A 71,560-nucleotide genomic window follows, 5' to 3' on the forward strand; every position below is an offset into this window, starting at 1 on the left:
CTTCCACAATAATTTAGTTAACAAATTTTTAGTAGTTCTTATATGGATCTACTACCAACATCTCTTCTTTAACGTAAGAATAACAACTTTCACAGTTGTAAAGATCTATTTAAAAAAGGAGTTGTAAAGATCTATTTAAAAAAATGAATTGACAGTCGTGAATTTTGTGTCTACAAACCAGAAATTTCATGCACCATACACAAGGAAAATAGTGTCCTTATTTGAGATATATATCTAAAAGAATCATTTTATACATCGCTTTAAAGCAAAAGTCCAAAAAGAAGTCTATAATTAACCCGGATATATTCAACAACATACAAGATTATGAAAATGAAAACAAAAACCTGTAGAGAAAATTTTCAATAAAAAACACGGAGGGGGGGCTGTATACATGGAATAGCTAACACGTAGGTTCAGTAACCTGCGGCCCTAAGTATTCAATTCCATCCATTTGCGAGTTCTCTGGCATTTCAATCTCTTCCAACCATCCATAACTGTCACTGTCCTCTGTTGTCAAAGCCGCCTCTCCATCTGGATCAGTTAAAATTGAAATGTATAAGTCAAAAAGGATTCTTCTAAATTACATTTCAATCTACTTTAGAATGAAGGACTAAGATATTTTTATTGAAAAAACATAAAAAAAGACAAAACTTCACATCAAAGTTTCATCTTTCATTTGAATGTGGGGATCAAACTTTAGTTTCAAGCTTTTAGAAGGCATCACCATTCAGCAATACCAGTTAGAGATGCACTGATGCATGGAGTGGAGGAGTTGGTTGGGATAGAGTTAATTTTACCATGTTTTGGTACAGAAGTACGTATAATTGTACATTGATATCTAGGTAAATAGGTGTATGTATGAAAAAGGATTACTCTTCTACCTCTCTCATACCCAAGGGAAAGGTTCTTAATAGGTCCCTCGAGGGACTGAATTGAAGTGTCTTTGACCAAATTTGTATTTAAACGAAATACAGTCAACAATTCAAGCAAAGCTCAGTGCCCAACTCCAAAGGGTAAACCACTTTAACATAACTACAATTATTAATGGAAATATTCATGGTAAAATACTTTTTACACAGAGCTAAGATAACATAGTCTAAGCAGTCGAAGTAAGAAGAGAGCAAGAGCTTCACTCACTTGAGGCAGTGTAGGGATGATCTTTATAGTAGGAGCAATCCCGACCATCTTCTTTGGAATAGGGAGGTCCAATCACATCAAGCACTGCACATGGTGTTATAGCAGTGAAAGCATGGATATTCCCCCCTGTTGTTGGATATAATACTGAAGTGTCACAAGGAGCCTCGAAGACTCTGTCCGCTTTCAGCTTTGCCAATCTCACTGCAATAGCTACTTGAGTCAAACACCACGACATCTCACTTCAATTCAGTGTTCATTTCAAAAGGCAAGGAGAGAGACTCACGTTGAGAGGATGGCACCGAACCATCCAAATTGGTAGGATCAACCAAATCATACGACTTGATGTGCATTGTTCCTAGTAGAAGCTTACTAAAAACAGTCATTCCTGGATGGTTGTGAAGGGGAATAACTCCAGTTGCGGGCAGAAAGAATAAGCACAACTGCACAAGTGAAACATATATATCAAAGAGACGCATCAACAAATCTGACTATACATTCAGAAGAATGAAAAGGACCTGAAGAACTCCCTTTAAATGCTTTTATTACACCAGAATTTACTAGAGAATTCCAATTTTATTAATTTTGTAGCTCAAAATTAAGCAACTTGATAATTGATTAGCCCAATTTTATTTGTGACAAAAAAAGCAACTAGTCTTACCGAAAAATTGTCACACTTGTATATGGTTGTGTATGTGACCCTTGGATTCCCTTTGACCATATTTGTAGGCTTAAAGAACTGCAATTCGCTACTTAGCCCCACATCTTCTGGCTTCATATTGTCTGTGGCATTATAAAAGACTTATTAGGAAAAGGACACTAGTGTTAAATAAGCAATTAATATAATCAGTAGGATAAGTACATAGTGCATATATATGTACATCCTAAATATATAACAACTTCCCATATGCTAGAAACATGCATGCTATTTTATCTATTGCTTAGGGCAACAAAGTTTAAACTTCAAATCCCAATACCATGTACAAAAACGTGTATTTTAAAATAGAATATCCAAAAAAATAACCGCACAATATGTTGTTTCTTGCACAAAACGTGTAATCCATGCACACTATCTCTATTATTGTTCCACTTTGTGCTCTACAAATTACAATATGGATTTTGCTAATGTGTGCCTTAAGTGCACATAATAATTTTCATTTTTGAAAAAAAATTGCTTGAGAATTGAAAAAGTTGACAGCTTTTTCAATTACCGAAAAAATATTTCCAAAAATAAATAGCTTAATGTGTGCCCTCATGCCACACATTAACCAGACCCTTATTTTTATAAATAAATAAAAAATTGTAACCGGTTGTGATCGGTAGAACATATTATGAAATATAGATGCCGGTTACTTTATTAAAAAAAAAAATAAAGGAATTCGGTAATATAGAGAGTAACAAAAGTTAGGCACAGCAGTCCATAGGTATGCTTCCAAAAGCGTTGTACGTCCCAATTTTCTCAATCAAGAAGGAACAGCTACATTGTTTAAAGTAAAACCCAGATTCTCCTAATTTATTTTATTCATCAAATCCTTAAGCTTAACTGAAATTGAAAGTGACAGGACAAATTAATCATAAATAACAGCAATCATATAGTAGCAATCGTTGCCCAAGTCTAGCCAAAATATTATTAAAAGGAATGAATATTATATATTGCTCCTTAGGTTAGGAGGTACTATTTCTAGAAAGAAAAGTACTAAAAATAAGATTTCAATCCCCGTTGTCAACATTTATACTATATACAGATTAGAAACTACGTGCCCAACATCTTATTAGGCACTGCGTTGTAGTAGGTTCTGTACACAATGCATGGTTCATTCACGAAAACTAGAATATGGGTTAATTTTTTCAACTATATATTATAATTTGCAAAAGCAGAGAAGAGAACTGAATTAAGGAGAATGTATACTAAGGATTTATATATATATATATATATATATATATAAATGGAAACAAATAACAGAATCGTTCATTAAAAAACAAAATTACATAACAGAATTAGTTATTTTAGGTTTTTAATAGGACTAGGATTTTCTAAATTTCTTAAGGTAATGTAATTCCATGGTGGAGTAGCTAAAATTTTTATTTATCAATTTTAAATAAATTAGTGGATTGGATTTTATTATATAATAATCAATAGTTTAATGAAATACCAAAATAGTGAATTTTTTAAACGTTGATGTCGTTGCTAAATTTTCATATCGACTCAATTGAAAAGAAAGATCATATTTTAGGAATGAAACCACACACCCACCTTCCCCCCATCTCCACAAGACCTTGTACTTGTGGTGTGACCGCCAAGAGCGAGCGGTGATAACTCCATGGTGGAGGGCTTTTAGGATGAGGATCCTAATAATCTTTCTTCAACTTAATATATATATATATATATATATATATATAAACGTTAAGAAGGAAAGATGTAAAGGAAAAAATCACATATCTCTCAATATTGACAATGCGATTCAATTTATTATTATTAGAAAAAGAAAAAAAGGAAAGCAGTATGAATCGTCATACATTTATAAATTAACGAAAGTAGAATCCAATAGAAAAGAAAAGGGTACCAAGAATGGTGCAAAGTTTGTGGACATCGTTGGGAGCAGGAATGGTGGCTGGGGGGCCTTTGAAAACGTCAAGGCAGGAAACAAACAGCTGCTGTAGTTGTAGTGGTATAGGCATAATAGGGACCGTCGCGGCCTGCTTAATAATTCTCCGCATCCATTTTCTCTTCTTAATAATTCCCTTCTTCACATATCCAATCTTATTGTGATGTCCAACACCAACTCTACTACTGTCTCTTCCACCAACACCACCACCCTCCATTACCCCTGCCCCTGCCTCCATTAATTAATAATTCTCACAAGTCACAATCAAACTCTTTTATCTGTCACCTCTTGAAAACCCCAACAATATTTCAGCTTCAAAAATGATCAAAAACAAGATTTAAGAGTGGGGAAATATATATATATATATATATATATGTATATCTAAATGAATTTGTTTGAAAGAAAGAAAGAAAGAAAGAAAGAAAGAAAAGATGTAGCTCAAAAGAGGCAAAGAAAGATCTGAGAAAGAGATAAGAATGGGATCGATAAGATGGTGTTACTAATATACTTATATATTATAACTAGAAGAGAAAAGAGAGAGAGAGAGAAAGCAAAACCAGGGGCCGTTTGAAAGAGATAGTAAAACTAAAAGTCAGTGCCTTTGAGTGGAAACCGTTTGGGGAAAAAAAAGCAAAAGCAGTATGTAATGTAGCAGTTGGATTAGCGCCCCCAAGATTGAGTGGAAAACTGGCGGTTAAACGGACCCTGGTTTTGTGGGTCAAGTTGGTTCTGACTCTGTCTCTGTCTCTGTCACTCCTATATTCCTAATATACTATCTCAATTCTCCATTTTGCCACCTCCCAAACTGCTTATGTGTCGATTTTTTTTTATATCTATTTTTTAAATGACGGTCTTCACTCGCTTCAAATAAAATTATCTGAATTTTTTTTTAATCAAGGACGTGATTCGCTTATTTTATTAAAATTGAAAATTACTAATAAAATAAATTGACAAACATTAAAAATAAAAATAAATAAAAAAATCCTTTCACCGCTTCCCTTTTACTTCTTTTTGGGTAGATGCCATAATGAGAATTACCCTTCAACATCAATGGCCGCATGCTTGCTTTTAGATTTTTTTTTTTTTTGTTTGTCTGAGAATAACTTTTATTCTCAACAAGCTTAAGGAGGATGCTCAGTAAGCTTGCTTTAGAATTAGATTTTCATTTTGACTTTGTCATAGATATATATATATATATATATATATATATATGAAATTCATGTTAACATCAATTTAAGCCCGCCACATAGACACACCATCACCTCTCTATCATTCACAACACGTCACGTGAGTAAGTTGTGGCATAAATTGTATCATTTTATTCGGCACAAGTATTATTCTTAATTTTAATCTCTCATGCAAAATAAATAACAAAGACAAATGTTAAATTTTGCGTGCGCGTGCCACCCGGGGGGGTGTGGGGAATTTGGACTTAATGGATTTAAGCTATGGATCAAGCATCTTTTTTTCAAAACCATTTTTGAGAATGATTTTTTTTTTTTTTGCAGGATTTTGAATTTTTTTTTTCTTTTTTAAAACAAGTTTAGAAAATATTTTTATTTATATACGGGATTTTGGACATTTTTTTTAAAGATTTCTTCGGAAATTTTTGAGAAAACAAGTTTTGATAAAATAATATTGAAAAAAGATTTTAGGAAAATAATTATTTAATTTTAAAGTCTTTTGGAAACATGTTTTGGAAAATGATTTTTATTAAAATGGGGTTGTTGAAAAGGTATTTTTAAGAAAATTCCAATGGGCCTTTAGGTAAAGCTTCTCATGAAAAAAAATACCAACGGATTTTTTTGGGAAAAGGTTTTCTAAAATAAAGGAAATTCCATGGAATTTTTTAATGAAAAAATTTTCAAGAAAAATATTTTATGAGACAAAATTTGTTGGAAAATGAGTTTTTCTTGGGAAATTTCATGAGTTTTTGAAGAAAAAAATTTGTTTATGAAAATTGTTTTCTAGGAAAAAAGATCTTAAAAATAAGTCCAATGGGTTTTGAGAAACGTATTCTAGGAAAATAATTTTAGCGAAAAATCTCACGGGTTTCTAGAAAAAGTTCCTAAGAAAAGGATTTTAAAGAAAAAAATTTCCATGAGTTTTGATAGTAATCTTTCTAGGAAACATTTTTAGGAAAAAATTGGCCTCATGGAAATTTATTGGAGGAGCCTTTCTTTGAAAACCTTTTAACAAAATTTTATTGATACTTTTGAAGACAACATAGACTTGAAAATCATTTTATTTTTTTAAAACAAATTAATTTGAGAAAGATATCTTGGGAACAAACCTTTTGATGTGAGGATAATGGAGTTTACAATTACTATTGGACTCATATGTAAACTTATTCACAAATAATTGAAAAAAACTTGTAAGGACAATGAGTTTACATACCAAGTCTAAAGCTAGACAACAAAGAGATGAAGAAAATGCATGATACATAAGTTTGAAGTTATTTTACACATAAAACAGGATGAAGAATTTGGGAGGAGGTGAGGGAGAGAGGGAAGACTCTTTGATACCACTATTTTCATCCCTAGGCCTCAAAATCTTGTAACCCCTTGATGGCTAAATGAACTTTTGTTCTAAAGTTAGGGTTTTAGAGGCAAAATATGACTAGTGTTTTTCAATTGATCAAGGGGGTTTATACAAAGTCTTGGGTGTATTTAATGATTTGTTTTTGGCAAATGATTGAGACTTTAGACCACCAAGATGTTGAATAAGGGTAATTTCTCAATTGCCCTTTGTGTGGGTATAGTCATAACTTGCTTAAAGCACAATTGGGGAAATAAATCATTGGGTGCTCTTCCCCAACTATTTCAGCTCATTGGGGAGCTATTCTTAATGGTATCCAGCAGCCGAGGTTAATCAAGGGTGTCAGTCAAGCTCTTGGGGCTAAAATGAGCTTGTTTTAGCAAATTTCAGCCACATACAACCGGAGTTGTATATTTTGTTTGGTGAAAATTTTGGCTACCAGCCCCCAGCCCACTTTGCAACACGCATGGCCTGAACTTAAAGAAAATTTGTTACAAAAATGACTTCACCTAACCGTACAACCTCATTGCGAAGCAGGTTATCCTTTATATGTTGTGATTAAGTACATTAGAGTGTACAACATAATGGTTTGATCACTCTCCTACACTTAGATAAATAGTCAACTAACTCCAAATATTTTATAAATTGTCACCATACTTAAATATTTTAATTTGTTACACCCTAATTTTCTCAACTTAATTTTTTCATACTATTACTAAAATAATATAAGGATATTTGCCCTATGCTTTGGGGAACAAATTGCCACCAACTTTGGTGTTCGCATGATGATTTTTTGCTTACTTTTCTAACCTTAAATAATGAAATGTAAGTGTTTTTTTTTTTTTAAGTGTGAAAGGGTTGGTGGTTGCAATAGAAAAAAGGAGTCACCAATTATCATAAGTTTACAAAGCTTTAGAAGGCGTGCATCACATGCTATTGTAAGAGCATTTCTTATAAGAATTTGCTACAAACAGTATTATACTTTGATAATGATACACGTTTATTAAAATAATAATAATGATACACAACTTATATATCTTGATGGGCAAGAGCGAAAGCTCTAAGTCTAACATCAATTATTATAATTTGGGGACTAGCAGAAGTACATTCACATAAATAAATAAATAAAACAACCACATGAGAAAACAATATTTAATGTGGTTCAATCAACTCCATGCCTATGTCCACGGACAACGCTAACCAAAATATCCACTATCAACGATATGGATTACAACAACATTAATCAACACTCACAAACCTCACCAACATAAAACCACAAAACCAATCACCCCAATAACTCCCTCACACCCACAAAACAAACAAACTCTCAACACACAACCATGGGTAATCTTTCAATCCCAAATAATCTACTAGCTGCACTTCAAAGAAACCCACTCATGTTTTTCTAGGAGTCTTTCTCCTCCCCACATGGGAGGAATCTTAAACTTAGGAATCGAGTGTTTTCCACAATGGAATTTGATAAGTGAGATTTCAGGCAAAAGCCACCAAACCCTCTGTAACAATGCCTATTTATAAAATTTCAAATTCTATTCATTAATAGACAGAGAATACTCATTACTTTTGCAATAAGGAATACTTTTCCTTCTATGTAAAGGAGAATCCGTGTCTTCCGTACCAAGTAAATTCATTGTCTTCTACACCATGGAAAAATCTTTCCTTCTACGTCAAGGAAACCCAAACCAAAATTGATTAGGAATTTAAGGCAATATTCAAAAAAATCTTCACCTCAAGTCAAATTCCATCAAGCAATCTTCATTCTTCATTGATGGAACTCCACCTAAATCCAAGCAAGCTTTCCTTGACCAACTTGATATGATTGATATAGAGATACTTTAAATAATAATGTTATACTCTTTATATGTTGAATTTTGTGTAAAAGTATAGTTATTGTCATTTTGCATTAGTGTTTAGCTTCTTGCTTTGAAATCTGAAATCTTATAGATGTAATCTTTTTTTTCTTTTCATAATTCAGTAGTTACAACGGGAAAAGGGGATTTGACCCCAAGATCGCTTAAAAACACCAAAAGAGTGTTAACCAATTGAGTTACAATGTTCTTAGTGTCATAAATGAAATCTTAAAATAATATTTGTCTCATCACACGCTCTTCGGATGTGCAATGAGACTTTTTATTTTAGGTTTACATGTTTATCCACTAATATTAATATCGTCAGGAGATTCATGAGCCTAGCTTAAAAAATGAACACTAAAATAGCATTTAAATCATGTCTGGATTTGCTCTTTTTTTTAAGCTAGCCTCACAAAAGTCCTAATTCTATCAATAGTTCACAAATACGTAATATTAGCAGACAAACATTTAAACCTCAAAGATAAATGAAAAATTATAATACTAAACCAAAAAATAAAGCATCATTGCACGTGCAAATCACATGCAAGTGTGATTCGAGTGTGCAGTGAGGCTAGTAAGACATCATAGTTTTAGAAATGCGTAAATTACAACACGAGGGGCTAAACATTATCTTGGGACAAACTTATGAGGGACCAAAAGGTAATTTTGCCTTAAAAAATTAATCCGTTTTTAAACTAAAACCCCTAAATAGTAACAAGAATGAACTTCCACATAACCCATCTTGCTTTGCCTCCTACCCTCAATTTGAACATAAAATTTTCATTAAAAAAAAAACACATTATTAATGAAATGGGTGGGCTGTGGGTTGTTCATGCTGGATTCTGATCTGTTCAAATGTAGTATAAGTCCAACTCAACACCCCAAGCATTAAGCCTGAAGTGGGACCCTCATTACCGCTCATCAAACTAGTAATACAGAACCTCAGGGTCCTGTCTCGTGCTCTATTTTTCCTACCAAAAAGAGATAAGAGTAAAGACTTGGTCATAATGCCTGGCCTTGCTTCATAATGAAGCCTAGCAATGTAACAAGATTCACGAAGTTTAATTTTCTCATTTGATTTATTTAATATTCCTTTTGACAACCTTTACTTCGGAAACACAACATTCTTTTCATTTCTCTCACACATTAATCTGTTGAGAGATTCAGCGAAAAGTCGCACTTCTGTTCCCAGTTGCCGGAAAAGCTTGACGTCGTCTTCCTTGAGGAAATTCTCCTGTTCCATCATCATCTCTTTGGACTCGACCTTTAATTGGGCCTTTTTTCTTACCCCCAGAATCACGCCGGCTCTTTAAACCTTTGTCACCCTCTGACCCCAACCCATCCTCTGGATCTTCTCCAAATCTGACATGTTTCCTTGCTGCTTCATAATCAAATGGCTTCAGCTGCAAGACGCAGCCAGCTTCCTGAGATTTCTCATTTTTTCTGCCATTCCCATTTTGATTAATTGACTCAAAGCATTGCTGGAAGCTTGATGACAATTCAGAGAGAGACATAGGCTCATCATCCATTTCTGAAGCAGATGCCCCAAAATCACTCTTATGCTCATCTGCGGCTTCTAAATTTCCATGTATTGGTTCCTCTACATTTAGATTATCTTCCAACATTATAATATCATCTGATCTAGAGTTGGCAGCTGGCACAGCAGCATGCCCTTGAGGTTGACAAGTTTCCACGGCTGTATCTGGCACTTCTATAACTAATTTTGACTGCTCACTTGTGCCAGAAAAAGAGTGGAAGGGAAAGTTCACTGAAGATCTGATTTGCTCCAACTTGATCTCTTCCTGGTAAAAGATTGTTAATATAGTTTAGTACAAAAAAATAAAGCCAATTAGATCATCAACTGCAACAACATATGAAATCAAATTACAGAGGTTCAAATAATTAAAAATAAAGTGCCTCAATAATAGTTACCCACACCCTCAACATGTTCAAATATCATAAAATTACCCACATCCTGCACTCACAAAACATTTGCAGGTAGGCTGTAGGCTAAGTTCCCATGACAAGCAGAAAAGAAGCATCAACAAACACGGGTTATAAAACATAGGTCCCCACCAAAATAAATAAATAAAACGCCAAACTCCATCCATTTCCTTTTTTTTAATGGAGAGAGGGAGAGAGAGAGATTAAATGTAGGATGCCAGGTTCAAGGATTAACTACACTAGAAATTGGAATCGCAGAATAACAGTTGGCAAGGAATTGCAATGTGCTTCATTATCTAAATGTGTATAAAATTCACCTTTTTGTTGGTATCAAACTTTCTCTTTGGGGCTGAATTCCCCAGGAGTGCCCCAAAAGCACGGCTAGGCTTCTTAAGCATCTGAACAGTTGCTCCAGTAACCTACAAAGGATAAGGCAATTAGTTTTAGACTAAACCACTGTCAGTAAGAATCCAAATCATCAATATAAAAAATAATCATGATTTACAACCTTCGCTGAACCCAACACCAAGGTATCATCAATTGCATCTCTGCTCTGCCCAGTAGTGAGGCTTCCTCCGACAAGCTGTGAACTATAACAATCAGAATTTATACTGATGTTCCCACTTTTATCTGAATGCTCAAAGGGGAATCCTTTTCCTTCTTTGTCAACTTCAGAGGCACTGCATCCAAGCTCTGAAGACTCATCTTTCAGCTGAGGAGAATGCAAAATTGCAGACATATTACCATTCATTGTATCACCCCCATCAATGCTTACTCTTCTAGCATTTCCAGCTTCACGTTTTATAAGAGCATCAGGTGAGAAGGCATCAGATCCATCTGTAACTTTAATTTCTTCTGATGCCTGAACAATGAAAATTTAATGCTATTTAGAATAGAATAATAAGGATCAACATTTTCCAGTGCAAGGTGAAAAATCTGTAGCACAAAAACACCATTTCGAACATAACTATAGATTAAAAATTCATATATTGGGAAAGCAATTAAACAAGTGAAACTCTATACAAATTGTACATCCTTTCAATTTGCTCCACTCAATGCAAAGCCTCATGAACTCTCTAGTTTGCCAATTAAGTGCTTGAGCAGGACAACAATATAATACTGTATGCATAAACTTTCTCAATCTAAGGTCAGACATTCAAACAATGTACACTATACCTAGCAGCATCAAAGCCACCTTCATTAGTCAACCTACATAACCAGACAGGTTTTAAAACAATTAAATTATAGTGACTATATAAATTATATAGAAGTGATAACAAGAATCATTCATAACAATAACCACTAACTTCTTCCATTACCTATTTTAACTATAACATTTGTAGAAATCATTGCCACACCCCATAAATATCAGATTCTACAAGCTCCCAACAAATTTCTATTCACCGTTATTGACTTGACTTTCTTTATTTTGGTTCATAACAGCAGGCTACATGAAGACACAATCAACTCTATCTCTGTCGTCATGCTTTAAATGTTGCAAAGCTGGTTCTAACACATCAAAATTTGTAGTCTTCACTTTTTATTGTTGAAAGCTTAACCTATCAAATTGGAGTTTCCTACTTCTAGATTATATCCATGTTCCTTAATTTTGTGGAACAATTGTTCAAAATTTATGCAGCAATTTCATTTCTCACACTATCACCAAGCTCCATCTGGGCCTTACAATTTCCATAAGTCCCACCTTCAGATGTTCAGCAATAGCTTCATATGCAGCAGCATTTTGTACAGAATGCCTAATGATGCTAAGAACAGGAGAGAGATTGTGCTCAACGTAAGGGTGCTTTGATTTCACCAATCGACGTAACTTGCTAGTAGTGTCAGGCTTCTGCTTGGCTAATACAAAAGAATAATAAAAATAGTAAGAACATATTGTACGGACACCATTTTAAAAACAAATAATCAAGCTGATAAAAATTTTCTTAGGTTTCCCTACCAATTTCAAGAAGAGTTTTGTTTGGCAATATATATCCAGTACTCTCATCCTCAGCACGAGCAACCACATCTCGCCACTCACAAAGGCCCTGGAAGCAAGCTAAGTATGAAATCTAAAATTTATATTAAAATATAAAAAATAAAAAATAAAAAGAAGCCCACATAACTAGAGATCACTAAAATAGAGAAACCAACTGCAGATTATCAGTTGACTTAAACTATCCTATTAATCATCCATTCATTTTGAAAGATGAGATGGTTTTTATTTTGTGAAATCCCTTATACTTTGATTGATACATTCCATGGCTCCTACAAGTCAAACAATTATATCAACTACAATGATAGAAAAAACTTCTTAATAAATAACCCTGAAAAATATTTATCTCAATAATAAAAGAGAAGGTACAGGAAAATGGCCAGCAACGTACTGCAACAATGGCAAGCTGCTGAGCATCGAAACTGGCAGCATGCAACCTGCATCGAGAGAGAATAAATATTGACTGAAGTTGTTAAGAGAGAAAATTTGACACAGCCAAATAAAATAGAGGTTTCAACAGGGGGTCAATGGGGTAAAAAGGCAAATGAATATACATAAGTACATAAATGTATTTTTCAAAAGAGGGCATAACCCAAGTATGCAAGCACACAACTGGGATCACCCCATAAAAAATAAATAAGATTTACATTTCAAAATAAAGGGTTCGAAAATCAATAAAATAAAAGAAGACGTTGAAGAGCCAAAAAATAGTAGACCAACACCCATTTGAAAAGAACTTTTAAGAAACTGAGAGTAAGAAATAGACCCATATATATGGAGATATGAATTTTCTGTCAAAAGCTCTTTCTCATATAGCTGCATGCACACATCACAACTGCGCTTGTAGACCTATCAGCAAAAAGATATTTCAGTAAACAATGAGAATTTATAGTAACTGACAAACATCATAACATATGGAGGATAGTGAAAAAACCATTAGAATTGATTAAATTATACATGTTTATAGTTACTTGGAAAGGAAGATAAATTTGGTCACAACCAATACAATTTCTGTTGTGCAATATTTGAAGAATTTACAAACTTATATTCTTGCCTTAGGCCAAACCATGACCACCAATCACACCAGTACCAGAAAGTTCCTAAGAATCCCCAGACATGAGGGAAGGCAGTCAGGTAGAGAGTTTCTTGCACATATACTCAATTACCAGATGCCTCCCAACCAAACCCAGATATCCCCTGAAAATCCCACCAAGGATGTCAAGCACCCAGATTTCCATACCTTGCTTGTCAAAAAAAGGGAGCAAATAGCACTCCACACCAACCCCCCCCCCCCCCCCCCCACAACACCTACTCTAACTATGGTGCAATTGCAATGTCCCCCCACAAACTTCTAAATTGATCAATGTTTTCCCCTTAACCAACGGTAATAAGCATTTTGCCCTTAACCTACTGTTAGCATTTAACTCAAAATTTTCGGGGATTTTTAAACTTGGAAATCAAGCATCCAAATCCCAAGTAAAAATTCCATGGGGAAAGGCGTCATTTACAAAATCTAGTAACACTACCACTCATTACTCTCACACCACCACCATCGGCCGATACCACTGCCACTGTCAACATCAATTTCACTGCCATCGCCACCACACCACCATCGCTACCATCACCATATCACTAACACTGCCAATGCTGGCACCATCATTACCACCACCACGGTTGCCGCCACCACCTCCATTACCAAGTCATTGTCATCATCAATCCCAAAATTGTCATAATTATTATAATACTCTAAATTCTTTATTTTTTTATGTTTGTCAAAATAATGGATATTCAAATTGATAGGATTGAAATTCCTATCAATTAAATCCAGTCATTTTGAAAATTCAACCAAACTAGATAATCGAAATTTCATATTTCTGTTAGACACGTTTTTTACAAACAATTTTGACTTTTAACTTTAATGGATATCCTACTCCAAGGATCATCATCCACAAATTATCCCCTATTAAAACTCCAGGCTTTTGTATACCACAAGCAAAGGATCTTATCATTTGAAATCAGTGAGACTGAAACATATTCAATCTAACAAAACAAGATCCCCAAAGCACACGGATAGAAGAGCAACAAAATAAGTGATAAAAAATTATGAGTTCACAGCAAATATTTAAGTTCTATAATCCATAATTTAAATATTTCCAAAAATCTTGACCCATACAATATGATTAGATCTTATAGGCCAAATCAAACTCTAGTGAGCTAACTCACTTGCGATTCACAATTTTCTCTGTGTTTGGGTAAAGAATTTTACGATTCACATTCGAGTCAGAAATATTTTAAAGACCATCAGGGATCTACTTAGGGACAGATTGGTTGACCACTGGTTTCACTGATACTAAGTGAAAACACCATAAAGATATAAATAAATGAGGAAAGGAGAGATCGATACAAAAAGAGAATATCTACTCTACCCCTATGGCTGGAGCCGAGGCTCAACTTTATTCTCCAAATAGTCACTCCCATTTACTGCCATTTACATCAACCTGACTATGGTAGCTTAGGGCTTGTTTGGTTTGTGTTGAGGTTATATTCATTTTCTATTTTCATTTTCTCTACTCATTTTCTATACTCAAATCTTGTACTTATTTTTTGTTTCCATCTATTTTCTTGTTTGGTATCATTTTTTGCTTTGTCTCCCCCTTCTCTGTTTTTTTATGACAACCACCAATAAATAGAGAGAGAATGTGTTCTTTGATATGACAAGTCAGTGATAGTGGGACCCACAGATTTGATTTTTTTAGAAAAAAACCACTGTATTCAATTTTTGTATTCAAATCCATTTTTTTTATACTAAAAATGAAAACTGAATACAAATACAAAGCCAAACAAGTTTTTTAATGGTGGGTCCCACAAAAAACTGAAAATGAATACAAAATACACCACATTTTTTGCTCAAACCAAACAGGCCCTTAAAGACTCATATCCCATACTAAAAATGATGGTTAAAAATTTTCTAATTCATAACAAGAAATGACAGCTGCTACTTCTAAGCATCTAGATGAAATGATAATAGAATAATCCAACAAAAGCAGAAAACCTATAGACTATTTTAGTGGAGACTCCATAATGCATACTGGCCTCACTATAAGCTGTTAAAATAAACTGATGTCATCAATCCAAGTACATAACAATCAAAACCAATCCAAATACACAGTTCCTAATTTGCAAATGTCCCTCCCACCACTCCCTCTGGTGCCAAAACTAATTTTCATAAAAGAAAAAATCAACTAAAAGAACAATGGAATGTCCACATTATAATCATTGAAACATTAGCTCACAGCGAAGCCACAGATAATTGATTTAATGTGAAGTATTAAAATAATTTTCAATTTCATTAGATTATGAATTACAGGCACTTTTAGGCACAGAGGCAGATCTAATTTTTGTATAATTCCAACAAATTTTTTATTTCGTATAATTTTCAAAGTAGTAACAAGTTACTCTTCCATGGCTGGATCAGTGCATGAAGATTATACATCCACTGAAGGAGCTTCAAAATTTTCATACCCTTTATGCAACATCACATGAATGTGCAGCCGTAAACAATGCAAATATCATAAAAGGACGAAACCAATCACAAACTTCAATGAGATACATAAACCCAAGGAACTTCCCTAAAATCCAACCAACAAGTATATTATCAAAATAGGGCCCAATTTATTTTCTAGAAGAGTTCGGAGTTGGTGCTAATGGTCCATTAAGACTATCTCTCCTAAAGTAGCATCAAAATTTCAATTATACGTAGGCATTTAAAAAACTTGATTCTCATTAAATCATATATAAATTATAATACACAATATCACATGAACGCAGTGTAAAAATCACTAAAGGGGAAAAAAACCCACAATCCCATAAAATCTGTAGAAGATGGTAATGGTGCAGGAGGAATTACCTCTACTAATGGAGAATCAATATTTTCGGCCTCTTTAGGCATTGCATACAGCTTGATTCTCATTAAATCATATATATACAATAGATAGTGTGTATCTTCTCTGGCATATCTGTGATCATAAGAAGGCAATTAGATGATGATAGAAGTCAAAAAAAAAAAAAAAAACCTTTATCATTAGTGGAAAATAGCAAACAAGTAATCATGAGCATGCAACACCTTAAACTTTGAATTTAGACCACTCACAAAATATTAGCAAACTAAGAAAACAAAACATCATTTATAATGAATGTAGAAATTCATATTTTGACAATTACATACATTTTTAAGTAGTATCTTTTCTTAGAAAAGTACAAAAATATGTGCACCATCCTAGTACAAAGAAGTAGACAAGGGTAAATACAAAAGTGACTAAATTTAAAAACTTTGAAAAAAATCCCACACATTTGAGAAAGAAAAATAGCCCATTGTTGCAATCCAAATGTATAGCATTCTTTTGAGAAAAAAAAATTTTCAAATCCAGAAATGAAATTCCATGTCCGTCAAAAGTAAGTATTATGTTCTCGCCATATACACCACATGATTGCCAATAGTACAGCCTTCCAAATCACTGCCTTTCCATGTCTCCGAAATGACCTCTCCAACAAGCCAGCCACTCTGTTACCAAACAAGGCATAACCCACTTGCTGTACGAAATGGAATGAAGAAGATGATTCACAGACCCATAGACTTACAACACTCGCTTGCTCGTATCTTCCAATGACTATTTGGCTACAATAGTCAAATATTGAGATAGTCATTGTAAAATACAATCCTGTTTATATACTTAATTCAACTACAGTACCAACAGACGTATCTTAAAGGCAAAGTGATGATAAAGTGAGCAAGTAAACAACTCTAATTACATATAGACAGGAGGTGGATTCTTTCAGAACTACTAATTCACTTGGGTTAATGACTTATTAAATTTACTTTTAACTAATAACAATAATAACTAAAATTTTGGAGGCAACCAAGAGAAGAATTTCAAGCAGGAAACTCTCCGTGTACCTTAGCATCTCCTCAGGAAGAGGGCGTAATCTCCAATCTGCATTCTGGTATCTGCAAGGAGTTGTCAAGTCAACCTTATAGTAACGCAGAAGAAGGAAAAGTAGTCAACCCATAAGTAGCAGCTTTTTTTTTTTTTTTGGGGGGGGGGGGGGGGGAGGGGATAAACAGTAACAGCTGAATCTAGTGAAACTGAAAATTAATTTAAAAAGCATACTCTTTGTTAGCAGAAACTCCACAAAAGTGATGCAAAAGAAACTCCAAGCTATTTCTCTCCAATTTCAATACCTTCGAGGCCTGAGGATCAAAAAGAAAAGTTCACATTCATAATAAGTACGAGAATATCACAAAATAATTATGATTACATGTTAAAAGTGGGGAAAAAAGGAGCATATTGGGGTGAAGAAGGGTGGGGAAGGATAGCAACCAAGAGAATCTTGCCAAGCATCTTAATAGAAAGACCAACTTTCCTATCTACCATTAGCCCTAGTAACCAGTGATTACTCTTCCCTTTTAATAAGTAGGTCTTGAGTTCAACCCATTGGACAAGATGGGAGAATACTGCCCCCTTTGTAGCCTGCTACCACTAAAAAAAAAATAACAACTTCCTATTCTTTAGAAGGACAAAGTAAAGCCTTAGAACTCATGCTAAAATATGAATCTCTTTAAAACATAACATAGAAATAAATCCATGCGTATCCAAATAATAAAACAAGAGAAGAGAACTGAAGTGAATAGAGTAAGAAGCCTCTCCCTGAAGTAAAAATTGGATGGGATAAACAAGGGAATTTTTTTTAATTTAAAATAAAATAAAATAAAAGGCAAAGGGAATAATCAGACACAGATAACCTGAGATATCTAGTAGCACAAAAATTTGGTGAGTTGCAAAAAAAATCAATACAATCCTATGCCCAGTATTGTGCATGCAGAGCAATATCAACTACTTGGAAAAATTAGTTTCTGATGGAACCACAGTACTGAGAAATACACCAACCATAATATAAGATTTTTACCTACAGAGGCAAAAAGCAATAGATACAAGGCTTATATATATATCCCAACAATTAGTGATTTCGATGTGCAAACCTGGCCAGTGTCAAACAAATTGCAAATGTAAATGCCAAAGTCCCGCTGAAGCCACACAATATCTCGATCTGCTCCATGCATAACCTAATTGAGTATAAATATTTCCCAGTATCACATAATTTGGTAAATCTAATACCCCCCCTCCCCCAAAAAAATAAAATAAAATACAGTAGTTGGTGAGCAAAAGATCAACCTTTCTCTTGGTAGGGTCCTTGAAAACCTCCCTTAAATATGGGCCAATATGAATTCGAAGCTTTAGAGTATCTACAACAAAATCTTCTGTTCTGGTAGATATTTGCATCAAGCAAGTCAACCCTTGAAAAGATCGATATTGATTATGTTCCAAATCAACCTAAACAATCACAGAGGTTAAAATGAACATAAAGGAACACTTATTGGAAAAAAAATATACATGTACAGGAACAGATATTTTAATAAAATTTAACCCAAAAGAAACAAAGTAATCCTAGTATTAATATGTCATCTTTTAGAAAACCTAGATTAAGTCCAGGGCCAGCCATCCCACATAGATTAATTGGAAGAAATAAAGGAGGAGAAAGAAAAGGTAAATAAACTTTCAATATTTTATGAGTAGCTGATACACACTCACAAAAAAAATAAATAAATAACATTCCATAATCTGAACTGATGGAGAATTTTGAACAAGAAATCTCTCTCATCAACATTAAAAATGTCAACATCAGGAACTTCTATGTACAGTATCAGCCCCAGGTTATCTTCATAGTGACAATAGTTGCAAGATGGTACATATAGAGAAGCAATTGAGTCAAGCAATCCACACTAAAGAAGTAATCAGAGTAAGATTTAATGGGTTAATTATTTTAAAATTACAAAGAAAACAACTGCTTTGCCAAATTATTCAGCACACACACAGTAACCAACTATTTAAGGTATTAAAAGGCTCTTGATATCGAAATCTAGTTCTCCAGAAGGTTATAGTGCTGTTAAACCCTTCGACCTAACTGGATCATCATGTCAACCTCACAAAACAAAATTGCCCCATTCAATCCTCACTATTACCCTCATGATTTTATTAAAGAATGACTTGTCCAAAAGGCTATGTTAGAAGTTCCCACAAGTAACTATGAGTACTCATTTGCTAATATACGTGGACATAAGGATTGTTGAAATTGCCAGTTCAACATACACACAAAATTCCTGAGCCCTTGACACCACATGGACTCATTTTGCACTTTACACCTTGCCAATAGAAGTAGCTCAAGTTCTACTTGTTAATGATTGTTGTGCACACCAAAAATTAACAGTCTGGCCAATAAGAATATACTCAAAAAAGTAAGATTAAGCAAGCAGGCTACAACATGTTGAAATAAAATAAATCACAGTAATCAAATTTTACCGCAAATTCATTCACACCACGCAATTTAGCAGCCATCTCTTTCAAATCTTTCACTTCCTCCACAAGCTTGAAAGGTGTAGACTCTATAGAGGGGGGTTTTACAGGATCCACATTCCCAATGTCTTTATCAACAAAATCCATAAAAGAAAGCTTCTCCTATAGGAATGAGAAAACAATAAATAGCAAGAAAACAGACTCTAATTTTGGCAACATATACAATTGACTACAAGAAAATGAAGAGAGAGGATACAATAATTGAATATAAAGAAAAATGAGATAGAGAAAAAGAGAAAAAAAAAAATTTCCAAACCACTCTACAATTAGGCTGGCAACAGAAGTTCCAATCAAAATGCATAAATACCAGAAAAGCGAACACACTCTCCCAAAATGGTCTCAATTAGAACATATAGCTAATCATGTTAACAACCCATGAGCCATCCATAATGTAATTAGTAATATCTTAGGTTTAAAATCTCAGTTTGTAGGTTGCTCTTTTTGTTGGGTGAAGAGAGAGATTGCAACAAGGCTGCTCATGTTGCTGCAAAGCTCTCGCTTGGGTCTAAAGAGTCTTTCTGTTTCAATAAGGATGATCTTCCAAGAGCACTTATCTCTATTTGTAAGGAAGATTGTCCATCAGTTTCCTCTTAAATGAACATCACAGATTATCAACAACAAAAAAAATCATGAGCCTACAAAAATAAATCAATGCAGTATGACCTAGAGAAGAAAGTGATCAAACTTAAAGTATGACGCTAAGTGTCTCTTATCATTTCTACTGTCAGCATGTATATGATAGTTACTAACAGCTTGGAAGCTCCAAAAAGTACCTATTCAATGCATTTTGCATCATTAAAATTATCTCAAATGGACAACATCCATGAGAAAAAGATATTGAAAAGCAGAAAAAAAGCCAAAAGGTGGGTTCAAGTTATCTCAAATGTAGAATAAGGGATCTAGGTTCCCAATCGGCAGAGGTTTAAAGCCTATGCTGTGTATCCAAGAGTTGCCCATTTGGATATACATCACTATCAGTTTCTTTAAGAACTTCTCCCCCCTCCCCATGTGTGTGTTAAACATACTTAGTGTTCTCAAAACAAAACAAAACAAAAAAGGTTCCCAATCGGTGTTTTGGGCGGGCAAGCAATTATAATGGAGCAGATGTCATAGGTTCAAGTCTATCATACTCATAATAAAAAAGAAGGAAGTTCAAATATATCGATCTAAAAGAAAAGAAGGCCAAAATTATAAACGTATAAAGAATTGCATTCCATTTCATCCACACACTAGTGTTTGTGTTTGTTCTTCCAATCCCAAATCAAAAAGAACATGTTAATACAATAAAATAGCGAAAAGAAAACATACTAGGGGATGAATAAAGGCGGTGGTTTGGTCATCGTCGCTCCTCTGTTGCTGCAACCAAACGTGCTGAAAGGGCTGGTTGGAATTATTGACCAAAATAGTAAACTCCTCTTGTGGCTTCCTTATGGATGGTATATGAAATGGCACCTTCGGTTTGGTCTTCGTAGCCAACTTTACAGCACTAGCACTAGCACTAGCACTAGCACTCGCACTGGCACTGGCACTCGCCCCCTTCTTCTTATTGCCATAATGCACCAACTGAAACCCAGAGGAGTCTGTCTCTTCCTTCTTCCGGAAGTCGTCGGCCGACACATCAAACCGCTCAAGAAGCTCGTCGTTGACATTCACGAGCCAATCGTAGGCGTCGTCCATGTCTGCTTCAGGGAAAGCAGCGGCAGCAGCTTTGGGCGGTCCTTCTTGTTGTCTCCAAACCTGAGCATTATCGTTTATAGAGTGGAGCATCGACGTTGATTTGTTGGAGATTTCGTGGATGGGGTTCTTGAAGTCATCGAAGTTGTTGAAGAAGTGAAAGTCTTTGCCGGAGGGTACGCCGCGAGAGGAGGCGGAGAGCTTGGACAGTGAGGAGGCTAGGGTTTGGGCCTTGTCGGCTTCGGCTTCGGCTTCGTCACGGTGGTGGTGATGCTCATTCATCGTCTTGAAATTTTGATTTTGATTCTTGGATGGTGATTATTAGGGTTTGAGAGTAATAGGGGGGCTTAGGGTTTTAGGAGCGTTCCCATCATGAGTATGATTATTTTTATTAGGAGACAAAACAAAAAATGAAATGTGCGTTTCACTTTTCAGTTTGGCGAAGGCGGGGTGTGGGAGTGGGGATGTGATGGGGGCATTTTCTTTCTTTCTTTCACACACACAGCCAGAGGGAGAGAGAACGTGGGAAGTGAAAGTGAAAAAAGTGTTCTGTTTTGTTTTTTTTTTTTTTTTTTTTTTTTTTTACTGTGCCAGAGGCAGAGAGAGTGTGTGTGAAAACGGTTCTAACTTTTTAAAGGCCAGTGGTCATGTAACAAGCGGTGGAATGCACGTGCCCACCGCTACATGTACAAAATGTGATGTGCACACGAAAATTGTTATGTTATTTGTGTTTTTTTCATTTCGTTGAATGCCTCTCTTTTTCTTTTTTTTTCTTTTTTTAGTTTCTTAGAAATTTGCAATATCCTCACAACACTTTCATAACAAATTATTATAAACATGCAAAAAAAGGGAAATTTATGTTGTGAATTCAAATTATAACTAATAACAACTTATCACATATAATTTGTTGTAAAAGTGTTATAGACGTCTCTTTTTTTTGTTATTGTTATTATTTTTATTATTATATTTGATTGAGATGATCATTGAGATATGAAAAATGGGAGAATTTGTTTGGTTGGAAGTGTTAAATTGACAATAAAATTGATGGTCTGTTGTGTTTTTCACATGAGCCCACTAAAACAAAATCTCTCCAAATCGAAGATAAAACAAAAATAGAAAATTAGGAATGAATTACAAACAAAAAATGACAATGTTTTTCCCTTGCTTACCATGGGAATAAAATTCTCAAAATGCCTTCACCCAAATGCATCAAACTCACCATTTGGTACCAAAAATATAAAAATAAAAACTCATCTAAAAAATTAGTTCGATTAAAAAAAGGGGATTCATAATCAAATGAAATAGAGGTTAAAGAGTCTAGAATTTAAACTTTTTTATTACTGTTAACACTAGCTTGTAACCCCATAACATGGATACACTTAAAAATATACAATAAGATACATAATATAATTCCTATATATATAATTTAAATACTATTGATAGTCATTTTTATATTTTTTTAAACTCTTTAAAAAAAAATTGTAAGAATATTATTAGATATAAAATGTAAATTGTCTATTTTTTTTTTTCATTATTGTGAAACACTTCTTCTTTTTTAACGATTCATTTATTCTAGACTCTTTGGTTTTTGTACTTAATAACTCACTTTGATGAATATTTATGATGTGGTCCCACATTTTTTATTCTAAAATTAAGAAATAAAATTCTTTAAGAATAAATAATTTAGGACATATGGTGCAAAATTTTAATTTTAATTTGAAGTTTTAATTTGAGTTTCTCTCAGTTTCACCTATTATATATATATATATATATATATATATATATATATATTGTAAGGGGCGGATTTTGAGGCCCAGGCCCAGCAAGCAGGCGATTCTGGTCCAAAAGACCCTCAACAATGAATTTGTAGAGAGTGGGTCGTAGAACTAGGTCTTGACAGAGTAAACGTAATTGTTAGTAAGCCATGCAACCATTTGAACGTGGGAATACTTCTTTAAGTTTCCTGGGATAACAGTTCGTGGGGCTGTACCCAAAGTTTCGTTTACAGAATTCCTTTCTTTCTCTCTCTCCCTTTCCTTACTTTTTTCTCCCCAGCTTCCGATCCCCTGGTCATGGGGATTTTCTTCTCTTATATAGCATCCTTCGAATGATAATGGCCCTACACTTATTAATCATCTAGGCCTCTACTTGAGTGCCTGTTCCATAGGACATCCTCCTTCTTTTCTGTGAGTTGCACTGGCCAAGATAATACTGTTCTCCTGTCCTCTCCACATTAATGCGGCTGGAAAAGTAACTTCCTTACATTTAATGCGGCAGTTGTGGTTGCCCCCTGAACGTCTAGCATTTTCCTTTAATTTTGGATGACCTTTCACCATGTAAAGGGTGTGAATTGGACTCCCGTTTGGTGCGTCCGAGGAGGCATTCCTCCTCGAACGCCCCTTAAACAAGCCCGGCCCAACATGATTGGGCTGGGGGTCCTCTGTCCGTGTCTTCGCTTCCTATTATGGTTGGGCTTCGTACGAGTACCATGGTCCACCGTTGACTGGCGAATTTTACCCCCACAATAGTCCCTCAAAATTCTGGCTCTTCCTTCTTGGTCCGAGGAGGAAAGGCGGGATTTTGATGCCTACTGGACAATTCGTTGTGGATTCCTGCTTCACACGTGCGGGGGCGTGCCCTCACGCGCCTCATTAATGCTGAAGGTGTTTAATGACCCGGGAGGAAGTAATTGCAGCTTTTTGGAGTTTTACGCTCTTTCAATCCAACGGTTGGAGACCGGATCAACGGTGGACAACGTTTCATTTGCTCTAGGCGGGAGTGTGTCTGTCCAACTCCCTCTGAGTATATAAGGTTTTGAAGGCGTTCATTCCTCGCTTTTGACGAACACTCCAGTATTCAGAACATCTCAGAGCCTTCTCCTTCAGTACGTTCTTACCTTCGCCGCCACTCTCTTGAAGATTCCGTCGAGTTTCTTACCCGTAAGTGCGCGCTTCTTCTTCGTTACTCTTCATTAGACAAACTGCCTTCACGTTGTCTAGGATTAGAGGGGATGGGTAGGCTTGAAAAAATGGTAGACTCTCCGGCCGGTATAGCGGGCTTCAGGGCGAAGTATCGTATTCCACCGGAGGTAGGTTTAGAGTATTACCACCAGGAGGAAATTTTGTTCAAGAGAAGAACGGGGGAAGTCGCAATTCCAATGATAGCCTTCGTGGAAGGAGGAATGACGATTCCAATGGGGAGAATAACTAGGGACTACCTTCGTGGTCATAGATTGGCCCCCCACCAGTGCACCGCGAACCTGTTCCGGATTCTGGGGTGCGCCGACGCCTTAAGCGACCAGATGAACCTCGGCCTTTCATGGCACGACGTGGTTCATCTTTATGAATGCCATAAGTTCGGCGACTCATACTACTTAAAGTCCAGGACTGACGAAGTGAGGTTGATGTCCTGCTTCCTAAGTCCAGCAAAGGCTTGAAAGACGACCATTTGATCGTCTCTGGACCATGGCATGACGGCATTCACTGTCCGACTAGGGCGGGAACGCCAGGTGGGGTGTCATAGAACTAGATTCCGTGGGGAGGACCTTAGTTTTGGGCTCTCCCCCCCCCCCTCATTTTTTCTTTCTTTCTTTCTCTTTTTTTTTTATTTTTTTATTTTATTTTTATTTTAAACTTGTTGGTTTGGTTGCATGCCTCTTCGGACTAACGTAAACCCTTTAACGGCCTTTGTAGACAAGGAGCGAACATCCCCTCGGCTGAGCTTGGTCAATGTCCCGGCTCTAAATTACCTCCTGAGATCTGAGATTTTCGTAAGCGAGGACGGACAATTATGGTCGGCTCCTTTGATTTTGGACTACGTTCCCCTCACTCGATCCTTGGTAGACGCCGGCCAAGCTATAAGGGCTGGCAGTCCAAGATTGGCACGTATTGACGTATCCATACCAGGGTTCCTTGCTTCAACAGACTTACCTCCTGTTCAGCTGCCTGCCCAACGCGCCTTTCCTGTAGTGGTTATCCCAGAGAAGGAGGCTGGTTCTTCGCATTCATCCTTAGAGGAACAAATAGACCAGTTCCAATTTACCGAGGAGGGAGAGGTGTCGGCCAGGGTAGTAGAGCTCTCGGACTCCGACGCCGATTTAGACCGTGCCTCAGCGGCTCATGATACTGGTTTAGTCATCCCACAAGTTGATATCAGCAAAGAGACTGAAGAAGAAGGAATAGATTTGAAGCCAAGGACTGGCCTCAGGGGCCTTCTATCTAACAGGAGTAAGGGGCAATCCTCTAAGGACGTCTCGACTGAACAAACTGCCCCTAAGGCTCCTGCTCCTCCTCTCCCTCCCATGTCGGACGCGGTGCTGCAGCCTATGCCTAACTTAAGGCGAAAAAGGCCTGTAGAAGAAACGGAGGAGGGAGAGATTGGCCGTGAAAAGGCCAGGCCTCAGAAGAAGGGCAAGGAGACGAAAGAACCCCGAGAGAAGAGAACTAGGTTCGTCGATAGCCGAGATGAGGCGGCCATTCGGAGGGAGCAACGAACATGGTCGCCTCGGATTGAATTAGACGGCGCTCTGATCCCCTGGGACGCGACCCTATGGGAATCTCAACGAGGGCAGGCATCATTCCTGGCTGAGGCCCTGCAGCAGCCTCTGCTCTTGCCTCGTGACATGGAGGGCCTCAGAAAGACTTGGCAGCCGGACCTTTTCATGTCATTGAAGAGGGACATGGCCATGGTAAGGGGAATCTCCTATCTCGTTCTCATATTAGATACCCTATTCTCGTCAGGTTTTAACAGGGTCTTTATTTCCTTCTGGGCGCAGGTCACTCAACAGATTTTTGTTGCTGAGGAATGGGCCAAGAAGGCTCGTGAGGACTTGCACAGGGAGGCCCAGTCCCGCTCTGCTGCCGAGAAGACGGCTGGCGATCTCAAACAGGACTTTGATCGCCTGAATAATGAAACGAAGGAGGTGAAGAAGGCTCACGCAAGCGCGGAAGTCGGCCTTAAGAATGCCACAAAGCAGGCTGACGATCTGCGCATACAGCTCCGCCAATCTGAGGAGAAACTCACGGCGAAGCAACAGGCTGTTTCAACGCTCAAGGCTAAGCTTGCGAGAACCAAGGAGGAGGCCCGCTTGGCCAGGGAGGCTGCCGAGAAGGCTGTGGCGGCCTCATATGATCGTGGAGTCCATGATACTGAGGTCAGGCTGGCTGAGGAAATGGCCACCGTTTGCAGGGAATACATCACCACGTCTTGGGGTGTAGCCCTGGATCGCGCAGCTGTCCCGGCAGACTCCGATCTCAGGAAGGCTGAGAACATCTTTTTCCCGGAGGACGTACGTGAAATTCCCGACGAAGTTGCCTCCACGGAGCCTCTTCCAGCGGACTCCTCCATTCCCGAGGCTGGGGGTACGGAGCAGGCTACGCAGGGCAAGTTACCCGAGGACAGCCTTTGTATCAGTGAGATCGTTGCACAGGCCAAGGAGGTTGCCTCGGGGACCCAAGCAGCAGATGATCAGCCTGCTCCTGCTCAGGGCTCTTAGGAAAGTAGTGTAGTATTTTATTTGTCTTATCTTTTGTATTTTGCTTTGTTTTGCTTTGTTAGGGTTTGTAAACAGAACTGCTTTTGGTTTTTAATGATAAATGTTATTTCCCTTCAAATATCATTGTTTTTCTTCTCTTTTGTTTTCATCATGAATGGACGTCTATTCCGTCACTAACTTGTTGAGAACTAAGCGTAAGCGAATGAATACGTGAAAAGAACGATAGTTAATAATTAGGTGAAATGGCTGCGAACCCAATTTTCCCCAAGTCCTTGGTCCGAAGAGCCAGACAGGACTTGGGTTCTATTTAACATTTAGGGAGAACGGCTTAATGGTTAATTTCCCCCAAGTCTATGGCTGAGGAGCCATGCAGGACTTGGGTTCTGTTTAACACTTAGAGAGAATCGTATCGCGGTTAATTTCCCCGAAGTCTGTGGCCGAGGAGCCATGCAGGACTTGGGTTCTGTCTAATACTTAGAGAGAATTGTATCGCGGTTAATTTCCCCGAAGTCTGTGGCCGAGGAGCCATGCAAGACTTGGGTTCCGTTTAACACTTAGCGAGAACAGTATCGCGGTTAATTTCCCCCAAGTCTGTGGCCGAGGAGCCATGCAGGACTTTGGTTCTGTTTAACACTTAGCGAGAACAGTATCGCGGTTAATTTCCCCCAAGTCTGTGGCCGAGGAGCCATGCAGGACTTGGGTTCTGTTTAACACTTAGCGAGAACAGTATCGCGGTTAATTTCCCCCAAGTCTGTGGCCGAGGAGCCATGCAGGACTTGGGTTCTGTTTAACACTTAGCAAGAATAGTATCGCGGTTAATTTCCCCCAAGTCTGTGGCCGAGGAGCCATGCAGGACTTGGGTTTTGTTTAACACTTAGCGAGGATAGTATCGCGGTTAATTTCCCCCAAGTCTGTGGCCGAGGAGCCATGCAGGACTTGGGTTCTGTTTAACACTTAAATAAGTAACTGCACAGCAATACGGCATCAAAGATTATATCTTTCATTAATAACAGTACCTTTTCAGGTTGTTTACATTCCAAGGGTGTGGCACTACACGTTCGTCCAAGTCTTCCAAAAAGTAGGCTCCTATGCCGGCTACGGAAGTAATGCGGTACGGTCCCTCCCAGTTTGGTTCGAGCTTTCCCCATGCAGGGTTCCTCGCAGTGCCTAAGACCTTCCTCAGTACTAGATCCCCAGACGCCAATGGCCTGGACTTCACCTTGGCGTCGTAACCTTGCTTGAGCTTCTGCTGATAGTTAGCTAGGTGGACCATCGCGCCTTCCCTTCTTTCGTCGATGAGGTCCAAGCTCCTTTCCAGAAGTTTGTTATTAGTAGCGGGGCAGAAGGTGGTAGTCCTCTGGGTTGGGAAGTTCACCTCCAGTGGAATGACAGCCTCGGCCCCATAGGTCATTGAAAAAGGGGTCTCCCCTGTGGACCTACGAGGCGTGGTACGGTATGTCCACAAGACATGGGCTAACTCCTCTACCCATCTTCCTTTCGCGTCATCTAGTCTCTTTTTCAGTCCGTTCATTATGGTTTTATTGACGGCTTCTGCTTGTCCATTACTCTGGGGGTAAGCTGGCATGTAGTACCTTCTGAAGGCTTTGCTGTCAAACTGGAGCCCGTTGTCCGACACCAGGGTGTGCGGGATGCCAAACCTGGTGACTATATTTTTCCAGAGAAACTTCTTGACATCGACGTCCCTAATGTTTGCCAGCGCCTCAGCCTCCACCCATTTGGTGAAGTAGTCGGTGCCGACGAGAAGAAATTTCCTATTCCCTGTTGCCTTGGGGAATGGACCAAGTATATCTAGGCCCCATTACGCAAATGGCCAGGGACTGGACAATGGGTTTAGCTCACCACCAGGCTGGTGTATGCTTGGAGCGAATCTCTGGCATTGTTCGCACTTCTTCACATAATCCAGGGCTTCTTTATGCATGCTCGGCCACCAATAACCCAGCGTTAAGGCTCTGTGAGACAAAGACCTACCCAACGAGTGACTTTCGCAAATTCCTTCGTGTAACTCTTCCAGGATGAGTTCAACAGCCTCTGGGTGCACACACAGCAAATACGGCCCCGAGAACGAGCGTCTGTAAAGTTTGGAGTCCTCCGACAACCAGAATCGAGTAGCTTTTCTCTTGATTTTGCCAGCCTCAACCTTATCATCTGGCAAGGTGTCGTGCTTTAAGTACAGAACGATAGGGTCCATCCAGCTCGGTCCTGCCCTGATGTTATGTATTCCAAACCCATTGGCCTTCTCTGTTAGTGGACGGAGGATCTCTTCTACCAAAATGACTCGAGGTAGGGGCTGAGCCGAGGAGGTAGCCAACGTCGCGAGAGAATTAGCATGAGTGTTCCCACTTCTGGGTACGTGCGTCAAGCGGAAGTGATGAAAATGGGTCTGTAGGTGCTTAACCCGAACTAGATACTCTTGCATTCTTTCGTCCTTTGCCTCCATGTCTCCATTTACCTGCCCCACAATAAGTCTTGAATCCGAGAACATGTCCACAGATTTCCCCCCCATTCTCCGGATCATTCCCATTCCCTCCAATAGCGCCTCATATTCGGCTTCGTTATTCGTGGCTGAAAAACCGAGTCTCAATGACTTCTCTATTGTTATCCCTTCAGGTGAGAGCAGGACAAGTCCTAACCCTGAGCCCCTTTGATTCGCCGCGCCATCGACGTGCGCTTTCCACCAAGTGTTTTCATTCTGAGAGATGGTGCTGATCATCTTCTCATCAGCCCCTACTGATCCCGCCATGTTTTGTGCCTCTAGCGTGGGCTTCGCAAATTCTGCTACTAGGTCGGCAAGGACCTGGCCTTTTACAGCAGTACGAGGCATGTACCTAATATCGAAAGCGCCCAGGGTCGTTCCCCACTTTGCAATTCTACGTGTGTAATCGGCGCTGCGTAGGACAGACTTTATGGGGAGTTGTGTTAGCACCACTATAGTGTGTGCTTGAAAGTAGTGGGGAAGCTTTCGCGTGGCCTGCACGATGGCCAAGATAGCCTTTTCGAGGGGAAGATAACGGGTTTCTGCCTCCTGCAGCGATTTACGAACGTAATAGACTGGTCGTTGTGTGCCGTTGTCTTCTCGGATTAGCACCAAGCTTACTGCATGTGGGGCTACTGCGATGTAGGCAAACAAAATCTCGTCGGCATCTGGACTGGATATAATTGGTGGTTGGGCGAGGTATTCCTTTAACTGTTGGAAAGCTACGGCGCAATCTTCATTCCACTCAAATCCCTTCCACTTGTGTAATAGGAGAAAAAATGGCATGCATCTGTCTGCTGAACGCGAGATGAAACGGTTTAAAGCAGCTATCATGCCAGTAAGCTTCTGGACCTTTTTAGGGTTCCGAGGAGGCTGCAAGCTATGGATGGCTCTTATCTGGTCAGGGTTAACCTCTATGCCTCTGTGAGTCACCATATAACCTAAGAATTTTCCTGATCCCACTCCAAACGAACACTTGGCTGTGTTCAGTCGTAGCTTGTACTTTCTCAGTATTTGAAAAACGTTGTCGAGGTCTTCAAGATGGTCGGGAACTACTTTGCTTTTAACCACCATGTCGTCTATGTACACTTCAACGCTTTTACCCATCTGCTGTTCAAACATCTTGGTCATCATCTTTTGATAGGTTGACCCGGCATTTTTCAGGCCAAATGACATCACCTTATAATGATAATTTCCAACTGGGGTGACAAAAGCCGTCTTCTCCTGGTCTTCGGCAGCCAGGGGTATCTGGTGGTAGCCCTGAAAGGCGTCTAGAAAACTCATCCTTGGGTGTCCGACAGTTGAATCTACCAACCGGTCTATCCTGGGCATTGGGAAGGGATCCTTTGGACACACCTTGTTCAGGTTTGTGAAGTCTACGCAGACCCGCCATTTCCCGCTCTTCTTCTTCACCACTACCGTGTTGGCTAACCACTCGGGATAGAAGACCTCTTTGATAGCCCCAACTTTCTTCAATCTTGCGACCTCTTCTCTCACGGCGTCGGTATGTTCTTTCGACGGTCGTCGAGGAGCCTGCCTCTTAGGGGTTATAGCCGGATTCACATTAAGGTGGTGGCAAATGAAATCCGGGTCGACCCCGGGAGCCTTATAGGGGTCCCAAGCAAACACATCTACATTCTGTCGGAGGAAAGCAATAAGTGCTGACTTCTCCTCAGGCGGTAGTTTTGAACCAATTTGAAAAAACCTTTCAGGGTCTGATCCGACGAGTACTTTCTCCAGCTCCTCACAGTTCACATCCACGGCCGATCCTCCACTACTCGCAGTCGGCACCGAGGTCATTGATTGCTATAAGCCATTCTCGGCTGAAGTGGAAGGCTCACTACTCAGCCGTTGTGATATTGCCGACACCATGCATTGTCTAGCCATTTCCTGGCTCCCTATTATTTCTTTGATTTGACCTCCTGATGGATACTTCACTTTTTGGTGCAAGGTTGACGGCACAGCCCCTAGTGCATGAATCCATGGCCGGGCCACGATAGCGGTGTAGGGGGAGTATGCATCTACGACAATGAAGTTCACTTTTACCACGTCTGAATCTGTTTGCATAGGCAACTTGATCATGCCTTTCGGGATGACGATTTTTCCTTCAAAGCTGACCAGGGGGAAATCGTATGGCGACAGGTCTTCCTGCTTCAAGTTCAGCCCCTTATACAAATCAGGATACATTACCTCCACGGCGCTGCCTTGATCAACTAATACCCTCTTCACGTCATAACCTCCTATTCTGAGTGTGACGACTAGGGCATCATCATGGGGTTGAATAGTCCCTTACTTGTCTTCCTCCGTGAACCCGATTAACGGCGTGGCATTCATTCTGGCTCTCTTGGGGTCCCTGCCGTCTGGCTCAGTTGGGAAACTGCTCACTGACATTACCCTAAAGGGGGCAGAGCTTGTCCTTCCAGGTGCGGCGAGAATGACATTAATTGTGCCAATGGGTGGCCTCAACGTATTTTGCCTGGTTTCATTGTTCGATGGTTCCTGCCATCCTTCAGGGCGATGCAGCAGATGTCTCAGCTTCCCTTCTTGGACAAGCCGATCTAAATAGTTCTTTAGGTTCCTGCACTCATCAGTGGTGTGACCTGGCTCCTGATGGTATGCGCAATACAGGTTCTGATTGCGCTTCGAAGGATCACCAGCCATCTTGTTCGGCCACTGAAAGAAAGGTTCATATTTCACATTCTCTAGGATTCTGTGAAGCGGTTCTCGGAATACAGCACAAACTGCCTGAGCCCCAGTAGATCCGGGCTGCTCCATATAGTCTCTTCTCGGTCTGTTACTGTTGTTAAATCGTTCCAACCTGAAGTCCCTCCTCTCCTGAGGGACGACCTTCGCTTTACCCTTCCCCATCTGCTGGTCCTCCTCGACCCTTTTGTACTTGTCAATTCGGTCCATGAGTTGGCGCACGCTGGTGACTGGCTTTCCAGTGAGGGACTTTCTTAAGCCATGTTCTGTCGGTAAGCCCCTTTTGAACGTACTGATGGCGACGTCATCATATTTCCCTTCTATCTCGTTATACATTTCCCAATATCTATCCGAGTAGGCCTTCAGCGTCTCTCCTTACCGCATGGACAAGGATAGGAGGGAATCGAGGGGCCGAGGGACTCTAGTGCTGGTGATGAAACGGGAACTAAAAGCCTGCGTCAGCAATTTAAAGGAATCTATGGAATTCGGCTGGAGGGAGTCGAACCATCTCATCGCCATGGGTCCCAAGCTAGATGGGAATATCCTACACATTAACGCCTCATCCCTGGTATGGACGGCCATCCTCTGATTGAATTGGCTCACATGCTCCACTAGGTCGGTCCGACCATTGTATATAGCAAACGTTGGTTGATGGAACCGCCGAGGAAGCACTGCCCTCTCTATTCTACGTGTAAAAGGCGACTGGGAGATGCGATCCAGGGCCTTACTCATGGCATCGTTGGCCAGGCCTTGGTAAGATGGGCTTTTGTGGCTGCGTTTACGAGGCCTCTCTTCCTCGTAGGAAAAGGTCTCGCTCGAAGGGGTTCTTGATCTTCGCCGGTATTCGTTATCCTCGTCACTGCTAGAGCTCGAGCCGGGTGAAGGACGTTTCTGCTGTGCTCGGCGCAGCTTTTTCTTCAAATCATCAATCTCTTGTCGTAAAGCCTTTCGATCGTTTTGCTCATGGGATGCATGATCCTTCCCCTTTGAACGGCTTTTACTCGTGTAAGAGGTGTTCACGCTTCCCTCTCGCTGATTATCTTGGTCTTTCCCTCGTTCGATATTTAAAAAATTGTTCTGCCATTGAGAATCTGCACGTCCGGTTTGGCGCGGGCTTGATCCTTCCATTTCTTACTGTTCACTTGTCGAGACACAAATTCTTCCCACAGACGGCGCCAATTGTAAGGGGCAGATTTTGAGGCCCAGGCCCAGCAAGCAGGCGATTCTGGCCCAAAAGACCCTCAACAATGAATTTGTAGAGAGTGGGTCGTAGAACTAGGTCTTGACAGAGTAAACGTAATTGTTAGTAAGCCATGCAACCATTTGAACGTGGGAATACTTCTTTAAGTTTCCTGGGATAACAGTTCGTGGGGCTGTACCCAAAGTTTCGTTTACAGAATTCCTTTCTTTCTCTCTCTCCCTTTCCTTACTTTTTTCTCCCCAGCTTCCGATCCCCTGGTCATGGGGATTTTCTTCTCTTATATAGCATCCTTCGAATGATAATGATCCTACACTTGTTAATCATCTGGGCCTCTACTTGAGTGTCTGTCCCATAGGACATCCTCCTTCTTTTCTGTGAGTTGCACTGGCCAAGATAATACTGTTCTCCTGTCCTCTCCACATTAATGCGGCTGGAAAAGTAGCTTCCTTACATTTAATGCGGCAATTGTGGTTGCCCCCTGAACGTCTAGCATTTTCCTTTGATTTTGGATGACCTTTCACCATGTAAAGGGTGTGAATCGGACTCCCGTTTGGTGCGTCTGAGGAGGCATTCCTCCTCGGACGCCCCTTAAACAAGCCCGGCCCAACATGATTGGGCTGGGGGTCCTCTGTCCCTGTCTTCGCTTCCTATTATGGTTGGGCTTCGTACGAGTACCATGGCCCACCGTTGACTGGCGAATTTTACCCCCACATATATATATATATATATATATATTCCCAGTGTAAAGAGAGAAATAAAAGAAAGTTGATCCTGGTGCTGACTTTAGTGGGGTATTTTTGAGAGAGCCATAGACTTTACTCATGTCTATGAGCATCCACATCTCTCTCTCTCTCTCTCTCTCTCTCTCTCTCTCTCTCTCTCTCTCTCTCTCTCTCTCTCTCTCTCTCTCTCTCGTTATCCCAATCTCTGAATCCTCTAATTTTCTCCAATTCTTATTTAGATGTAAAAGACATGTCATTTTAAAATTAAATAAATGTCACGTGTTCCACATCCAACTAAAAATGTGAGATAGTTGGAGGATTCAATAGAAAAGGACCTTTTTCCAAAATTGCTAGACAAGATCTTTCCATTTCATGGTTAAGACTTTTTTTTTTTTTTTGGAGAAATATATATATATATATATATATATTTAGATCTAACAGTGTACAAACTGTCATGTCATTTAAAATTTTAAATAATGTGATAGTCTGAATAATTAATCTATTTCAGATAGAGATGATCATTTTATGAAACTTACATGTTAAATTGTTGACCTTTTTTTTTAATGAAAACTACACAAAAACCCATGTGTTTTCTTCATAAAATACAACCCTTGAAATTTTTTGTAACACTTAAAAAGTCCTTTATACATTGATATTGTATTTCTATGAATTTTATTTTATTTTATTTTCCAAAATTGTTTCTTCAAAGTGTATTTGTACATCATTATGTACTTTTCATAGAGGAGAAATTCTTATTATTTTTGTTCATACCACAAATCACAGTGAGCCACTAGTCCAAATAGAATTTTAGAAAACCTACAAAAATCACACTATCAAAGTGACATCGGTGTGGTGCTAGCCTAGGCTTCTCGATGCTTAAGTCATAACTCACTAAACCCAATTAAACAAAAATAATAAAGTGTTTTGGGTTTTTCTCTCATTCCTTGCAAATGTAGTGGTGTGTTCCTTATATAGGAGTGATCGCATGGCCAATACTTCCTTGATTTTCTCCCATTACTTGAACCATGCTATAATGAAGGTGATGGTGCACAAAAATCAGTAAGCTGAATGCTTCGGGCTTCAATGATGGTTGGATGACCTAAAGAGGAAGAAATAGACTATCGAAGGTGACCAAGGTGAACCAGCCAAGGACCTTCCGACAATTAAGTCAGTTTTCTCTCTAGAATACAAGTGTAGTGAGTGGATGAATAGTAGAACATACCTTGATTGGATGAAGCTTGGTTTCTTTTATAGAGAGTTTTGAGTGGGTCTACTTGTTAGGTGTCACTAACATTGTGGGAGATGTGTGGACTTAATGGGAAGAGTGAAGCGAATTTCAGAGAATTTACCCCATGTTCCGAGATAAGGGTTAGTGGTCTATCCATTTGAGATTATGGACGACCTAGTTCTTCTTTAGATAGCAAGATTTCCTTTTGATGATACCCTTGGATGTCTGTATATTATGTTTGTGGTGCATATTCCTCCTTTCTCCTTTTTGAATATCATTTTTGATGTTATTGGTCTTAGACAACCATTATGGACGAAGAATACTTAATGTTGATCACCGTCAGAAGGTAATGACGTTGTTGGAATGCAAGAATCTTGAGATTTTTACCCGTATTTAGAGAATGGGGGTTGGTGGAGTTTATAAACTTTGCATTTTTATTACGGACATAGCTCATTTCCATGTTGGTCCTTAATTAGATTTATCATAATTAACTATACATCAAAATTTCATTTGTTTAATTTTTGAGGCAATAATGTAATTAAAAATAATCATAAATCCTACATTTTTTTAAAAATTTTTTTTATTTTGCATCATTGTAAAAAAAAAAAAAAAAAGGAAATTTTGAAATTGAAAGTTCAAATAATCTTTTGATCGTTAAATGGCTAAAATTATATTTTAAATTTGTTATTCTCATAAAACAAATTGGAAAATAAAGCTAAGATCACACAAAATTTTAATTGAGCTAAAATTGATATAAGTGCTAGTCCAATTGACACTTGTGTCAAGCTTTTTGACAAAATTTGAATTTTGGCACCTCTTATTAGCCCAAAGCTCAATTTAAATGTGCACAGAGATAGAAACAAGTTGAAAACTCCATAAATGAAATTAAAACCTCCATAATTCATTCACCTATATAAATACCACCTTGTTTCACCAAATTAATGGATTGTTTTTTTGAGAGAATTCCACCCCATTTTTAGAACAACGAAGTGTTGGAGACATTTTTATAAAAAGCTTAGGAGAGACATTAGGTTACTTCATGCAACATCACTTTCTCTAAGCTACAAAATTTCGGAAACTCTAGTCAAAATCTATCGATATCACTACAATCTTCTATAAACATCAACACACACAACTCCCTCAAACAATCAAGTGGAAGACTTGTGAATTAAGGAGCCAAACACATCAAAGCATCTCATTCCTCTATAAAAAATTACCAATGCATTGTAACTCGTAAATGACTTTATTGAAGATATATATTTGTTTATTCTTATTTTCCAACTTAATTTAACTCTAATATTATTATTATTTGATGATGTAGTTTGATCAGGGGTCTAGCTCGATCTACAAACACTTTGCAAGAAAAATAAAAGACTTGCTAGAATGCCAGTAAAGGAACTCTCCGGTGGTTAAGTGAGTAACAGTATCATAGAGTGAAGGAAAAATCTATAAAGATTAGGACATGTTTCAAAATTCTATTGGTTGATGATCATTGCCTTTTGTACCATTATTGGAGATTAAATTACTCCATGATTTTGGGGATTTTAATTTTTGCTAGGTAAATGCGGGGGCTCAAACCCCCGAGTTCAAGATATACAGGGACACTGGGTGTCACCAGGCTACAAGGCCCAGTGGCCCATGATTTTGGGGATTTGATCACACCAAATTTCTTCCCTTTAATTTAAAAATCACCCTTTAGCTATTAAGGAGTTGGTGGTAAGGAATCCAAAGGTGATAAGAGGATATGAAGCATTTCCCTTATATGCAAAATTTGACTTCAGTGAACTTATTGGGCTTTTGGGTGCTTGAGCCAAACTGACACTTCATTGGTCCAAGTTACGAATGTTAGCCACCTCATCTAAAGTTGAACTGAAAGTGTTATCAAATTGTAGAGAGAAGAAAATGTGAAATTATGTAGTTACTTAATAAGTTGGCTTATTTTAGAAATTCCACAAAATAAAAATGACTCCCATGGAGATAAATAATATTCTAAAAATGAAGTTGCTACTAGATTTTAACTCTTAATCGACTTCACTTTACTAAGGACATATATTTTTTTCTTCTTATTTTACATCTTAGTTTATAAACTCTAACAGTTGTTTGGTTTATTTTTGTTATCATTATTGTTATCTAATGATGCAATTTGATAAGGGGTTTAACTCGATCCACAAATACATGTAAAAAAAATGAAAGACTTGTTAGAGTGCCAATATGGGAACTCTCAGATGGTTAAACTAGTGACATGATGAGAGAGTGAAGGAAAGATCTATGAAAATTAGGACGTATTTTGTACCTCTTAGGGTTAGTGATCATTGCCTTTTGTATTGGTTATGCAGATTGAATTACTCCATGATTATGGACATTTAATCTCACCAAATTTCTTCTCTTTAATTTATGGATCATGCTTTAGCCATTAAGGGGTTAATGGTGACAAATACAAATGTGATAAGAATGTATGAATCATTTATTACTTGACGTTTGGTATCCCTGAGAATCAACGGTTACATCAAGCATGATCCCCCACATGCCGAGAACCGTACCATGATCCCATCCCCACATTTTAGAAATGGGATCATGGTGGGTTATTGTACGGACCGAATAAGTCAGCCCAATCTCGAATTATAGGCCTACTCAATGATATGGTCGACCTATCCCAACCCACAAGTCGAGCCTAGATGGGCCTGCCGAAATGTCCTCCCACATACCTCAAGAGTTTGCCGTGAACTAGGGATTATATCTTAGGGGAATCCACTCGTTGAGCATTAATTGGTGTTGGGCACAATTTACCAAGAAATCACATCAGCAGTAGGTAGTGACTTCCATTTGATTAGGAGTATGGGGCATAGGGGCCCACAAATATGGGGAAAATCCCCATAATCATGAGAATGTTGACTTTAGTGAAATTAGTGGGCTTTTAGGGTGCTTTGGTTGAGTTGACAACTCATCAGTCAAAGCTGTCATGCTAGCCACTTTGTCTAAAGTTGAGTTTCCCTACACAAAAAAAAGTTTCACAATGTATTTTTAATAACAGTTGAGTTGGTAAACTTTTATTAGTGCATATCTGGACTCACAATTAACATTATTTTTTTACATCCTACTAATGATTCATCACATCAATTGAGTGTGAAATTTTTTGCGATAAAGTTTTATTGTATAATTAGTGACAAACATCACGTTACGGTTCTTAAAACAAAAAGTGCCTTAACAAAAGTTATCTTGTCCTTTGTCTTAATAACATAAGTTTAAAAATAATAAATATTCAAATATGAATTATAATACACAATTTTGGAAAATAAAAATAAATTTATCATTATTAATAATTAATAATTGGTTACACAAACAAATGTGATTGCGTTAAAAAAAATTGTGCATAATTCGATTTATATTTTTAAAAATGGTCATGTTAATAAATATTCTTAGGATAATTGTTAATAAACTATAGTAAAAAAATTTTGACATTATTTTATGAAAAATATAAAAAGTTATCATTCTCTCAGTAAAATATTTCTAAAGGCATTGGTTAATATTTTTATTTTAAAATATATAAAAATATCATATAAAGCACACTATTTTTTTTTTTCAGAAGAAAATCACCAAAAAAAAAAAAAAAGGGTTTAAGTGGAGCGGAGTTGACTGAAATTGACGCTTTGACCGTACTTGAATTGAAGGTTGAAACTTGAAAGACAAGTTGGAGAAGCGAGTTGTTGAGAAAAAGATACCTTGCCTCGGTTGTGAGTGTACGGAGTAGAGTGAGTGTTTGGTTGTTTTGTTTTGATATATCGTTCCGTTCCACACTCACTCCCTGTAACACACGCACGCACGCGACCTTTCACTGAAACATCGTTCATTCTCCGTCCACAAAATCAAAATCCAAATGAGGTACGCTTCCACCCATTCATCATCATCATCATCATCATTTCTGAACTCTCCTCAACCTCTACTTTTTTTTTCTTCATCTCCGTAAGTATTAACACACACATACATATTTAAGTATACTGGTCGTTTTAATCTTAGGGTTTTCTTATTTATTTATTTATAATTATAGACAAGATTACTCTGTTTTTCCATGTTGAATTGGTTAACCGAAAATTCATCTTAATCTAAAAATATTAATAAATTGACTATCAGTCGTTAGTAGAATTTGTGTGTTCTTTCCGCTGATTATCTAGGCCTGAAGGCTAGCTTGTGCTTTCTTTTAAATAATAAAAATAAAAATAATCTTTACTGAGAGAGAGAGAGAGAAAAAAAAAAAGTTGACGCTCAGTGGTGCAATGCCATAATTATAATAATTTTGGTGGTAAATGTTTATGTGAGGAAGGAATAATGGAGGACTTGGTTCGGTTGACATCAGCGGAGAATTAAATTAAATTTGGAATATATATATATATATATATATAAGTAGATGAAATTAAAAGTGTATAGAGATGTGTTGTGTTGACTACTGCTTTTCAAATTGCATTAACAAAAAGCATAAAGCATAGTGAATATTTTGATTGCAAGGACTCTGTTTTTGACGTGGCTACTTCTGTTGTGGTGCTGTAATGTTGTTGTACCAGCTTTTTGTTTGTTTGTTGTTTCCTTGGTTGTTGATAGGTTAGTGTTGTCTGTGTTTTTAAAAAAAATTACAATACATTTGCTTATGAATATGACCCTCTTCAGCCACATAGATGTTTTTGGTTTAAGTTAATCAAGCAAACTCCTGTTATGATTGAAGTATAAGACTCATATGTATTTTTTTTTTTTTGTGTGGTATCAGTCGCAATCCAGAGGTTCTTTGGGCACAGCGCTCTGACAAGGTTTATCTGACCGTAGCTCTACCTGATGCAAAGGATATTTCTGTCAAGTGTGAGCCCCAGGGAAAATTTAGTTTCTCTGCTCGAGGGGTGCAAGGTGAATCCTTTGACTTAAGTTTGGAACTTTATGGAGCAATAGTACCTGAGGTAATGCTAACCTTTACTTGCAATTTTGTTTTGTTTATATCATGCAAGTATTTTTACTAACTATTAAGCTAGTTAATTATGTCAATCAAGATTCGGAAGTCACTCAAACTGTATAGGGTAGGAGTTATGAAAAATGAACATTGTACTTATACATCATATTTGCTTTGTCCTAGTCCATGAAGATATCTAGAATGTAGTTTTTATTTATTTTTTGGTTGATAATCTGAGGTCTTTTAGTGTTGATTTGTCTTTATTGGGATATATATATATATATATATATATATTTTTTTTTTAAATTTATTTTTTATAATAAAAACTTTGATTTTTCATCATATCGAGACATTCACAAGGTCATCATTTCCATCACAAATAAGGTTTCCACACAAACCATCTAGATGCTACCTCCCAACCATGGAAACTACTGCCACTTAACCTCTGCAGTTCTGACCTCTTTCTTCATGGTAGCTGTGCCCAATACACCATGGCTCCCTAACCACCATTGCTGCTACATGGAACCGGCCATTGACCCTAAGGCACCCATGTGACCATGTCAATACAAAATGATGCAGGTATGGATATGAAATCTGCATGTGACATGCTGCCTAAACTTTGGGCATGGTTTCATCCCCCAAACCAAGGAGTAAGAGGAGAAAAAAAAGGAGAGAAATTATAAGAAAATCTCATATTTGATACCATGAATGTTGAGCTCGCTCAAATGCAGGTGGATATAAAAATCTGAGTGCATCAAGGTGAATGCTCAGGGTGTGGCTTCGGGAAATTGAGGGTAATTGTGAGAGACTGCTTGAAGTTGTAATAAGTGTGGCAGTAAAAGGCAAGATTGAGAGCATGTACAAGGAAATTCAAAGAGGAAGTCAATAGAGAAGTTTGTTTTTAATGCAATTATCATCACCCCTTCTGCGCTAAAAAGATTCCTCTAATTCTCCATACACTGACGTGATAAGACTATTGATGCGGACAAGAAAATGGAAAATGATTTTGATGTGGGAGGAGACCACCTCTTTGGATAGAATTTGTCTCAAGGTCTAATCCTATAGTTGAAGGGAATCCAACTCTTTTTGAGGGAAACAATATGAGAAATTGGAATTTCCTTTCTTATCTCTAAAAGCATACAATGACATATTTATAGAGACTTAGAACATTCAAAACTTATCCTAGAAGAAAAAATAATAAAGACCCAACTTGAGTTTTTGGAAAACTGAGGACTTGTCCAATTTAATGGTGACTCTTTGAATGACTGTTTTGGAGTTGACAGCTACATACTTGTAAAATTTGACTCATATTTTCAAATTTAACATTATTCAGAAATATCTTTAGATTTATTATTTGTTCCCACCGGCCAAGAAAAATAAAAATAAAAACAGATTTTATTTTCCTTGCTTAACAAAAGTGGTCACCCTTCTCAGTCGGTCAATGTTATGCCATGCCTCTTGACGTTTTTTTTTTTTGGTCTTGAATCTCTTGAGTGTGGTGGCAGCGAATATGACTGCACCAGGGATACTTGGTCGCAATTCCAAGGATATTTGACATTTCTAACTAGGTTAGAGTTGGGCCAAGAGGTTGAGCTCAATACTACATACAAACTAAATAACCTTGCCAAATTCTTCGCAAAACAATCATAGATTTGTAGTATTCAATATTCTTTCTTGTGCAAATTTTGTATATGAGATGTCCCCATGTTCCCTTTTTTGGATCCTTGTTCCCATTTTCCAAGTATCAACATTAGCTTAGCTTTGGATTATTTTGTAATTGTTAGTAAGAGACTTCCCAGACGATGCTTTATGTCTTGTTCAAAAATAGAAGGGTGTCCAACCAATGCTTCTGGTTTGGCTAAAATAAAGAAAGTTATTGATTGTTAAGTTGATGGTTTATATTGCAATGACAAAGTTTCAGATGCTGTACTTGGAAGATTATTGGAGAACGAAGGTTCCACCCCAATTCACTTTCTTTACATTGAGTGCTGTTTTGGGAATTTTTTTTACCATTGATAACTTGTGGAAGAGATGTGTTGTTGTGTTCAATTGGTGTTATGTGCAAAACCTGTGGGGAGACTGTGGATCACTTAGTCCTTCATTGCCTATAGTTACTAAGTTGTGGAATATGGTAATTGGTCTGTTTGGTGTTTAGCGGGTTATGCCACTGAGAGTTTTGGATATGTTTTCATCTTGGGAAGGTTGGTTTAGTATCAACAGAATATAGGAATTTGAAAAGTGGTACCTCACTGCATTATGTGGTGCTTATGGTGGGAACTGAATGCTTGAAGTTTAGAGGGATGCAAAAGGACAATCCCCAATCTGAAGCTGGGTTATTTATTTATTTATTAAATTTTGATTTTTTGAATGTCATCTTTGGGCTTCTATTCTTTTGCCTCTCTTGTAGATCTCTCATGTTTAAAAATGGTTTCAAAAAGTAAAGTATGATTTTGTACATTCTGAAATCCTTGGTATAGGCCAAAACAACCTGGCATTTAAACGGGTATGTTTCAAGTGGTTAAGTGTACTGGATTATTGGCTGGTAAGAAATATTTTGGCTAGTATGTCTAGTGCGGCATGGTATTTTTAAATTTTTTGAGAAAGCTATGTGTACTTTCACATTTGAATACTAATTTTAACCGCTTCAGAATTATACACGAAGCCAAAAAGGTCTCGCTCAACTAACAACTCCTCCCCTTATAAGTGTTAGGTGGAGGGTAAGGTCGTGGGTTTTGAACCCATTGGGTGCGTGTGTAACTTACCAATAAAAAAAAAAAATTATGAAAATCCAATCCGTTTATTGCCATTTGGCCACGAATATTTCAGATGTGCACTTTACTGATGTAACATGCTTATCTAATATGTGGAACTGTTATATGTTTTTAAGTTTCCTGATATCTAACTGAAATACTCGTTAAAAAATTTCAATTCTTGAACATATTTTAGTTTAGAACACAAGCATTGATTATAAATACCTCTATTTGACTGTTGTTGTTCTTAAGTTCATTTCAACTTGACCTTCTGGAAAGTTTTGGAAGTTTCTACATACATTGAGTTTTGTATTCTTATGGTGCAGGGTTGTAAAACTAAAGTTGGGTTGAGGAACATTCTGTGTTCAATCCAGAAAAAGCAAAAGGGTTGGTGGAAAAGATTGTTAAAGTCAGAAGAAAAACCTGCACCGTACATTAAGGTTGATTGGAACAAATGGTGTGATGAGGACGAGGAAGAGTCTTCTTGTAAGTTCATATAGAAATTTATAGTTAGGTTTTATTATATGAGGCCTAACAATTTCTATGCTCAGGGCTTGAGATGTGAATATATATATATATATATATATATGGAATTCATGACTTGTGTTGTGGTTGTTCTCCCATGTTGCTCTGAAGGATCCTTTCTGGCCTTTTTCAGGATTTCACTCGGGTGTAGTGTTGATAGTTGTGTGCTTTTCTTGGGGGTACATCTATATTTTTGTACTTAAATTCTGTCCCAGTTTTTATGAAATGTTGACCAAAATACATGTCCATTTTGAAGTGATCTTTCCAAACATAGTACAAGCAATGAGTTCTCCTCATTCTTTTTTGGATAAGTAGTAAAGTTTAATTAAAAAGCTGAAAAAAGTCCATAAAAAAAAAAAAAGCTGAAAAAGGGGTGCAACCCTAATACATGGGAAGTATACAAAGGAAATGCCCAAACAATGAAACAAACATAGAGAAAAATACAAGTAAACTATCGAAATCTTATTGTGTCCAAGAACTCTAGAAAATCCACTGTAGAGAAATTACTGGAGGTCAAAGTCCACTTATATAGGGTTTTTAAAAATAAGAACTTCAAATTATCCAAATCATGCTCTTTCCCTTCAAAGCAATGGGTGTTTCTTTCCAAAGACACCACATTTAGCATGATGGAACCACTTTCCAAATCCTCCCATTAACTTTCTTTACAAATTCCAAAATGTCCCTTACAACATGACAATAGCTCATTCACAGAATAAGGCATAGCCCTAGTAACACCAAATAAACAAAATATCATAGACCACAACTTGTTAGCCACCACACAATGGTGAAAGAGATGAGGAACATGCTTTCCATTTCTTATATGCATATAACACCAGTCAATAATAACCAATCATCCTTTTTCTCCTTAGGTTATCTGTAGTCAAAGTCTTCTTCAATGTCACACACTACGAGAAGAATGCCACCCTTGGCATACAAACTTTCCAAATGCTCTGCCAAGGAAAATAGTTTCCCCTACCTTATAAAATCTTGTAATAGCTTTTCACTTGAAAACCTCGATTCCTCCCAATGTTGAAACTTTGTAGCGTATAAATCTTCTTGTAAATGAGCCATGGACTCTAGTTCCCAATCGTTGACCACTTTAATAAAAAGAAGGTTCCAAGAACAATAACCATATTTAAACACTAGGTAATCTGCCACGTTAGCATTTTTGTCCCTAGAAATTAGCAAAAGATTAGGATATCTTTCCTGGATAGGAGATTTACCATTCCACAAACCAAGTCAAAAGTCTGTTCACCGACATCACATCTGATAAAGTGCGAGAATTTATCCCATCCTCATCTAATGCTCTTCCACAAACCCATCCATAAGGACCTCTAGTCTCAACTTAGCATCAACCTCCCCAATTTGGGCCATACTTTAAGTCTATCACCCTCTTCTATAACACATTCTCTCCTCTGCCACATATTGCCATTATCGTTATCTAAACAAAGCTTGAATAAAAAATAAAAAGCAACAGATCCTTAATTCCCAATCCTTCACTACAAATCAGGGTGCAAAAAACCTTCCAACTAACTAGGTGAAATTTGAATTCCTCACTCATCCCTCCCCAAAGAAAATCCTTTTGAAGCTTTTCCAACCTTTTTGCCACACCTACAGGTAAAGCTGTAAAGGGAATAAAGACAAAAAATAGGTTGGAAGGCTATTTCTTCCAACCTATATATTGCCAAATAGATCAGGGAGCTCAACACCACTAAAAGTTCTATTGTTTCTATCTTGCCAAATTGTCCACAATACGCACAATGGAGTTGCTTTCCAGAGCTTGGGTTGCTTGTGGTGATGAAATCTTTCTTGCCAACAATCTAGCATCTACTGCATAATCTTTGCCATAGCCCAAAATACCTTTCAATTAAGCAAATGCCAATGATCAAATGTGCTGTGCCACTGAACAATGAAGTAAGAGATGCTCAACTAACTCTCCATTATTCTTGCACGCACAATACCAATTAATTATTACAATACTTTGTTTGTGGATGTTATCCATAATTTGGATTTTACTAATTACTTCTGTCCAAGTAAGCAAGCAACCTTTTTAGGTACCTTAGCCCTCCATTTGCACTTCCATGGGAATTTCACTGCTATAAATTCTGAGTATGTCATGGTATGAGCAAACTTTAAACTTTCTATTCTTAATCAGTCTCTAGGATGCTTGATTCTCTTCTTGACCAGAAAGGAAATTAGAACACAACAAATCAAAGAGATTCTTCATGGAAGTAAATTGATGATTCCAATATCACATACATTGATTGTCTGAATTAGTAAAATAGGATGCTTTCAAGGCATACTGTTGATCTTAATAAATCAAGAAAGACAACTATGTGATGTAGTCATGAAAGGTTAATTTGTTACCACTTTGCAAATTCGCCTATTTAAGAATTATTTTATGGAGCCCATGTGTGACGTCCAATTGAAGTAAAAGTTGTGTGGTTTCAAAGGTCTAGGAATGAGTCTTTTAGGGTTAAAACAGTTTTTATTTGGGTTTTCATTTTATTAGTTATGGTCTTATATTTAGGGGTATTCTGTAAATTCTGGAATTTCTGCGAATTAAGGGCATTTTTTAGTTTAGTTGAGTCTAGAATTTTTTAGGAGATCCTTACCATCTTAGGTTTTATTTCATTTGAGTTAGTCTTTTATTAGGTTTATAGTCTACTAGTCAAACTAGGAGTCCTAATACTACTAGGACAAGAATGAATCCTTGTATATTTGTTCTCAATTTACTCAAAGAATAGATGGAGTTGGTTAATAAAAATATTGAGTATTTTTTTTGAGTCATGTTGGTCCTTGTGTGTTCTTTTCTCTCTCTCTTCTCTCTTTCTTCTTCTCTTTCATGTGGTACTGTTCATATTGCCCCTGAACACCATAAAAACTTCTCTCTTCTTTCTTCCTTACAACCCCAAATCAAACCATTTTCTTTTATGTATCAAACCCAAAATCCCTAAGAAAACCCATAAACCTTTCTTCAATAATTCTAAACTGTAGATCTGCAATCCTCCTAACATTAAACCCACCACGAGCACATGTAGAAAAATTCCCAAATCATCGTACATCACTATGAGAGAGCGATCTCCACACTATGGGTCAGACCAAAAATGAATGTGAGAGCCATCCCCAATAATAAACTTAATGTGTTTAGAAAAGGGATTCCACCCTCTTCAAATATATTCTTCCATAAGCCCAACCCCATGTGATCCTCTTAACCATCTCTGTTGTCAAATCCTCCCCATGTCTTCTGCATACTTTGAAAGTTATTCCTTCTCAACTCCAAACCTTCGTAACCATTTCCCTAGAAGGGCTTGATTACAAGTGTCTTGTTCAGTGTAAGATGTATTATGCCAGCCCATGTTGATAACCTGAATTTTTTGCAATAATAGACGATGTGGCTGTTTTCTTTTGTACTCTCATCAAGTTAGTGGCCCATTCCTTCCCTGATACAGATGATTGTTGATCTCTGGCTCTCCTCCTTCCTCTCCTGCTCCTCCTCCCTGCAATATGTTGTCTTCATCATTCCTCTCTTTGGTTTATGGTTGTTTCTTCTGTAAATTATGGATCAAGAGTGACATGTGCATGTAAGAAACAAAATTAATTTTGCTAGTAGAAAATAGAGCATGAGGTGGCATAAAGTTCTTCAATCACTGGTCAAATGGATAAAGAACATGCTTGAGAACTATCTTTCTCGAATAATTCTAGATCTCCAAATCCAAGGAAAGGGCCTTTCTTTATTATGTAAAATTAATTTTATTCAAAAAGGAAATAAGAATAGTACATAAAATCCAGTGGAAGGACCTAAGCACCTAACTTGGTAGGTGAAGATTCTTCTAATGTATTTTCTTTAGGGATGTGCTGGGTGATGCTGTGCTAAGAATGTGAAGTTCTATAGATTTAAGGCTGAAAATAGGAATAGCAAGAGTATCTGGCCACTGTTCTTCTTGGCATTTGTTATATATTTACAAGAAGCAGTAAAATAAATTTTCAGAGAGCTTGTTGTCATGAAAGTATGTTGTCCTTCAATTTATGGTTCACCTTGTTAGTGTTACTGTTGTTATTTTTCTATTTGCTTGTTATGTTATACCTATAAAAAAAATTTGCTTGTTATATTATATTAGTAGAGGGTATTCTTGGTGTCTTCCCATATTTCTATAACATTAATATGTGCTAAGGTTAGGGATTGATTGATTAAACCCTAAACCTTTTTCTCTTTCTTCTTACAGCCTCTCTCCCCATTTATCTCTTCCTCTTTCTTCTCTCTTAACCTTAGTTTTTCATAGTTTACAACTCAACTCACCTTTTAGGCGCTACTTGCCTTTTATTTTACTACTTTTCCTGATTTTTCTCTCTCACAGTTTATTTTAGTTTTTTTGTTGCATACCTCTTGTACACATGGGCTTTGCCTGGCCTTCCTTTGCGCATATTTTTGGCAAAATCCTTTTTTTTTTAAATATATATTTTTTAATTGATTCTCACTAAGGCTTGGTTGTTGCTGTATCTTAATCAATTCTGACTGGTTGATCCAGTAATATGAGATCTGGTTTTGACAGAATTTTGGTTCCAATTCTAATCTGTGGCGTGTGGGACCTCAGCTGTTGCTGGTTCTTTTATGATATTTCATTTACATCATTTTTCTTTTGTCTAAAAAGAAACTTCCAAGGTTCATTGCTTAATCATGTCTCCATGCTGTTCTCTTGGTTCCTTTAAATCGACGCTTCACTTTTCACTTTAGTTTGAAGTACCTGAAAATGTCCTGTGATTGGAACTTTATGCCATTCAGGCTATAATACTATGTGTTCTTCAAACTAACATGGTGTAGGAGCAAAACCAAAATTATTTTAGAATTTATATTTTCAGATTTTTTATTTATCTTATAGGAAATTGGATAATTGTAGACTTTTATTTGGATAGGGATTAGATTTGAGATTAGATAGGGATTAGTATTTGAGTTTAGTTAGGATTAGTTTTGGTATGTTGTTATCTTTATCTCTTTATTTTCCAGTTCTAGCTCTATAAACGAGACTAGTTTATTTGAATTTGAATATAGATCTGATTAATGAAATTCAGATTGGATATTTTCCAATAGTTGGGTGTTGATTCCTAACGCCATAGGTGCTGGTGCCTAAGTTTAGCTTGGTGCTGATTCCAAGTGACCCTAAGTGTTGATTCTTAGGTTTATCCTTTAATTTTCTTGTTACTTTTAATTGTCTTGAATCATAACACTTCCGCATCAAGTGCCTGCACTTGTAGAGAATAGTTCACTTGTTCTGACTGAATTTTGTGGTCTTTGCAGCTGATCTGGCCTCTGAAAATGATGATGCTGCGGTAATTTGACTACCTCTGTTAACTGCAGTGAATAAGTAATGAAGTCAACAAACTTTGACCCTAATCACCTAATCATTTACCTTGATTTTTTCCTTTTTGCAGTATGTTGGACAAGATGATGAAAGCAGTGATGACGAAGGAATGCTCTGTGAGTTTCAAAACCTAAATTTCTTCCCTCTTAATGTTGTATTGAATAGTGTTCTAAAAAATTCGTGTTGGTTGCATTTCATGTATGGACAGAAATCTATTTCTTGTTATATGCATAGCAAGAATTCTCTTGTTCTTAAATTTATTAATCAAACAATGAAATTCGCATTTTATATTTATTTTTTTTCTTGTCATTTCCTACATCATAAGGAGGGAAATGGATCTTTCCAGAAAGCCATACACACCTTGTCTCAGACATTCAATTGATCCATTTTCTATTGAAGGGAGAAACATGTCTAGTGCTTTTTAAGATATTGGTAACTTAGTGCATTGAAGAATCACCGAGTAACATATTAGATGTATTGGCTATTACTAGTTTTGCTTTGTGTATTTATGCATGTATGTTTTCCCTTTTTCTTTTTTATTTTTACAAAATAAATTTAGTATTTTCTTTTCAACATCATCGTCTTCATCTTCTTCAATCTGACATAAAGGGTAATGCATTGGCAGATCTCCCTGACTTGGAAAAGGCAAGAGGAAACTAGCAACTATCAGTAGTGACAAGTAGCATTCTGCATCTCATAAATTCAACTTTTCCCTAGTGTACCTATTTTTAAGAAGAGTAGAGTGGTTCCATTTAAACTCCAGTTCCATGAGATGCAGAATTATGACCATGTTGGCACTGTATACACCTAATCCAACTCATGCTTAAGGAAAGTCTGACATTTGATTTCCAGAGTTACATTTGATTTCTTGGCTTGTTTGCTTGGATGTCTGGCTGGTTTTATCCAATAGCTAAATTGTAGGGTTCTTTGAGTAATTATGTTCTTTCTTCTGTTGGGTGGCTTGAATTGCCACAATGATCAAGTTGGTCACCCCTAGTACAAGGAATTCCACACTTGGTAGAACTCTTATTTATGTGTGTGACAAGCCACATGCGTAGAGGAGAAGAGGTTTTTTGTCTAGTTCTTTTTGTGAGAAATAGAATCCAGGGTTTGGGTTTTGGGTTTCTTGAGAGAATCCTTGTGGGAAGATGCGGATGAGAAGGCATCTAGTGCAATTCCCCTTAACCTAGGTGATGGATGAGGCAATTCACAACATTCTTGAAGCTTGGGCAACAAAATAGATTTGGAATAAATTAGAATATTTCTATATAAGAAAGAATTTGACAAACAATTTTTTAGTTTACAGATGAAAGATGGTTTCGATCTATTGGAGCATCTCAATGTGTTCAACATGTTGAATACTCATTTGTCAAACTGGTAAAACTTTTGAGGAGGAAGAAAAAGCGATACTTCAATTAGCATAGCTCCCCACATCTTTTGGTCATTTGGTGACTAAGTTGATATAAGGGGAGACTCTAGAACTTGAAGAGGTGATTAGCGCTCTCCTGTCACAACAAGGGCTATCACAGACCACACTTAATCGGTGTTTATGGCCTATGATAACCCTTAGGGGCTTTAGTGGAGGTAATGGAGGAGTTTTGTTTGTGTAGCTTAATTCAATTCAAGCCATGGTAAAGATTTGTTGTGTGGTTTGAATTGCCACAATGATCAAGTTGCTTATACCGCTTTGATCGAATTCCCCTAGTACAACGAATTCCATACATGATAGAACTTTTATTGATGTGAGCAGCAAGCACTTCAGCCTACTCTCTCTCTCTCTCTCTCTCTCTCTATATATATATATATATATATATATATACACGCATTTATGGTATTCCGAGAGTACACAATAATTTCCCATCTATATATATAATGCATGTTGGGATAGGAATATAGAGATCAAAGAAGATAAATGGGACAAATCCTAAACTTTACCCCCTAGAATTTGCCTTAGAAACCCTAGGCATCATCACTACTAAATAAGAGACATTTTCAAATCATAAAATTCTTATTAAATTGTAATGCCTTTTACAATTACAAGAGCAATAGTCTAATAGAGTTTCTAGGATTACATCAATATGGGATATCTAATCAAGTCACAATTAAATCCCATGAAATCTTGAACATTAAAGACAAAATTCAAAATTCAAAATTGAAAAGAAAACCAATTCCAAACTCAAAAAGTAAATTTGAAATAATTTTGCTACTCCTTGCATCATAGGAGCAGCAAAGTGTGTGTATGTTTGTGTGATAGAGATAATTTCAAGGTATTGCATATATTGAGAAAAAAAAAAAGAGGTTTTCTTGTCTCGTGCCTTTTGTGAGTGAGAGAGAGCCTAGAGTGTCTGTTGTAATCTTTCTATTTTAGACAAGGTTTGGTTACAAACTTGGTTGTAATCAATGATTATAACTCCCATTAAAAAAATTAATATTGCTATATATTTTGAACATTTGACCATTGGATTGTATGTTTTTTATATTCTTAACACACATTAAATTTTGTGTCAATTGGATGTTATTTACATTTCCATTAATAAACATTTTTTTTTTTTTTTGCATAATTTTAGACTTCAAAGACTTGAAATTTAAACATTTGATGGATAAAAAATTATTGATATTTGATATTTTGGAAATTTTGCAAGTATAGAAGATATTAAAAAAAAAAATGTAATCCAATGGTGACTTTGTCAGAAGTCATATCTAATAAAAAGATATTGTGTGAAGCCAAGTTTGTAACTAAATTGTCTTTTTCATTGTCACATCCAACAAAAATGTAATCCAAACTTTTTCATTGTCAGCATTTGTGAATGTAGGCACAAATGTAAGCACATTGTCAAATCACATAAATTCCTGTGTTGTTTGATATTGATTTGAATCATGGGAGTGCAACACAACATTCTTTTTATCTGCCCAGGAGGATAATGCTGTTCACCTGAAGAACTTTAGGGGGTGTTTGGTTTGTGTTTTCAAACAACAATTTTCAGTTTTTAAACAACATTATACGTATTTTCACACATTTTTTTCATCTACACGTATTATCATAAATGTTTTCAAACAATAATTTTCAGTTTTTAAATACATGTACCAAATGAGCCCTTAATTGCTTGACATGACATCCTAGCGTTTCATTGGCTACAAAATACGGTTTTACTAAAAAGAAGTGTTAATTGTTTAAAAAAATGTGGGGACTAGATACTAGATAGACCTAGATTGCCACTTCAATCTTATGGTCATTGCCACTCTTCATGTTTTATGGATTTGAAATTTGCTCCAGAATTGTGGAGGTTTTCCCTTGTTTTATCATGGTAGGGCTTTGTAAAAGTAAAACTTCAAATTATTTCCACTTATAAAAAAAAAATGATAATAAAACTTCAAATTATTGACAGGGATATGAAGTTATGCTATATTCCTCTTTTCGATGAAAAGGCGATGTGATTTTGTACTTTTGGAAATAACTTATTTAATTTTTGTTTTTATTTATTTTTTTTTGCTGAAATTGTACTAAAGTATGTTTGTACTTTGAAAAAATAAGAAAAAAAAATGAGATTTTAAAAAGCTGTATATAAAAGCTAAAAAGCAAGCTTATAAGCCCATTAAGCTATGTTCCTCTTTTTGATGGAAAAGACTGGAAATAATTTATTTAATTTTTGCTAAATTTTTTTTGTTGAAATTGAAATAAAGTATATTTGTACTTTGAAAAAGTAAAAAAAAAAAAAAAAGAATTTAAAAAACTGTATATAAAAACTAAAAAGCAAGCTTATAAGCCCATTAAGCCGAATTCAAACATTGCTTTTTTTTTTTTTTTTTTGGTTGTTGTTGTTGTGGTGGTCCTAATTTTTTATTGTTTAATTTAATTTAATTTTGACACCTCAATTTGTGAAAATAATTGTAATATTTTCTTGTGTTCTAGAAAATCTCTTTTATCTATGCAGTATCATTTCTGAAAAATAATAAGATATTGACTATTCCTTGAGAAAAATGGCCAATGAAAGAAAATAAAAGGAAAAAAAAAAAAAACCGGCTACGAGGACATCCTCCACAAAGAAAGGTTAAAATATTGCTAATGTTCAGTGGGCGATGTTTTGCCATAAACGGTCTTGCAACTTGCCAATTTCCATCCATGGAGATCCGTCTTGCCATAAACAGTTTTGCTACTTGCCAATTTCCATCCATGGAGATCCGTCTGAGCAAAGGCTTGAAAAAGCTTCAACTGGAATTTTGTGCCATACTCTTTTACTTAGCATTAGAGCATTCACAGCAGTGGAGCTATTTTTTTAGTTATTTAGCACCACAAAAAGTTATTTTATATATTTTATGTCACGACCCAAATCCATAGAACATGAATTTAGATGCATGACTAACTTGCTGAACTTATAACACTCAATAAACATGATTAATTTAAACATAATTCAAAACTCCAAAAAAACAATGCTATTGATAAATCTCTTACAATAACTAAAACCCACAAATTTAGAATAATCTCCAAAATACAATGAAATCTAAAGCAGAATAAAAAAAAAATATAACTAATAATCTTTTAAGACTTCAAGTATTATTTACTTCGCCTAAAACTCCCACGCTCTACCTTGCACCTTACGAAGCATTCCAAAGGTTATGTTCCCCAACTAAACTTTAATTTGAAAAATTGTAATTGATGGGGTAAGCCATATATCTAGTAAGTAATTATACAGAATACACAACGAAATAGAGTCAAGCAAAGCACGAGTATTTGACTTTTTTTGCAAACTCATTTAATGATATCAAAAACAATTATTCCACAAAGCATATAATGAATCACTTAATACATATGTGATTACATTTTAAAATCATTTGAACTCACATACATAAAATTGATCAGAGCACAGTTTCACATATACACATCACATATTCTCACATACAATCCTGTGAGCGGATACCAACATCTAACCCCTGCTGGTGAGGGATCAACACATATTCTCACATACAATCCTGTGAGTGTGAGCGGATTTACACATATATCTGATATATCTGATCAATTCTAAAAACACTTATTTTGAGTCACATATCACAAAGCAAGGTTTATACAAAATATAATCATTTACTTGATATTAACAATTTCTTTTCAAATACAGAGGCATATCAAAGATCACAATATCGAATAGAACATAAATCAAAGGATGCTTGACCCTCTTAGGAAATGAATAAGAACTGAAGAGTTTATATAAATATATTACAATTCTTGAGTAAATCTGAAAATTCAATTTGCTAAAAGAAACGTTTCAAATATCATTTGGAGAATAGGAATATGACTTTAAAATTACTTGGTTTTAACAAATTTAAAGGACAAGAACCTTTTTAGAAAGCTTACATTGAAACTCAATTATTTACGGAAAAATAGTTTAGTTTAGAAATTATCTTTTAAATGAGATTTGAACATACCTCTCAAAAAAAAAGAAAAAAAAGAAAAGAGATTTGAACATTCAAAACTTATTTAAAATTCAAAGTATCTCTTTAAAACCTTGTCTAAAAGTCGAAGTTTCTCTTTCAGTGATATAAAAATAATGCTTTCGATAAACTTTAGAAAACGTAAGCTTTAGAAACATAACTTTTGAAAACTTTTGACTCCTAAGAACCTAAAGAATAAAACTTGTGCATATTATGCATAATTACTTACAGCACTTGAATCTCTCTGAAAGTCTAGCTAAAACACCCTTAAATTGTCTCAAAATACTCTTAGATAGGACTTAGAATCAATCATGGAAATTACTTAATATCCTCCATAAAATATAAATCTTATTAAACTATACAAATTGACTCACTAGTAAAATACTTTGTTGAACTAAATGATAGCACTAATGCAAAGCATCTCTACCCAAAAGTGTGTTTCCTCAAATTTATCAAAACTAAGAGGCAATAGCCAATACTTTAGGTTTTAATATATAACTCCTGGGCCGAATCTAATATGACTTTGTTCATGGACTTAATATCATTGACCCTAATGGATTTAATATCACAATATTTTGGGATGCAATAACAATTCGGATAAAAAATCAAGTCTGTCAATATCCTTCAATACAATTGTAGTAGTGTTGAAACTGAACGGTTCATTTTGTTTGGACTAGTCAAAGTCTAGGCAAAGACTACCAAGGCCATTAATCATCCATAAGAGGACTTGGACTTTGACAAGATGAGATTACATGTGTGGGGTCGGTTGCAATTTCTCCAGCAAAACAAAATTAATATTACGGTATGGATCAGCAGCCCAAAAGTTCTTATAGCCTTACAAAAGTGACGCTAGCCTAATACATGGATTTAACAATTTCGGCTTTTGTTCAAGGGTCCGAACAGTGGCAATCTAAGATTCTAGAATAATTGAAACCGTGTAAAATCATAACCTAAGAAATTACCAATCTCAAAGTCTACACATCACTAAAGTTTTCCATAATAAAATTCTAACTCTTTAATTCTTAGTTTTAACGGTGAGAAATCATACCTTAACAATCTGATTGCCTTTTCCCTTGTACGTGCTTTACACTCCAAGGAAAGACCTCTTAGCCTCTTTGATAAAACTATTTCTATGAAAACCTTAGTTTATCTTTTCCTCCACCTTATATATTAACACATAAGAGATGTGGGCTTGGTGGGGTAGTGGACTGGAGTTTAAAACCCACTTGAACTTATCTTTTTATTTTGCAAGGAGCCCATAAAACATCTTCCTCTCTTTTTTTATTTATTTATTTATTTATTTTAATTGCCTCACTAAATTGTATGCTCTAAAACTTTAATTTTCTCACCTATTTGTAGCACCACAAAATTGTTTACTCATTTTATTTTGTAAGTATTGACATATACACTAGGCCAAAAAAAAGTTTCTCTCTGCCAGTGAAGGGTGGGCTCCCATCTTCTCCTAGAGTGTAGAATTGTTTGTCCCTTCTCTTGAAGGTTTGTTTGTCCCTCAAGGTAACAAGTTTACCTTGAGGCTTTGTTGGTTTTTCTTCGGGGTTTTAGGGAAACAGTTATTAGTTTAGGATGGAGGAGCTTACAAAAACCTGGAACAGTCTAACCCTCTCGGAATGCGAAGGCTCCAATTTTCGCATTAAAGAGGACCAGGCTAAGTCTGAGTTCATTATAGCAGCAAAGTTTTTGATAAAACGAGCTCTTAACATAGAAGCTATTGCAAAAACTTTCACACCCATTTGGAGATCGAAAAATGGTTTCAAAATTAAAAAGGAAAGCAGTCATGTGGTTTTGTTTACATTTGATGATAAGAATGAGATGGAGAAAGTCATGGCAGCTGAACCTTGGAGCTTTGACAAACGTCTAATGGTGTTGCAACGATACGGGAAGGAAACGGACTTGGGAGATATGGAGTTCAACAAAGTTACGTTTTGGGTGCAAGTACATGACCTCCCAATCAGATTCCGGTCAAGGAAGATAGCGGAGCAGCTGTGTGAAGCGGCTGGGATGGTGAATGTCGGAACAGAGGAAGCAGAAACAGAGGGAGATAATTTCTTGAGAGTCCGCGTTACCGTCGATACCTCCCAACCTCTGTGCAGAGGACGAGTTGTCTTGCTTGATAGTGGGAAAGAAATGTGGGTGCCTTTCAAATATGAAAGACTCCCAAGCTTATGCTTCTGGTGTGGATGCCTAACGCACGATGATCGTGACTGTGCACTGTGGGTTGAAAGTGAAGGTACCCTTACAGCGGAGTCCCAACAATTCGGACCCTGGCTTAAGGCTGCTCCATTTATGCAGTCACAACGTTACATGGTTAAAGTTCCTGGTTTTTTTGCCGGGAAGAAAGCTGGACCGATGCCGGAAAAATCCAGGGAAGTGAAGAAGCCGCCGGTGATAGTGGTGCGCTCTGGGAAGTTTGTTCCGGAGGTTGTTAGGACTGAAAAGGAAAATTTAGAAACTCACGTAGAAGGCAGCATGGAACCGGTCCTTATTGATGTTAATTCACAAAAGACAAGGATGACTTTGGATGAGGGAATCAAGGAAGATGGGATGATACACCAACGTGAAACAATAAAGCAAAAGGACTCAAAGGAAGATGTGATGCTTCACCAACTTGAACCAATAAAGCAAAAGGTGTCAGATGAAGCTTATGAGGAGGAAATTAGGGAGATTGATAAAGGTGTAAAGAAATATGATAGAAACTTTATAGTGCCACCCGGACTTGAAGTTAGCATAGAAAAGGAAAATTGCTTTTGGTCAACCTTGCATTTATGAGCAACAGGTGCCGTGCCCAATAACCCATGCAGCTAATGTGCTAGGCCCTGCAGTCCAGGCGGCTCAAATGTCTCCATCAACACGCATGCCACTTGCTGAGATTCCAAGCTCCCTTGTAAGTCACATGCATGCCGAAGGTATTTGGAAAAGGTTCAATAGAATAGGTGCAGCAACCGATGTGAGTATGGCCGAAATAGTGGGTGGAAAGAGAAGTGCAGAAAACACAACAAACCTATCTGAGTTACCAAAAAAAAAGAAGGGTTTCTCATGAAGGTGCAACAAAAAATAAGATATTGGTAGAGACTGGTTGTCAGCCCTGCTAGAAGCAATGAGTCGCTTACTATGGAACTGTCGTGGGCTTGGGAACCCACGTACAGAGAATGAGCTTGTTAGATTGATATAGGCAAAAGATCCTTCTGTCGTGTTTATAGCCGAAACATGGACAGACGAAGCAAGGCTAGATCGAATTTTGAGCAAGATTAATTTTGATCAGAAGTGGGTGGTTCCAAGATTGAATCGTGGCGGTGGACTAGTATTATTTTGGAAAAATTCTATTAATATTGAGGTTGTTGATTCACATAGGTATTTTATTGATACGATCATCAATGGGAACACTGAGGATGCATGGCGTTTTACTGGTTTTTATGGAGAGCCCGAAACACACCGGAGGAGTGAAGCGTGGAGTAAATTGAGTTGCTTAAATTCTAGATTAAGCATTCCATGGATTTGTGGTGGAGATTTTAATGAAATCGTTCGACAAGAGGAAAAGTGGGGTGGAGCTCCTAGAGATCATAATCAAATGCAATTATTTCGAGATGTGATCGATGAATGTAGTTTTATGGATTTGGGTTATGTGGGTCCGAAGTTCACGTGGGCAAAACATTTTGTTGATGGGCATTCCATAAGAATAAGATTGGATCGATGCATGGCTACAAATTCTTGGTTCCAAAAATTTCCAGGAACTAGGATTCATCACCTTAGTTATATGTCATCGGATCATTCTTCTCTATTGATTAATTTGTCGGGATTGCCTGATCCTAGGAGAAAGAGGTGCTTCAGATTTGAAGAAATGTGGTTATCGGACCCATCTTGTGGTGAAATGGTAGAGGAAGTGTGGAATAGTACGAGGATGTCAAATCCTAGTCTAGCCATTATGGAAAAAGTGGCTAAATGTGAGAAAGAATTAACTTGGTGGAACAGGCACAAATTTGGGCACGTGAGGAGGGAGTTAGAGATTAAGAAGGGCCAATTAGCCTTGGTCGAGAGAGTGGCTATGGTGAGCGGGGACAATACTCAGATTAGGAGATTAAGATCGGAGATTAATTTGTTACAAGACCGGGAGGCAAGGATGTGGTGTCAAAGATCTAGGGCGCTGTGGCTAAGCAAAGGTGACAATAATACTGCTTTCTTCCACAGTAAGGTTACAAAGAGACTTAGGAAGAATTTGATCCGAGGCATAAGAGATGGGAATGGAGCTTGGTTGACTGACCAAGATGACATTGGACACGTGATGGAGAGGTACTACAAAGAACTCTTCTCCTCCTCCAATCCGGATTTAGAAGTGGGTTCTCTTGAGAAAATCCCTTGTATGGTGACCGATGAGATGAACGGTGATTTGATGAAGGATTTTACCGAGCTGGAAGTAAAGGATGCCTTGAACCAAATGGCACCTCTGAAAGCACCGGGTCCAGATGGCATGCCTCCATTGTTCTACCAACACTTCTGGGCGACGATGCAGCATGATGTTACTTTAGCCATCCTCTCATGGTTGAACTCAGGTATCCTACCTGAACCCATCAACCATACACTCATTACTCTTGTTCCTAAAATTGATAATCCTCAACATGTGTCTGATTTTCGACCCATTAGTCTTTGCAATGTTCTATATAAGATCTACTCTAAGGTTTTAGCTAATAGGTTGAAGAAACTTTTGTCTTCCTTAATCACGAAACATCAATCTGCCTTTGTGAAGGAAAGACTTATTTCTGATAATATTATGGTTGCTTTTGAGACCCTTCACCATATGAAGCAACACAATTCAGGAAAACATGGTTTTATGGCTATCAAGTTAGACATGAGTAAAGCTTATGATCGTGTGGAATGGGTGTATTTGGAGAAGCTCATGGAGAGAATGGGCTTTTGTGCTAGATGGGTTACTCTTATGATGAGTTATGTGAAATCGGTGTCATACTCCATCATGGTGAATGGGGAGCCCATTGGATTGATCCATCCTAAAAGAGGAATTAGACAAGGAGATCCCCTATCTCCTTTCCTTTTCCTTTTGTGTACGGAAGGTCTTCATGCTCTCATCAAGCATTCGGCAAGGAATGGAGATATTAAGGGCTTTTCCTTGTGTAAACGAGGCCCTAAACTAACCCATTTGTTTTTTGCAGATGATAGCTTACTTTTCTGCAGGTCAATCACTGATGACTGCAATAATGTTTTGAAGTTGTTAGGTGAATATGAATCTTGGTCGGGGCAAAAGATCAACAAAGATAAGACCGCAATATTCTTTAGCAAGTCCACATCGGATGAGGCAAAATCAAGCATAAAGAATCTTTTCCAAGTCCAAGAAGTGAAGTCTTATGAGAAATATTTGGGGCTTCCATCTCTTGTGGGTAGGGGGAAAAAGGCTAGCTTCAACTATATAAAAGAGAGGGTTTGGCGAAAACTTCAAGGGTGGGAGGGGAAATTGCTTTCACAAGCCGGGAGAGAGGTCCTAATTAAATCCGTGATTCAAGCTATCCCTACCTATGCTATGGGGTGCTTTAAACTACCTTTAGGGCTTTGTGATGACATCGAGGCAATGATAAAGAAGTTTTGGTGGGGACAAAGGGGAAATAAAAGGAAAATTCATTGGATCCGGTGGAGTGAATTGACTAAGTCCAAAATGGTAAGTGGTATGGGTTTTCGCGACTTGGCTCATTTTAATGATGCTCTTTTAGCGAAACAAGCTTGGCGGCTCTTACATAATAAGGAAACTCTCTTTTATAAAGTCTTTAAGGCAAAATTTTTCCCAAACCATTCTTTCCTAGAAGCTAAGGATTCAAGTTCTGGGTCCTACGCGTGGAAGAGTCTTTTACAAGGCCGTGGTGTCATCCTAGATGGGGCGTGTTGGAGGGTGGGGGATGGAAAATCAATAAAAATTTGGCAACACCATTGGCTGCCCCGAAAACACCCAACTAAGGTTCTCTCCCCAATGGTGGAAACAATGAATGAAGCCACAGTGGATTGCTTAGTTGACAAAGACACTAGAACGTGGAATGCAACAATGGTGGACGGTATTTTTGCTCCACAAGAAGCGGAGGTAATAAAAAATATTCCGTTGGCCAAAAAAGAAACAGAGGACAAGCTATATTGGCCACGGGAGCAAGATGGGAGATATAGTTGCAAAACGGGCTATCGGTTCTTGAAGGAAGATGAAGTGGGTTTTCAAGTAGCAGAGCGTCAAGACCATGAGAAAGAGTTGTGGAAGAAAATTTGGCTCTTGAATGTCCTAATAAGGTTAGAAATCTAATTTGGAGGGCTTGCCGAAATTCACTCCCTTCAAAGTGCAATCTCATGCGTCGAACAATTATTACCGACCAAAAGTGTGATTGGTGTAAGGAAGAAAATGAAGACATCATCCATGCAATGTGGGGCTGTAAGGGGCTGGATGAAGTGTGGGGAGCAGAGACTATTTGGAGCTTTAGGAACCAAAGAAGTTTTTCTAGCTTCAGTGAACTATTGAGCTGGGTTTTTGAGCTCCATAAGAATCCGGTTCTGTTTGCCTTCACTGTGTGGGCCGTTTGGCAGCAAAGGAACCAGATACGAACCCAGATTTCTCACCGTCCTTTAACTCTTCTCTCCCAGTGGGCTCATGACTGCTATTTGGAATATAAAGCTCTGAAAATAGCTCCGGCTCCATGCAGGACAGTGAGGAGAACACGTTGGAAACCACCTGATCCGGGTATTTTCAAAGTTAACTTCGATGGAGCCACGTTTGCTGATGAAAACTGCTCCGGCCTGGGTGTTGTAGTCTGTGATGAGGCAGGTTTGGTGATTGCAGCCATGGCTACTCGTGTTCCCCAACTTCTCCAGGCGATTGAAATTGAAGCTTTGGCTGCCAACAAAGCTCTAAAGTTTGCACAAGAATTGGGCTTAACAGATGTTGTCCTGGAAGGTGACTTCCTACTGGTGATGGCAGCTTTGAATTCCAAGATTCCTGTTTTGGCTCCTTATGGGTTAATGATTCAAGACCCTCTGTCTCTTTCTTCAGCTTTTTCAAAATTGTCTTACTCTCACACTAAGAGAGAGGGCAATACAGTTACACACAATTTGACGCAATTAGCAGTTAATTTATCAAATTGTGTAATTTGGATGGAAGATGTTCCTCCTGTTGTATTGTCTTGTTACCAAGCTGATTTAGCTGGTATTTCCTAATTAATGCATCGCAATGTTGATTCTCAAAAAAAAAAAAAAAAATTGTTTACTCCCATTTTATTGTGCACACACATATAGTACCTCAACTCTATATAAAAATTGACAAGGTACAATAATCATAAAATAAAAATTGGGGTATTACATTTTACCCTCTCACTTTACAAAACATCCAGCAGCAGTTGATTTATTTTAACTTTCAATACAATAAAATAATATAAACATCACAATAAAATAATATATCTACTACAATAAAATAATATATCCACTATAACAAACAACAATCACATACACCGCAACCGCTACCACTGCCACTACCGCCACCGCTGCCACCACCAAACTTTAGAGAGTAAAATCTAAATTTTAAAATTTCAAGATGTAAAATACAAACACCTCAAATGTTAAGATATAATTTGGAATTTACTCTATTAATTATAATTCAAAATTACTCCTAAACGGCTAAGCCCACTGACCCAATGCACACGGACTACACAGTCACATATCCACTCATCACTCGCCCACATTACCAGACCCTCTAAACTTGGAAGTACTAACTTTACCAGTATCACAAAATACAGATTACAGAGTAAAATACAGTTAGAAAGCAATATCAAATACGCGAGAAGCAGATCGGACGACTATGCTAAGGAGGCGTCACTGCACGATGATCATCGAAAAGTTGGCAGCAGTGGTGTGGTGTCCTGTACACACTCAAACTCTCTCTCTTGACTCTTCAACACTGGTATTTATGAATATCTGTATAAATGGTTTTTTTTTTTTTTTTGGAAAGGCTAAAAACTGTGCTTCTTGTGAAATGGTTTTGGACTATTGTTTGTTTTTTTTGAGAGAGTTTGATAGTTTTGATAAGAGCTGAGGACAGAGGGTGAGAATGAGAGCAAGTGAGATGAGCAACGAGCAGAATTATTATTATTATTATTTTTTTGAGAATCCAAAACTGAAGCTTTCATTAAGGAAGGTTGTGTAAGTCAGCAAAAAATACAGGCATAAGGTCTGGTGGTAATTCTTCCATCCAAACGGACATTTGTTGAGTAATGAATGCACGTCTAGCTAAAGAGTGTGCTAACCTATTACATTGTCTCCTTACAAAAGAAAAATGAACTTTGGAGAAATGGGAAGTTAGGAATAGAATATCTGCTGACAAATTGCTTAAGTGCGCTAGTGTGCTTTCACCAGTCTTCAGAGTCTTCATAAGTATTTCAAAATCTCCCTCAAGTATCACATTGTCAAAACTGAGTTCTAGTGCAAGCTCCATAGCTCTGCTTGCTACGAGGGCTTCCACTTCAATGACTGATGTGGGCATAGGAATCCGTTGGGAGAGTGAGGCCATGATTAGTCCAGCTTCATTGCGAATCACCACCCCTATTCCAGCACCATCGAAATTCAACTTGTAGTTGTGTGTCCATGGTGTAATCCACATAGTTGCTGTGTGTTGTGTAGGGTATGAAGGTAGTGGGGTACTTGTGACAGCTTCAGTCAAACGTTCCTGGGCAAACTCAATTACCTTGTTTAGAGGTAGTGCTGGCTTGCCCAGGCATAAGTTATTTCGCCAAGTCCATAGTGTCCAGATCATAGCAGCAAACAAGTCCGGATCCTTATTACCTGCAAAAATACAATCAAAGATGTCAATAAAAGAGGTGCACGCCATGAGCGTGCCATGATTCCACTTCGGCATTGTACTCCATAGGGGCCGAAGGTCTGGGCATAGGAATAAGGCATGGACTACATCTTCCTGCAGTGTTTTACACACGTCACAGCAGCCATCCGTGATGATTTTATGGCGGACCAAATTTAATTCAGTGGGTAGAGCGTTTTTGCATGCCTTCCATGCGAGGTGCTTGATTTTATTGGGGACGTGGAGACCCCAAATCTTATTCCACAGTGGCTTCAACACTTCCACTTCAGACGGGCCTTGTTGTTTCCTGCATTGTTCTTCATGTAAAAATCTATATCTGGATTTGATTGTATACACCCCATTCAGATTGAAGGGCCACATCAGGACATCATCTTGAATGGACCTACAGAGTGGCATATTCTTTATGGTGGCTGCCTCAATGCAAAGAAAGTTCTGTCAATGGCGTCCTCTTTCCACACTTTATACACCGGATCAATCAAATCACTAACCATGGTTAAGCCACTCCCCTCCACCTTTGGTGAGACAACTTTTGGGTGTGGTGTTGAGGGGCAACCAATTATCCCCCCAGATGTGTATTGATCTACCCAAGCCTATGCTCCACCTTGCACCTCACTTGATAACATCACGCCCTTTCATAAGGCTCTTCCAAGCATATGAAGCATTAGCTGGTGCTTTGGCTTCCATCATAGATGTATTTGGGAATAATTTTGCTTTAAAAACTCTGTAAAACAGGGAGCTCGTATCATGAAGAAGTCTCCATGTTTGCTTAGCCAAAAGTGCATCATTGAAAAGGGAAAGATCTTTAAACCCTATGCCACCTTAAGTTTTTGGCTTGCACAAATCCAGCCATTTCACCCAATGAATTTTTCGATTATCCGCTCGTTGTCCCCAAAAAAAACCTGCAAATCAAGCTTTCAATCTCATTACAAAGTGAAATAGGCAGTTTGAAGCATGCCATGGTGTAGGTGGGGAAGGCCTGTGCCACGACCTTTATTAAAATTTCTCTCCCCGCTTAGCTAAGCAATTTGGCTTCCCAACCTTGAATCTTCTTCCACACCTGTTGTTTGATATGTGTAAAACTCCTTTTTTTTTTTTTTTTTTTGCCAACAAGAGAGGTAAGGCCTAAGTACTTCTCATATTGACGAACTACATTGACACCAAGCATGTCCTTAATCACCCCCTGCACCTCTTCAGTAGTGGATTTGCTAAAAAATAGAGTGGTTTTAGCTCTATTAACTTGCTACCCCGAAGCGCACTCATATTTTGCCAATACATCAAGCAAACTTTGACATTCCTCTTCCTTAGCCCTATAGAAAATTAAGCTATCATCTGCAAACAAGAGGTGTGTTAGTTTAGGCCCATTACGACAAAGGGAAACTCCACGAATAGCCATTGGTGGCTGCCTTGTTAATTAAACCATGAAGACCCTCGATGCACATGAGGAAGAGGTAAGGAGAGAGAGGATCCCCTTGCCTCAAACCTCTTGTAGGAGTGATATGCTGTGGGGTTCTCCATTAATCAAAACTGAGTATGAGGTGGTGGTGATGCATGCCATCATGAGATGCACCCATCTATTTTGAAAGCCATTTTTATCAATACTTTCTCCATGTACGACCATTCAACCCTGTCATATGCCTTGGTCATGTCAAGTTTCAAGGCCATAAAGCCCGATTTTCCTTTATTATGATTCCGCATATAATGCAAAGTTTCAAAGGCCACCAAGATGTTGTCTGAAATCAACCTATCTGACATAAAGGCACTTTGATGATCTGAAATGAGCTGAGGCATAATATCTTGCAAACGGTTGGTTAGAACTTTAGCAGAAATTCTATATAAAACATTGCTCAAGCTAATAGGTCTAAATTCCGTTACATATTTTGGATCTTTTACCTTAGGAATCAATGTAATAAAAGAATGACAAAGAGTCTGAGGTAAAATACCAGAATTAAGGTAATGCAAGATAGTAGTTGAGACATTGGGACCAATCAAGGACCAATAGCTTTGGTAAAACAATGGGCATCCCGTTCTGGCCGGGTGCTTTCAAAGGGGCCATTTGTTTCAAGGCTGCCTTTACTTCTTCAAGGGTGAAATCTGCCTCAAGTTTCTCATTTATTTCATTTGTCACCACATGCGGGATTGTATCAATTACTTCCTCAAAGTTGCTGGGCTCCTCCGTAGTGAAAAGTGACATGTAAAAGTTAACAATAGTATCATTTATTTGGTCTGAGACAAAATAAAAAGTATTATTTTAATAAAGGTTGGAATTAAAATAATATATCCAATTTTTATCTTCACCTTCCGTATGAAGCCAAAAGTAGCTTCGTACGGAAGCCTGAAGCTAAAAATTTTTAGCTTTACATACACTGCTGTGAGAGCATTTTTTATGTTTTGGGGAAGATAAAATAGCTATATAGCTATTTAGTTTCATTGTTGTGAGTGCTCTTAGCATTGGAGTTGCTAAAACTCCAAAAAAGCTATTTTACAACCCAAAACTTCAAAAATCAAGCATTATCCGGGTTTGCATATGTAAAAGAATACAACTTTATAGAGTACTAGCATCCAGAGATGTAAAAAAAAAAAAAAAAAAAAAAATTTTACATCCTTAAACACCACTTTATCTATTTTACCAACCTATTTCACAACTCACTCAACATCCAAATTTTTATTTTTACATATAACCTAATAAAATAATACAAACTACCTAATAAAATAAGGACAAAATTTAGTTACAAAATTAGTTGTACCCTGAGGTTACAATCTTACTAAATATTATTTTATTAGAGGTGAATTTTGACAAATCTACCATTAGATCACATCTTTTTCTTATATCTTCTATACTTGCAAAATTTCAAGAAAATTAAAGATCATTAGCTATGTCACCAATAAATTTTTTAAATTGCAATTTTTTGTAATTTAAAATTATGCATAAAATATAAGCTTATAGATCATATAGTAAATAATATTCGATTGACACAAAATTTAATGTGCATTAAGAGTATAAAAAACGTGCAATTCAATGGTTAGATTTTCAAAATATGTAGTAATATTTATTTTATTGAGTAAGATTGTAGTTTTAGACTATAACTAATTTTGTAGCTAAATTTTATCCATAAAATAAATATAAAACTGCACACCCTCTCTCCTCTCTGTCTCTCTTTCTCAACCACCTGGGTCCCATCATTCAAACCCAAACCCAGAATAGAACAATCTAGATCAAGCCAACCGAAACTCAACCACCACCACCAACCAAAACTGAAACCAACAACAACAACAACAACAACAACCAAAGCAACCACCACGATCACCCACACCACCAACCAAAACAACCACAATCACCACCAAAAACCCAAAACAACAAACCACCACAGACCCTTTGGATCTGCCATAAACCTAAAAAAAAAACAAATTGACAAAACCACAACCAAAACCATAGACCCATTGGAATCTGCCACAAACCCAAAACAATAAACCACCACAGACCCACCGGGATCTACCACAAACCCAAAACAACAAACCACAATCAATAACCACCACCAAAACCATAGACCCACCGCTAATCTACACCTCTGTCTCTGTCAGCATGACACTCTTTCTCACCTTTTGCTTGCTTGTCGGACTGAGACAAAGCCACCATGATCTCCTATGAGGAATCTCTCCTTCACGAGCCACCACAATCTCCTTTACCTCTGGGAACCAACCTTTGCCACCACAACCTCATCAATCTATTGCCACCACAGCTTGCTGACACAGCCTCACCGAGCCACCACAAACCTGTCGTGCCATTGCCACCCCAAATCGTAAGATAGAGAAAGTGTTAGGAGTGAGAGAGCAAGCTAAGAGGATAGAATTAGAGAATGAGAGGGAAAGAAAAGAGAGAGAGAAATCTGAGTTGATAGACTCTGAAAGTGAGAGGGAGAGAGAAGATAGAAGAGAGAGAGAGAGAGAGTGAATAAAATAATAATTTTTAGTTTTACAACCAAAGTTATAGTAGGTTGTATATTTGCCATCTTACTATTCATAGTTGGTAAAATTTTTTAGCAATAGCAATCGGGATGGAAGCATGTTTTGGGCTTATTAGAGCATCCACAGCAGATGTGGCAAAAATTATGCCATTTTGCCACATCAAAGACCTACTTTATTATTTTACCACATCATTTTACAACATCCCATTTATCAGATGTTTTATCATACAATTTTATACATTAAAATAATATTTCCTACACATTAAAATAATATTTACAACTCATCAATTACAATCAACAGCCACCATACTGCTGCAAACAACCAACAGCCACCACCACACAACCACCACATCCTCCACAACCCAAAACACAATTCAAAACAAACCCACCACAGCCGTTAATCTTTGCCATTGTTGAAAAATTTTAAGGTTTTGGATGTGTTTCTTGCTTTGTTTTGGTTTGGAGGCAGAGAGAGATCTTTGATTGATCAATACCCAGCCACAACCACGGCCCCACACTGCAACTGCACCACCATGACCCAAAACCCACTCCCACAAATCAAAACCCCACACCCATACCACCGGACCCCATTACAAATCACCCCAACAATCAACGACACCAACCTAGGCACGATCGCCGCCTTGGCCCAATCGGTCCACCCGATCGTTTGCTTGATCGTGTTGAAAGTCAAATTCGCACCAACGACGAGCTGGTAAGCGATTCGGTTCCCGAGCCTGGTCTTGATGAACCCGCGGGCGAAGAAGAAAGCAAGCGTGATGAGCCACGGGATCGGATCTTCGAAGGCAGAGAACGCGGCGGCAAACGTCAACGTCTTGATGAGCACGGAGGTGCCGAGGTCAAGCAGGGCGACGGCGCCGAGAGAAACAGGGAGTGGGAGACAGAGAGACAGAGTGAGGTTTGAGAGGAGAGGATTGGGGTTTGAGGGTGAGAGTGAGAGTGAGACTGACGGAGAGATGAGAGAGAAAGTGGAATAAAAAAATAATAAAAACTTATGCCACAGCTGTCCGTATAGTGGCAAATTTGTGAGGATACTGTTCACATGTTGCAAAAACAATAAGATTTGGAACATTTGATAAAGGGAGTTTTTTGTGTTTGATGTGCCAAATGTGCCAAATATTTGGCATTTGGCACATTTAGCACGGCTGCTACGGATGCTCTTAGGATGTAAAATAGCAACTAGGGGGTTTTTACACCCCAATGCTATTGCTCTTATTGTAGCAAAGTTGTATTTCTTTAAAATTAATATCCTCTCGCTCTCACCTATTATGTCACTATTTCTTTCTCTCCACACTCTCTCTCTCAACTCATAAGTCTACATCTCTCTCCTCTCTCCGACTCTTTCAACTCTCATTGTCTCCTTTTCTTTATAGTATCGTCTCTTGTTCCTCTCTCACTCTTAATAGTGGGTTCTAATATAATTTGTTTGTGTTGTTGAGGTGGTGGTGGACTGGTGGGTCGTGGCAGTTAGGGGTGGGTTTTGATTTTGGGTGGATTCTGATGGGTTTTAGGTTGGAATTTGCTATGGGTTTGATTTTGAGATGGGTTTTTCCTTTTGGATTCAGATTTTGTGGGTTTCTATTTTGTGGATTTTGCTTTGATTTTTGTTGTGGGTTATCTATAGGTTCGTAGTTGTGGTGGTAGGGGGTTACCGTTGTGGTGGGGGTGGGTTTACTGTGGATTTGCGGTGGTGGCAGTTGATTTTTGTTGTGGGGGTCATTTGTAGGTTCATGGTGGTGGTAGTGGGGGTGGGTTTCACTAAGGGTTTGTGGTGGTCTGTAAGCTTTCATGGTTTATAGCAAAATGAGCTAAAGCTTTTGCCGCTCTATTTGTCTTCTAAGCATTTTTAGCAGACTCTTTAATCTTTATATTTTTGTATTGTTTGGAAAGTAAATAGTAACTTTTCTCTACTTATTTTTTTAAACACATTTTTCAATAGGCTCTCTATCATTTGTTTTAGTCCTATTTAAATATGATTTTTTCAATATATATTTATTCTTTCTTTACTGTTCCTTTAATCCTTTATTATTTTTTAATCTTTCTATATTCTTCATTTATTATTCTTAACAAATATATTTTTAAAATTCTCAACCGCTATATTTTTTAAATTTCCCAAGGTTAACATTTTTTGTAACATTTTAATTTGAAATTTATCAAATCTATGTCAGACTTGAAATTTGAAATTTATGTAATTTGGAATGAAATTATTCATTGCTTTTCCCATACAAAATTCATTAATTTTCGCCTAGTTTTTATTTTTAGATTATTATTATCATTCAAACTTATCACTATCCCTTTCTATTTTTTATTTAAAAAACCTATCAAAATTTAATTTAATGGATTATTATTATTTATTAGAAAACATCTCGGATCATAATCTAGTAATCTTCATTAGTGAAATCTCATTTATATGGATTTATCATTAAAATAAACTTTTATTATACACATCTCCTTCTTAAAAAAATTAAAAATTATTGTATGCCAAATGGGTGTGTGTGTATAAATCACTCAAAAAACAAACCCACCCCATCGTGTACAATTAATTCTTAAAGACCACTCATTTTTTCACTCAAAAAACAAAGACCACATGTTTATTTCATTCGCATGAGAGAGAGAGAGAGAGAGAGAGAGAGAGAGAGAGAGAGTTTATCACTCCACCATTGCTCAAAGGACAAATGCCGCTTTACTGCTGCTCCAAAAGTTGAAGAGAGAGTTGCTTGAAGGACACAAGCCAGCGGAGATAGGCTAGAACTTGGATCGGTTTTTGTCCTTTTTTGAGGAAAAAAAAATACTTCTATTGTAAAAATAACACAATTACTAGTTTCAATCAATTTGTTAGGTTTTTGATATGGGCTTATTGAGGATATTGCATAAACTGATAGGTCTATAAGAACAATAGCATTAGGTGTAAAACCCCTAAAATGCTATTTTAGCACCCACAAACACAAAAAAAATCCTCTACATCTGGGAGTCTATTCCTAAAAGGTTTTAGAACTTTACTACAAAGAACTCTAATTAGTAAGAGTTCATTGTAGCTAGTTTTACTTCTTTATTTATTGGTGTCTATTCTCTCTCTATCTCTCTCTAAACTCATTCACTTTCTCGTCTCTCTCTCTCTCTCTCGCTCGATCTCTATCTCTAATTCTAATTCTCTCTCTCTCTCTCAAATCAACTAAGAGAGATCACCGTTTGTGGTGGAGATCGATGGGTTTGGGTCACAATGGTTATGGTTTAGGCGTGCGGTTTTCCGATTTAGGTAACAATGGTTGTGGCTAGGTTGCTGTGGTTGCAATTTGTTTTGTTTTGATTTGAGTTTGAGTCATGATGGTTATGGGTTTGGTTGTTGCTATGATGGTGGGTTTATTGGGTTTTGTTTTGATATAGTGGTTTGCCACTAGCAATGTGTGAGAGACCGCAGAAATTGCCTTAAAAAAAAAAGGAGATTTTTGGAGTGCTTTTTAGGGCACCTCTCTTTTTGGGTAAGTGGAGTGGAGTCGCCACTTATTTTTATTTATTTTTTATATAAAAAATAAGAAAAAATAAATACATGACTGAATTGTTCTCTTCATTGATTGAATAAAAAATTACATAATTGAAAAATTATATAGCTTTGGGTCCTAGATACAAACTACCGAATAATTACATGACTTTTTATCCTAGTTACATTCGACCCAAAATAAAATAAAGACAATGCTAGATCTACTTATCCAAAAACCTAAATCCAAAGGCTAAGTTACGGAATAGGAAGGTGTTAGACACCCATTCCGTCCAGACAAAGTTTGGTTTTCTAGACTCTTGTGACCTATGTACATTTTTATGCATGTCATGAATGATATGTTGAACATGTGAATCAAAAATTAAATCACATAAGTTTATTTATGAATGAAGTCTCTTCTTTGAAAAGAATCAGATCTATTTTGGTTGGTAAAAAAAAAATGATTTTGATTTATCAAAATACTAGATCTGTTTTGTAGTATGAAGAAAAAAGTGGTTTTTGGAGATAAAAATTCAGATCTGTGTTTATTACATAAAATAAAGTCTTTTGATTTGAAAAGTATCGGATCTATTTTTTAAGAACTAAAAAAAATGATTTTTTTTTTTTTTTTTGGTTTGTAAGAGATCAGATCTGTTTTATGATAATAAAAAAGATGATTTTTTAATAACATAAAAATCAGATCTGTTTTTATGTTGTAAAAGAATGAAAAAGATTTTTTAAGAAGAGAGTTTCACACATAATTTAAATTTATGCAACATGAATTAAATAAAATAAACACAAACACAATCATGTTTAATCTTTTTCTTTATTTCAAAATTAGCATATATTAAAGAAAAATTAGATCTGTATCTAAGAAAGATACAAATCAGTTTTTAACTTAAAAAAAATTCAATTCTGCATCTAATAAAGATGCATATCTATTTTTGTTTGAAGAAAAACTCAGATCTACATCTAATAAAGATGCAGATCTATTTTTTGATTAAGAAAAATTCAAATCTACATCTAATAAAGATGCAGATCTGTTTTTTTTTTTTTTTTTTTTAAGAAAAAGAATTGTTCACATGTAGATTATTGACATTTAAGAAAGAGATTTTAACAATTACATAAAAAAAACAATCATGCTTTAAACAAAACAATGATGAACCATTCATGTTATGGATAAAAACATTC

The 71,560-nt window shown here is 37.2% G+C and overlaps 6 protein-coding genes across 8 annotated transcripts; 1 reads left to right on the forward strand and 5 right to left on the reverse strand.

Annotated features, from left to right (window-relative positions):
• Positions 1-201: 201 nt before the first annotated feature.
• Positions 202-4,091, reverse strand: LOC115953827 (plant cysteine oxidase 2-like). The gene is made up of 5 exons (XM_031071630.1): positions 3,699-4,091; positions 1,796-1,917; positions 1,421-1,577; positions 1,138-1,338; positions 202-531 (listed from the first exon to the last, which is right to left on the reverse strand). The coding sequence occupies exons 1-5, from the start codon at positions 3,976-3,978 to the stop codon at positions 401-403; spliced, it is 891 nt and encodes a 296-aa protein (XP_030927490.1). The 5' UTR covers positions 3,979-4,091; the 3' UTR covers positions 202-400.
• A 5,040-nt stretch (positions 4,092-9,131) lies between these two features.
• Positions 9,132-21,792, reverse strand: LOC115952661 (protein RRP6-like 2). Of its 3 annotated transcripts, XM_031069847.1 has the most exons (15): positions 21,080-21,792; positions 20,858-21,043; positions 19,496-19,651; positions 18,311-18,469; positions 18,118-18,201; positions 17,249-17,328; positions 17,035-17,085; positions 15,988-16,096; positions 12,847-12,929; positions 12,472-12,517; positions 12,045-12,132; positions 11,775-11,944; positions 10,599-10,952; positions 10,408-10,509; positions 9,132-9,948 (listed from the first exon to the last, which is right to left on the reverse strand). In XM_031069847.1, the coding sequence occupies exons 1-15, from the start codon at positions 21,503-21,505 to the stop codon at positions 9,310-9,312; spliced, it is 2,733 nt and encodes a 910-aa protein (XP_030925707.1). In that variant the 5' UTR covers positions 21,506-21,792; the 3' UTR covers positions 9,132-9,309. The 3 variants fall into 3 exon arrangements, with proteins under 3 accessions (XP_030925707.1, XP_030925706.1, XP_030925705.1); XM_031069846.1 differs by having other exon boundaries at positions 11,793-11,944; positions 20,858-21,792; XM_031069845.1 differs by having other exon boundaries at positions 20,858-21,792.
• Positions 21,793-28,536: 6,744 nt separating this feature from the next.
• LOC115951690 lies at positions 28,537-31,011 on the reverse strand. The gene is made up of 2 exons (XM_031068848.1): positions 30,661-31,011; positions 28,537-30,390 (listed from the first exon to the last, which is right to left on the reverse strand). Exons 1-2 carry the CDS (start codon positions 31,009-31,011, stop codon positions 28,537-28,539), a joined length of 2,205 nt encoding a protein of 734 aa, XP_030924708.1.
• A 6-nt stretch (positions 31,012-31,017) lies between these two features.
• On the reverse strand, positions 31,018-31,398 carry LOC115951691. The gene has a single exon (XM_031068849.1). It carries the CDS (start codon positions 31,396-31,398, stop codon positions 31,018-31,020), a length of 381 nt encoding a protein of 126 aa, XP_030924709.1.
• Positions 31,399-31,500: 102 nt separating this feature from the next.
• LOC115951692 lies at positions 31,501-31,986 on the reverse strand. Its single transcript, XM_031068850.1, has one exon. The coding sequence runs from the start codon at positions 31,984-31,986 to the stop codon at positions 31,501-31,503; it is 486 nt and encodes a 161-aa protein (XP_030924710.1).
• Positions 31,987-38,669: 6,683 nt separating this feature from the next.
• Positions 38,670-49,561, forward strand: LOC115952199 (co-chaperone protein p23-2). The gene is made up of 6 exons (XM_031069275.1): positions 38,670-38,944; positions 39,822-40,005; positions 43,072-43,231; positions 48,567-48,598; positions 48,701-48,746; positions 49,256-49,561. The coding sequence occupies exons 1-6, from the start codon at positions 38,940-38,942 to the stop codon at positions 49,288-49,290; spliced, it is 462 nt and encodes a 153-aa protein (XP_030925135.1). The 5' UTR covers positions 38,670-38,939; the 3' UTR covers positions 49,291-49,561.
• The last annotated feature ends 21,999 nt before the right edge of the window (positions 49,562-71,560 follow it).

This window comes from Quercus lobata, chromosome 7 (genome assembly GCF_001633185.2).
Source record: "Quercus lobata isolate SW786 chromosome 7, ValleyOak3.0 Primary Assembly, whole genome shotgun sequence".
NCBI classification, from domain to species: domain Eukaryota; kingdom Viridiplantae; phylum Streptophyta; class Magnoliopsida; order Fagales; family Fagaceae; genus Quercus; species Quercus lobata.

What these genes read in the sequence shown, in the direction of transcription:
- LOC115951691 (XM_031068849.1), bottom strand. Translation starts at nt 31,398, where the DNA reads ATGTATCCTGATTTGTATAAGGGGCTGAACTTGAAGCAGGAAGACCTG.
- LOC115952661 (XM_031069845.1), bottom strand. Translation starts at nt 21,505, where the DNA reads ATGAATGAGCATCACCACCACCGTGACGAAGCCGAAGCCGAAGCCGAC. An exon ending in TCATATCTCCATATATATGG is followed by an intron (nt 12,518 to 12,846) that starts GTCTATTTCTTA and finishes CTCTCGATGCAG; the next exon opens with GTTGCATGCTGCCAGTTTCG. An exon ending in CAAAACTCTTCTTGAAATTG is followed by an intron (nt 11,945 to 12,044) that starts GTAGGGAAACCT and finishes CTTTTGTATTAG; the next exon opens with CCAAGCAGAAGCCTGACACT.
- LOC115951692 (XM_031068850.1), bottom strand. Translation starts at nt 31,986, where the DNA reads ATGGAGCAGCCCGGATCTACTGGGGCTCAGGCAGTTTGTGCTGTATTC.
- LOC115953827 (XM_031071630.1), bottom strand. Translation starts at nt 3,978, where the DNA reads ATGGAGGCAGGGGCAGGGGTAATGGAGGGTGGTGGTGTTGGTGGAAGA. An exon ending in CAAACTTTGCACCATTCTTG is followed by an intron (nt 1,918 to 3,698) that starts GTACCCTTTTCT and finishes ATAATGCCACAG; the next exon opens with ACAATATGAAGCCAGAAGAT. An exon ending in TTCGGTGCCATCCTCTCAAC is followed by an intron (nt 1,339 to 1,420) that starts GTGAGTCTCTCT and finishes TAGCTATTGCAG; the next exon opens with TGAGATTGGCAAAGCTGAAA.
- LOC115951690 (XM_031068848.1), bottom strand. Translation starts at nt 31,011, where the DNA reads ATGACCTCGGTGCCGACTGCGAGTAGTGGAGGATCGGCCGTGGATGTG. An exon ending in AAGTTGGGGCTATCAAAGAG is followed by an intron (nt 30,391 to 30,660) that starts GTCTTCTATCCC and finishes TATCATTATAAG; the next exon opens with GTGATGTCATTTGGCCTGAA.
- LOC115952199 (XM_031069275.1), top strand. An exon ending in GGACGAGGAAGAGTCTTCTT is followed by an intron (nt 43,232 to 48,566) that starts GTAAGTTCATAT and finishes TGGTCTTTGCAG; the next exon opens with CTGATCTGGCCTCTGAAAAT. An exon ending in TGATGACGAAGGAATGCTCT is followed by an intron (nt 48,747 to 49,255) that starts GTGAGTTTCAAA and finishes ATGCATTGGCAG; the next exon opens with ATCTCCCTGACTTGGAAAAG.